The sequence below is a fragment of the Tachyglossus aculeatus genome, chromosome 22 (assembly GCF_015852505.1).
Source record: "Tachyglossus aculeatus isolate mTacAcu1 chromosome 22, mTacAcu1.pri, whole genome shotgun sequence".
NCBI lineage: Eukaryota > Metazoa > Chordata > Mammalia > Monotremata > Tachyglossidae > Tachyglossus > Tachyglossus aculeatus.
The window spans coordinates 31743849-31815937 of NC_052087.1; the positions used below are offsets into that span (position 1 = coordinate 31743849).

Below are 72089 nucleotides of genomic sequence, written 5' to 3' on the forward strand. Positions count from 1 at the left end.
TGGATAAGATTAAATTAAAGTTCCTTCATTAGGTCATCAGATTTAACTCCCACATTATTTTGGGGAAAGGCACTACTTTGTGCCTCAGCTCTCTCATCTGTAAAATGGGCATAAAATATCCATTTTTCCCTCCTTCTTAGACTGTGAACCCCATTTGGGATGGGGACAGAGTAAGATCTGATTATTCTGTATCTACCCCAGAGCTTTAGCAACAGTGCTTAGCACACAGTAAGCACTTATTAGATACCTTAATCAGCATTATTATTAAGCAGAAAAGATTCTGAAAAGTCATCATTCAAGTAATTATCAACCTCTGTTCAGGTTTTAGGTGATAAGTCCTGCCTACATCTATTTGGGTCCTGCCTATATAGAAGCACTTAGTACAGTGCTCTGCAGAAAGTAAGCGGTCAGTAAATATGATTGAATGGATGAATGAATATATCGCATCCCATTTGGCATCTACTGCTGGAACCCCAAGAAAATATATAGCCAATTCACTCTCCTCTTTACAATCCTTCCAGTGCACAGCTGAATCATATTTGTGAGATGGACTGAGGAGAAATGAGTTTAAGGAGGGAGGCAGCGGTGTTTCCCAACATGGCACCTTATTTTTCCTCCTTTCCCCTCCTGTTTTAGGCTGACCTTACACTTGCTGAGTTGAAAGAGTCACAGTGACTTTTCATTCGCGTGATTTAATTTGTCTAGGCTGACATCAGCCAGAGTTTGATTTTGCCCTCATTCTGAAGGGACTGTGAATTAAGGTCCATGGGGCTTGCATGAGAAAAGGGGATGTGATCTATATGTGTTTAGAACCACTTTACTTGCATGCAATCCTGGAGAATTGAATCTGCACATGCTTCAGTATTTGAGGTGATTGATATGCTAATCTATTACCATAACAGCTCTGACATTTTAAAATAATAATTACGGTATTTGTTAAGCACTTACTAAGTGCCAGGCAATGTACTAAGCCCTGGGGTGGACAGAAGCAAATCGGGTTGGACACAGTCCCCATCCCTTGTGGAGCTCACAATCTCAATCCCCATTTTACAGATGAGGTAACTGAGGCACGGAGAAGCGAAGTGACTTGCCCAAGGTCACACAGCAGACAGGTGGTGAAGCTGGGAGTGGAACCCATGACGTTCTGACTCCCAAGCCTGTGCTCTATCCACTGTACCATGCTGCTTCTTTAATATGTTAAATGATTTCCCTAAACTCACCTGAATGATATTGCATAGAAACTCTTTTTTCTTGTTTTGAGGCGGTCACTGCGCAAATGAGATTAGAGGAACTTTTTACAGTTTCAGCTCAAGTTTCTTGTGTTCTGGTGCTTTTATAGTTCTATAACCAGATCTATAAATAACAATCACCTCCCCCACCCCATCCCAAACATACACACGCATCCCATTGGAAGGGAAATAAAAAAGATAATGAAGAGAGGTTGTGTTTATCCTCTGAGCATCATTGCAATACTTCTGAGAGTTACAGGAAAGGAGACTAGGGGAGGGAGGAAAGCCTGGGTAATCAAACCCCAAAGGATTACACTCAGTTGAACATAAATAGCCCAAATTCCCATATCTTTGTCTATCTAGTGAATTGCATATTACTGACCAAATATGAAAGCCTTGTTTAGGATGTCTTTAGCAAATCAGTTCAGGAGAAGCTATGGATCTTTTCTGCTCACACATCATGACTCCAAGAGAACATTTTGAAAATGTTCTATAGTGATAGTATTTAATAGAGATTTAATTTTCAGACTTTTTTGTCACTGTGAGATATTCCAAACTAAATGATCAAAAAGCAGAAGTACTTCCATAAATTCATCTGAAATCAAGTAAGTAATATTTCATTGAGAGAATGAATATCAGTCCAACAAGAGCTGCTTATTCAGGGAAAATGAAAGCCTAGGGAAGAGAAAGGAGAAAGATCAATTACTGAATTAATAATGTCTCAGAATTTTAGCAAATTATAAAATTCACTAGCAGTTTACAATAAATTCTTATTTGGATATTTGGAATTAAGATTTCTGGAAGTTTTGTGCAAATTTAGACTGAACAGACAGGTGAGCAAGACACTGAATATAGTGAGAAGAAAGTAGTTTGTCATTCATAAATAGGATTTGCTCAAACTTAGCTCAGGGCCTCCTCTAGTTCTTTCTTTGAAACCCTTTTTTCTTTTTTCAAATACAGGTACATCATCTTGAGAAAATGGCTGATGGAAACTTCACTTTTGTGTCAGAGTTCTTTCTTTTGGGATTAACTGATGATCCCGTTCTTCGTGTCATCTTCTTTTTGATATTTCTCATGGTTTATTCTGTCACTATAATGGGCAATCTCTGCATTATCATGTTGATCAGAGTCAGTTCCCAACTTCACACTCCAATGTATCTCTTTCTGAGCCACTTGGCTTTCATTGACATTTGGTACTCGTCTAGTGTCACACCAAAGATGCTCAAGGGCTTCCTAGTGGGGAGAGATACAATATCCTATGCTGGCTGTGCAGCTCAAATGTGCTTTACTTTTGCTTTTGGAACCTCAGAGGCTATCTTACTGGCCATGATGGCATATGACCGATATGTGGCCATCTGCAATCCCCTGCTCTACGTGATCTCCATGTCTAATAGGGTCTGTGTCCAGCTCTTAATTGTTTCCTATGTAGGGGGTTGCTTAAATGCTCTGGTGTTTACCACTTTTGTTTTCAATTTAGTCTTCTGTGAAACCGATGAAATTGATCATTTTTTCTGTGATTTCCCACCATTAATGGAAATTTCCTGTTCTGATATTCATCTGATTCAAATTCTTTCTTCCATCTCTGTTGCCATCATAATATTAAGCACAGTCCTCACCATAATCATCTCTTATGTATACATCCTCTGTGCCATCATGAGGATCCAGACAAGCGAAGGGAGACAGAAAGCTTTCTCTACCTGCACCTCCCACCTGACCGCCCTTATTCTATTCTATGGCACCATCACTTTCACATACGTGTGGTCCAGCTCCAGCCGCTCCTCGGAGCAGAATAAAGGCATGTCTCTGTTCTACACAGTGGTGATCCCCACGCTGAACCCCATAATCTATACTCTGAGGAACAAGGATGTGAAGGGGGCCCTGATGAAGATAATGGGCAAGAATGTTAGTTCTTGGTAAAACTGGATAAGGACATTCTCTTCACAGAAATGGGTAAGTACGGACTGTGTGACATGCCAACTGTCTCTTGTCAACTATGCATTCCCTTTATGGGAGCTGGGATAGATCATAACAAATTCCAATTGTAATTTATAAATAGTTGTATGTTAGATGTCATTTTAATCTGTCTGTCAAATGTCCTGAGGAGAAAATAGAAGCATATAAATAATGATAACAATGATAGTAACCATACAAGCAAAGCCTAATTCAAGAGGCAGCAATGAAAAAAGTGTAAGGACTGCTGGTAGGCGTTAGGTGAATGCTCCCTTCAGCTTAGTGCCCTGTCTTCATGTGTATCCTTCATTGAGAGTCCATTAAAAAATCAATCAATAGTATTTACTGAGCACGTATTATGTGCCACAAACTGTACTAAGTGTTTAGGAGAGTACAACACAACAGAATCAGTGGAAACGTTCCCTGCCCATAACTAGCTTTCATGTGAAGTTACCCTCTTTGATCATCACTGTTACTTTTAGAAATGAACCATTCAGTGCTTAGAACAGTGCTCAGCACTTAGAACAGTGATTTGCACATAGTAAGCGCTTAATAAATGCCATTATTATCATTAAATGTCCCTAAATTTCCCTCCCTGTTATGCATCACTCATCTACAATTTTTCACAAATTCCTCAATAATCGGCTGATACTGTGGGCTAAGACAACTTCCTATTATAAGGATTTCCTTATGCTCCCCATCATGTTGGTGAAGAAATGTTTATTTTGTTTGTTTTGAATTTCCCACATTCAAGTTTGAAGGTTAACCCCTCATCTTGATGGTGTAAGAGCTGGTGAACACTTTCATATTTCTTTGCCCACAGCCCACGAAAATATATAGACTTAAAAAATTTTCCTTCTATGCCTTCATCTTTCCAGACAGAGTCCTATTCCTTTCAGTCTATTCTCAAGGAGATGCTACATGAAGCACTTGGGAACACTAATCCTTCTCTTAACTTCCTCTGGAGTGTAAGCTCCTCGTGGGCAGGGACCATGTCTTCCAAATCTTTTATACTATACTCTCCCAAACTCTTAGTAAAATACTCTGCCCACAACAAGCACTCAAAAAATATGACTGATTTTTTTTTTCCAGATTTATTGTGTCCTTTTTTAGGTATGAACGTGTGTACAACTCTGTTGAATTGTACGCTCCCAAGCACTTAGTACAGTGCTGTGCACACAGTAAGTGCACAATTGATGTCACTGATTGATTGACTGATGGTGACCAGATTCCAGTGTGTACATATCATAGTTTTATATAGTGATTAAACTAATCATTTTATTTTATCTTGTTTCTCCTTCCTGATGTCCAGGATTTGATTTGCCCTCTTGGCTACTTTTTCATATCGGATTGGTGATTTCATATTCACCCATTCAATCATATTTATTGAGTGCTTACTGTGTGCAGAGCACTGTACTAAGCACTTGGAAAGTACAATTTGGCAACAAATAGAGACAATCCCTACCGCACAATGGGTTCACAGTCTAGAAGAGGGAGACAGACAACAAAACAAATCAGGTAGACAGGCATCAATACCATCAGAATAAATATAATTAAAGCTATATACACAACATTAATAAAATAAATAGAGTAATAAATATGTACAATTTACACATAAATTTCCTCATTCAAAGAGGACAATATTCCTCATTCAAAGAGGTAAGTTTATCTATGGGCATAATTAGGATGAAGAGTCAATATGGGACAACTAGTCCGAACTACCCCTTATAAATGCAAAGACCACCCTTAGTTGTGCTGTTGCATTTGTTGCTGGCACAAGCTGGCATTGTTTTCTCTTTTAAATATCTGTCACAACCGTCTCCAAACCTTTGCTCTGAAAGAGCCATTGTTCATCTTTACTTCCAGCTTGTAGCTGTGATGCCACATGGTTTCCCACCATTTTTAGTATCTCCCTAAAACACTTCATTTGTCTCCCTTGCTTTGGTTGCATCAGTCACTTTTCTGTGTCTCAGTTACCTGATCTGTAAAATGAGGTACTTCACAAAACTATAATAGTTTGGATACTTATTGCCACCCATTCTTCTCCTATATCCCACCCAGAAAAGATAGGTTGAGGTAAGCAAAGTTTCGAATAATTGTGGTATATGTTTAGCTCTTAGTTTGCCAAGCAATGGACTAAACCTGAGGCAGATACAAGATTCAATTCTTGTAGATAGACTATATTTAGGACTTTTGTGATATTGCCACTTGATGTTGACTATGTCCTATAAATCATACTGTTGTGTCTGCTCTAGGCATTGGCTATGCCATCTTTTGGGGATGGTCACAACCAAAGAGAAGGTTGGACATCACTACAACTCTATAGTTCCTTGGTTTGGTCTAAAAACTTGCAACTTGTTGTTTCATATACTAACTGACAGCCTTTAAGGAATATAATGGCTCTCTGAATAGTTTCCTGCATCATTGGACATTGTGTTGCCTAGGAAACAGAATTCTGTGACATCATTTAGTTTCACGTTGTCCGTGGTTATGCCAAAGATCGTGTTGTTTTGGTTCTGTACAAGGTTTTGTTGTTGCAAGTTGTACATTATCTCGCTGGCAACATTGATCCAAACAATTGAACTGCCTGCAAAGCAGTTGATAACCATACATGTATCCTCTATGTTAGATCTAACTATAGCAGGGGTTGGTGATCACTTTTTTCATATGAGTTAAATGAAATAAAATTTGTTTGGGGAGTTCATGAGCATAAACCATCCATACTTGATGGTTGTCAATATGGTCAGCAATTTCTACAACTCGATTGTCAACTATTTTTGCAAAGGTGAATCCTGGACATGCTGCAAAACTTTGTCTTCATTGTGAAATTTGTCAAATAGCTCTTAGACTAGGTTCAGCATATAGTCATCATTGGGGAAAGGTTTATTTTTTCAAACAATCCCTAAAAAGCCTGAAGTTTAAACCTCCTACTTTATTGGATCATGTCCATACTTTGGTTTTACTTATCATTTTTCACTGATCTCTGCAGCTCCTTATAAGTACCAATAGGCTCAGTGTGAAGGTGGATTTATATTCCTGTGTACATAGGGCTAGATTGCCTTACATGGTCATGTTAAAACATTTTTAGAAATAACAATCATGCTATTCTGAATTACATGTGAGTTGTATTTAATAAAGTTTGCTTTACATTCCACAGGAAGAATTAAACATAGCTTATGTGCTGAAGGTACCTGCATGTAGCATCTGTTAAACAACACCCATAACTTACTGAAGGAAAAAAGTTTCCCAACAATTCCTTGTCATCCTCGTAATTATTATAAATGAAACAGGGATGTACGCATGATGTAACCCTGTTTTACCTCATCCCTGTTGGGGAACAGGATAAACAAGGTGACACCAGTTCTACCATGATCAGCCAGACACTGTACATTAGCCTCTAAATATTGATCAGCTCCTCAGGGCAGCCACAATTATGGAGCAAACATCAAGATCTTTATCAAAGCTGCGGGTCCCCAGATCTCCCTTATGTGCAACCGAAAGGGAGATGCACATTTGAAAAGCATCTCAGATGTTTAATGCAAATCTGAAAAGCCACCTCTTCCAGGAAGCTTTCCCCAATTACTTTTCTTCTCCCTAGATCACATGCTCCCAACAGTTGCCTCAGCACTTACAGTAATGATGACGATGACATTTATTAAGCACTTACTATATGCAAAGCACTGTTCTAAGTGCTGGGGAGGTTACAAGGTGATCAGGTTGTCCCACGGGGGGCTCACAGTCAATCTCCATTAGTACAGATGAGGTAACTGAGGCACAGATAAGTTAAGTGACTTGCCCAAAGTCAAGCAGCTGACAACTGGTAATAATAATAATGATGATGGTATTTGTTAAGCACTTACTATGTGCCAAGAATTCATTCATTCATTCAATCATATTTATTGAGCACTTACTGTGTGCAGAGCACTGTACTAAGCGCTTGGGAAGTACAAGTTGGCAACATATAGAGACAGCCCCTACCCAACAGCTTATTCTGATGGTTTAGAATCAATTCTACATTGTGTCAATTCTAGACTGCCAAGGGGTGGCAGATGAGGAGTTGAGTCTTGGACATATTTAGTTTTAGGTGGCGGGCAGACATCCAGATGGAGATGTCCTGAAGGCAGGAGGAGATATGAGCCTGGAGGGAGGGAGAGAGAGCAGGGGCAGAGATGTAGATTTGGGTGTCATCAGTGTAGAGATGATAGGTGAAGCCGTGGGAGTTCACCAAGGGAGTGAGTGTAGATAGAGAACAGAAGGGGACCAAGAACTGACCCTTGAGGTTTCAAGTCTGTCCATCACCTCGCCCCCTCCTACTTCACCTCCCTTCTCTCCTTCTACAGCCCAGCCCACACCCTCTGCTCCTCTGCCACTAATCTCCTCACTGTGCCTTGTTCTCACCTGTCCCGCCATTGACCCCCAGCCCACATCCTCCCCCTGGCTTGGAATGCCCTCCCTCTGCACATCCGCCAAGCTAGCTCTCTTCCTCCCTTCAAAGCCCTACTGAGAGCTCACCTTCTCCAGGAGGCCTTCCCAGACTGAGCCCCCTCCTTCCTCTCCCTCTCCTCCCCCTCCCCATCCCCCCACCTTACCTCCTTCCCCTCCCCACAGTGCCTGTATATATGTATATATGTTTGTACATATTTATTACTCCATTTATTCATTTTACTTGTACATATTTATTCTATTTATTTTATTTGGTTTAGGTGTTTTGTTTTTTTGTCTGTCTCCCCCTTCTAGACTGTGAGCCTGCTGTTGGGTAGGGACCATCTCTATATGTTGCCAACTTGTACTTCCCAAGAGCTTAGTACAGTGCTCTGCACACAGTAAGTGTTCCATAAATACGATTGAATGAATGAATGAATGAACCCCTACAGTAAGGGGATGGGAGGGGGAGGAGGAGCCCGCAAAAGAGACTGAGAATGACTGTTCTAAGTGCTGGGGTAGAGACAAGGTAATCAGGTTGTCCTAAGTGGGGCTTACAGTCTGATTCCCCATTTTAAAGATGAGGGAACTGAGGCACAGAGAAGTCAAGTGACTTTGCCCAGATCATACAGCAGACAAGTGATGGAGCTGGGATTAGGTCCCACCATCTCCCACTCCCAAGCCTTGGCTCTTGCCACTAAACCTCGCTGCTTTTCTGTACTCTCTTATTTACTCTCTGCTACTAAAGTATTTATCATTATGCCTACTTTTCCATTTTACCCACTTATCTATGTTTCCATTCTCCTTTCCTCATAATGGTAAATACATTTGAATCATTTCCTCCTTGTAGTAAGAAGTCCTTGATGACAGAGATGGTGTCTTTTACCCCTGTTGTACTCTGGCAAGTGATTGGTACAAGGGCTCTATTTAAGCATTTGATTGATTATTATTATTACTAATATAATTTATTAAGCACTTGTGTGTGAAAAATTACTAAGTGTTGAGAAGCAGCATGGCCTAGTGGATAGAGCACTGGCCTGGGAATCAGAAGGACATGGTTTCTAATTCCAGCTCTGCCACTTGTCTGCTTTCTGATCTTGGGCAAGTCCCTTAACTTCACTGTGCCTCAGTTATTCATTCATTCATTCAATCATATTTACTGAGCTCTTACTGTGTGCAGAGCACTGTACTAAGTGCTTGGGAAGTACAAGTTGGCAACATATAGAGACGGTCCCTACCCAGCAGTGGGCTCACAGTCTAGAAGGTGGGCTCACAGTCTAGAAGCTATCTAGAAGCTACCTATCTAGCTATCTAGCTGGCTATCTAGAAGTTATCTCATCAGTTAAACGGGGATTAAGACTGTGATCCCCATGTGGGATATAGACTGCATCTGTCCTGATTATCTTGAATCTAACCCAGCACTTTAGTACAATATCTAACACATAATAAGTGCTTAATACCATAAAAAATACATGGGCAAGAATTACCCTTCAAGAGGGTCACAATCTAGAAATAAAGGGGGGAAAAGGGCTGGCACCTATCACATAAGGAGAAAATAGGACAATAAAAATGCACACATTCAATATAAGAGAAAAGGACTGGGAAAAGTACAAGATGAAACAAACGGTGTAAGGTGCTTAGCTAGACAAACAGAGTTTCTGTCTTCTCACAGCTAAGAGTTTTATTCAGAGTGATGGCCCCAGCTGAGACCTTCTCAGCATTCCCTGCTCTGTGGAGACAGCCTAGTGCTGCTGTTGTTGCTTCTTTCCCTCCCACCGAAATGGAACAAGGCAGTTTGGGAAAGAGGCCCTGGAATGGTGGGTGGGGTGTGGAGCAGCGTGGGTTCCCAGGGCAGTGGCTCAGCTATCAGGTGGTTTGGGAGGCCAAGGTGCTTGCCACTACTTGCTTACCTTTTTGTAAATTCTTATCAATCAGTGGCATGTATTGAACATTTACTCTATAATAATAATAATAATGGCATTTATTAAGTGCTTACTATATGCTAAACACTGTTCTAAGCGCTGGGGAGGTTACAAGGTGATCAGGTTGTCCCACAGGGGGCTCACAATCTTAATCCCCATTTTACAGATGAGGGAACTGAGTCACAGAGAAGTTAAGTGACTTGCCCACAGTCACACATCTGAAAAGTGGCAGAGCTGGGATTTGAACCCATGACCTCTGACTCCCAAGCCCGGGCTCTTTCCATTGAGCCATGCTGCTTCTCCTAAGTACTTTACTAATTGCTATAAGCTATAAACTTCTGTTTTCTTCTCTGTAGGCTCTAAGCTCTTTGAGGGAAGGGATCATGTCTATAAACTCTAAGGTACTGTATTAAAACTTGAGCTTGATGTGGGACAGGGACCGTGTCCAACCCGATTTGCTTGGCTCACCCCAGCATTTAGTACAGTGCATGGCACATAGTAAGTGCCTAACAAATACCACAATTATGATATTATTATTTTCCCAAGCACTGAGTACAATGCTCTGCACACAGTAAGTTCTCAATAAATATTGATTGATTGATTTCTTGTTTCTGATTGCTTAATTTTGACTAAGAAAGCCCTGCCCCTCCCAGTTCTGACTCACATCTCACTGAGGTAGGGTGGGGGTGAAACCAACATAAGTGGGGGAATTTCTGGGGTACTGTTCCTGATAAAAAGAACCCCCTAAAGTATCTGGCATAGTGGACAAGCTCAGTAGCAATCATAAAATCAGTCATTCAGTTAATTGCATTTATTGAGTGCTTACTATGTGCAGAGCTCTGTACTAAGCGCCTGGGAGAGTACAATATAACAATGAACAGACACATTCCCTGCCCACAACGAGCTTACAGTTTAGAGGACGTGAGCTTGCAGTCTAAATATCTGATTAACTTGGACAGTGCTGTCACAGGCAGCTGCTGAGGTGGCTACCCTGGACACCTGTTCCATCACACAGCATAACATTGTTTGCCAGTTTCTTCCATTCTCTCTACAACGTATTGCATCCCTGTCCACTGCCCCAGAAAGAACACAGCAGCCAGGGACAAAAGTGTGTTGTAGGCCCTGATGATGAGGATTATGGTACTTGTTAAGCGCTTACTATCTGCCAAGCACTGTTCTAAGCACTGAGGTAGATATGAGTTAGTCAGTCCCTGTCCCACAAAGGATTTCCAGTCTTAATCCCCATTTTACAGATGACGTGACTGAGGCCCAGGAGAAGTGAAGTGACTGGCCCAAGGTCACATAACAGACATGTGACACAGCTGGGATTAGAACCCATGACCTTCTGATTCCCAGGCCCGTGCTCTAGCCACTAAGGCACACTGCTTCTCAAACCAGTATTCTACTCAATTTCTTCTAGTTTCACAGTCGCTCTAGACTGTAAGCTCGTTGTGGGCAGGGAATAAGTCTGTTGTACTGTTCTATTGTACTCTGCCATCACTTAGTACAGTGCTCTGCACACAGTAAGTATTCAATAAATATGATTGACTGACTTACTGACAGTCCCTAAATAATCACAATACCCACTTTATTATACTCTGCCAAGTGTTTTGTGCAGTTCTCTGCACACAATAAGTGCATGATAAATACCATTATCAGATCGTTTACATTCCCTATCCCACAAAGACCGAGTGCGGAGAATATGAATTTAGTTACCCATTTTACAAATGAGGAAATTAAGTCATGGAGAAAGTAAGTAACTTGGCCAAAATCACAGAGCATGTTAAAGTGGACCTGAGATTAGAATCCAAGTTCTTTGATTCCCAAGCCCATGCTTTAACCACTAGCCCACATTTTATGATTGGACTGAAATAATTCCATCATTTGAGACAGGAGACTCTGCCATCTTTAATACTCTGGAGGCCTCGATGCTGTTCCCTGAGCTTCTCTTGTACGTGATGTGGTGCAAAGACTCCTTGCGACTCCTAACTTTTCTCCTCTTCTGAGTTCAGTGTTCCACATGAAAATTTATGAAACAATGCTCCTAACAGAATTTGACCACCAGAATTCTACTTAATCCAATTTGGGTCTTTGCATATGTGAGGAGATATGAAAGAAAATCCCGGGGGAATTAGATGACTGAAGAATTAGAAAAATTGAAACCTTTTTTAACAAGATGATTTATTGTTTTAAAAATGATGATTACCTGAAAGAAAGTTGAGGGTAAATTCATAAAGATCTACAAGTTTACAAAAGCTTAGTAAACGCAAGACAGGAAACATCTTCAACTCCATGGATAACATAATCATATAAAAAGGGTTTAATTGCACCAAGACTATTCTAGGTGTGCAATATTTCTTGAAAAAGTAGGTTATTTAGGTACAGGAACATTTCAGTTCATTTTCTTGAAAAGTGCTTTTAACAGCCTTCCACCATTAACTGTTCAAGTACTTTCTGGAATAAAAAAAAAACTTTTGTTGTCTTACCAAATGGTTTTTCATCTGACTTGGAGCTCCAAGGGATTCAGTCCCTTGATGTCCCCAGCCCCAAATACTAACAGCTCTGGTACATCTCTATTTATACTCCAGAGATCCCTTTGTGACCTTAAGGTACTCTTTTCCTTATTCAAAGGTGAGTGTTATGCTTGCAAGGAAAGAATTGCTTTAATTATGGTGGTTTCTATTTTAAACCATAAAATGAACACAGGACATATCCAAAATTTCAATAAGGTGATACTCAAAAAAGGGCCAATCAGTAGTACTTACTGATCGCTTTGTGTGTAAAGAGCACTAATTCTCGGCATTTGGGAGACACAATCTCTGCCCTGACCAGGACCTGAAAATTCACCAGGATGGTCGGCCGGGGTGGGGAGAGATAAGCGCTTAGTACAGTGCTTTGCACACAGTAAGTGCTCAGTAAATACGATTGAACGAATGAATATGAATTTCAGAGTAAAGGGCTTGTTCATGCCATGTGAGAACATACAGCTGCTAAAATGCTACAGGTGGTGCATATTGTTTAGCACAAAGGTTATTTTACCTGTTACAGTGGTGCATTAGAAAAATCTGTTTTCTTTGCCCTTATTAACATGGCTGGGATGAATTTATAGCCTGCATAAAGTTTTCTTTAAGTCTCATGTTTTACTGATATCTTTAAAATGTTGCTTTAGTTACAATTTGGGGGATATTTTACAGCTTTGTATTTCTATGGTCTAGAAGAAAGAACATTGTACTTGGACTCCTCACTCTACCATTTGAATGCTGTGTGACTTTAGACGAGTCACTTAGCTTTTCTGTGCATCTGCAAACTGAGGATAAAATTCCCGTTCTCCTTCCCTCTTAGATTGTGAACCCAATGTGTGACAGGGACCGTGTCCAATCCGATTATCATTTACCAATGCCAGTGCTTAGCACACTGCTAAGCACAGAGCAAACACTTGAAAGATACCATCATCATTACTATCACTACATTCAGTTTGCTTTCATTAGTTACAGTTTTCATTGGTATAGATTTTTTACATTTAGGATTTATGTTTCTGTATTTTTCCTTTGTTTCTTACCCTTATTTTTAGTTTATTAGGCTAATCTCATTTTTTTCTTCCCTGAATTTATTCTGCTGAGACTTTTTATTGAAGGCCTCTAATTTCAGGACGAGCTTGTGAATGAATGTTTATTCTGGTGAACATCATCAGATTTTATTACTTAGGAAATGAGACTCTAGTATCCCTGACCTTTGACTCTGATCTTTGGGTCTTTATCACCTTGCAGATGATAGCCCTAATTACATCAGTCAATCAATCATTGGCATTTAGTGAGTGCTCAGACTGTGCAGAGCACTGTCCTTTTGGGAGAACACAATAGAACTGTGCTGTGCTTAACTTCTTAGAATTAAGAAACTTAATTTAGAGGGGACTGTACCATATATTCTCCTTGTCCATCTGAGGTGCTTGACCATCTCCAGAATGAATCATTCAGTTTAACATACCAGACTCGGCTAGAACCCAAAAGCAAATCCAGAATACACAGCTTTGAAAGAGCCGTAAGAAACTGCCCCCAAAATGTCAGAGATTAACTAGCCCAAATATTGAGAAACTGTTTGTAGTTCTTATTTCTCCCAATCCAGAACCAAAATCTGTAGCATTATAATTTGTTCCAATAATCTTTAATCTAATTCATTTCCCACAAACTGTTTCATTGTTTGTACAAGCTTGTTTCATGCTGCATAGTGCTTATGTTAGAACAGTGCTTTGCTTTGCACATAGTAAGCACTTAACAAATAGCATCATTATTATTATCATTATTATGTTCCTTTAAAACATGTTTGTACTGAGAACAGAACAGAACTGTGAACAGAACTGTACTGAAAAGCAGTGTGGCGTAGTGGAAACAGCACGTGCTTGGGAGTCAGAGGACACGAGTTCTAATTCATTTATTCATTCAATCGTATTTATTGAGTGCTTACTGTGTGCAGAGCACTGTACTACGCACTTGCAAAAGTACAATTCATCCCGGCTCTGCAACTCGTCTGTTCTGTGACCTTGGGCAAGCCACTTAACGTCTCTGTGCCTCAGTTACTTCACCTTTAAAGTGGGAATTAAGACTGTGAGCCCCACATGGGACAACCTGATTACCTTGTATCTACTCCAGTGCTTAGAATAGTGCTTAGCACATATTAAGCACTTAACAAATACCATAATTATTATTATCATTATTATTATTAATAATAACAGTTGCATTGTAGCAAAGGTTTTCCCATAGATTAACTTGTTATAAATTGAAGTCCATTCCAGAACTGCTGGAAAAGCAACATGACATTACCGTTTGTGTTATATTTTGCTCACTTTTCATGAAATTTGAATGAATCTTTGAGGGAGAGTGAAGAATTAGAAGCATATTCTGCTGTATCAATGTTTTTCAACTTTTTCAACTTATTTGGTTTTTAAACTAGTTTGTAGAAAGCGAACACTTTCTGAATGCACATCTGTGCCCCTGGGGACTCCATGCTTTAATAGAGTCTTATTTTCAGTCATATTTATCAATCATCATCTTTCTTGAAAATTGCTGCAAAATGTTTTAATCTGAAATTTTTGTTGATGGTGGGGAAGCCTTAACTCCATCTCTTCGAGTCCTCAAAAACCTGACACCACAAGTAGGCAAAGATTTGTCCAGGTACCATTGATTGTGGCATCCTTAATCTCAGCCCAGTGAGGATCAGTGTGGCTTAGTGGAAAGAGCCCAGGCTTGTGTGAGTCACTCAACTTCTCTTGGCCTCGGTTCCCTCATCTGTAAAATGGGGATGAAGTCTGTGAGCCCTACGTGGGAAACCCTGATTACCTTGTATTTAGAACAGTGTTTGGCACAGAGTAAGCACTTAACAAATGCCATCATTATTATTATTATCAGCCATCTTCATGGGTTAGGCATCAACTAGTATACGCTGGACCCCAGGGGTGGTAAATGAGTTGTAAACTGGTATGGGTCTGTGTAGAGATTTGCTGAAAATGTTTGTCAGACTTGGCTTACTGTACCTATCTCATGGGACCAAAAACTCACGGCCTCGTGAATAACCTGATGGGGTTCTCCTAATAGAAAGAAGAAGCATTGCCTAATGGATAGAGCAAAAGCCTGCAAGTCAGGTGGACCTGGGTTCTAATTCCACCTCTGCCACTTACCTGCCCTGTGACCTTGAGCAAGTCACTTAACTTCTCTTTGCCTCATTACCTCATCTGTAAAATGGGTATTTTGGGACATGGACTGTGTCCAATCTGATTAGTTTGTATATACCCCAGCACATAGTATAGTGGCTGGCACATAGTAAGTACTTAACTAATAGTATTAAAAAAATGAAACATATTATCCAAGTCTAACTTCTTTACAGGGAACTCAGGTAGAAACTACTGCTCTCTGTAGCTGGAAAGGAAAAAACTCTTTGTTCCCTCTTCTCCTCTTGGAATTCTCTCATTTCTTGCACAGCCACTTTGGGTTAATTTCCAGCACAGAACGTCAGAGCACTACGAAGAAAAAGAGGCACAGCGAGGAGTCAAGGAAAGAAGAAACCTTATGCAGAGGTAAGATGCCCAGCATCCAGGGAAGTGTTGAAGAGTTGTACACACTGAGACCATGAATGAATAAAAGTTTGTGAGTGATTGGATGTTAGTGAAGGTTTGTGACTGACATTCTGTGTTGAAATTTTGTTTATAAATGAAAGAATAAAGTCTATGGCTGCCTGAAAAGCACAGTGGTGTGGTGGATAGAGGATAGGCCTGGGACTCAAAGGGCATGGGTTTTAATTCTGTCCCTTGTTTGCTGTGAGATCTTAGGCAAGTCTGTAAAATGGGGATTGAAACTGTGAGCCCCATGTGGGACAACCTGATTTACTTGTGTGCAACCTGATTTACTTGTAACCACCCCAGCACTTAATACAGTGCCTGGCACATAGTACGTTTTTAACAAATGCCATGATTATTATGTCGGAATATTCTGTGTATTCCTTATTAGTTCTTTCAATCAAAGAAACAAAACCGTGCCTCCCAACCCCTATTTTCCCATCACTGTAGACAGCACCACCATTATTCCTGTATACCAAGCCTGTAACCTTAACATGATCCTTGACGCATCTCACTTATTCAACTCACGTGTTCAATCTGTCACTAAATTCTGTTGGTTCAACCTTTACAACATCGCTAAAGTTTACCCTTTCCTCTCCACCTAAACTGCTACCATCCAAGCAATTATCCTGTCTCGATTACTGCATCAGTCTCCTTGTTGACCTCGCTGCCCACTGTCTCTCCCCACTCTAGTCCATACTTCACTCTGCTGTGCAGATCATTTTTCTACAAAAAGTCATGTTTCAGCCCATATTCCCACTCCTTAAGAGCATCCAGTGGTTGCCTATGCACCTGACCATCAAAGTAACAGAATCACCTTACCATCTACTTTAAAGTACTCAGTCACTTTGCCCCTTCTACTGCATCTCACTGCTCTGCAACCCAGCCACATACCTCAATCTTCTCTTGCCAACCTACTCTCTGTACCTTGATCTTGTCTATGTAACCTCCAACCTCTTGGCCATGTCCCGCCTCCTGCCTGGAACACAGTCCCTCTTCATACCCAACAGCAAAGCAGCTTAGCCTAGGGAAACAAGAACAGGCCTGGGAATCAGATGACTTGGATTCTAGTCCTGGATCTGCTAGTTGCTCTTTCAGTTTGCTAGCTGTGTGACCTTGGGCAAGTCACTTCACTACACTGTGCTTCAGTTTTCCCAACTGTAAAATGGGGATTCAATACCACTTCTCCCTCCCACTGAAGATTGTGAGCCCCATGCAGAACAGAGACTGTGTCCAAGCTACTTATCCCAGCACTTGAACAGTGTTTGACGCATAGTAAGTGCCTAATGAGAAACATTAAAAAAAATTACTCTCCAAACCTTCAAAGTCTTATTGAAGACACATCTTCCCCAAGAGGCCTTCCCTAAGTCTTCATTTCCCCTTCTCCCACTCCCTTCTGTGTCACCCTGATTTTCTCCCTTTATGCACTCCCCTCCAGACCCAAAGTACTTGTGTATATACCTGTAATTCTTTTATTTACATTAATGTCTATCACGCCCTCTAGACTGTAAGCCCACTGTGGGCAGCGAATGCGACTATCAACTCTGTTTTATTGTACTCTCCCAAGCGCTTAGTACCATGCTCTGCACACAGTAAATGTTCAATGAATATGATTGATTGATTGATTCAATGTCTTTCTATGAAATGTGTTCTTTCCTGCCTAGATAATAATAATAAAGATAGCATTTATTAAGCGCATACTGTGTGCAAAGGTTGGATATAATTGCATGAAACATGACTGCTAGTCTTAATACAGTATACATGCAATTATGGTCTCAAAGTCAATACCCATATTAATGCAAATCATGCTAGCCAGTATGAATGGGAAGGAAACTAGAACCTGTGAGTAATAGACTTAATTCAGTCTCAATCAATAATTTACAATGGACTGTACTATAAATGGGAGAATGTATCCTTTTCCATTTTGCCTATTTTTCTAAAATCCATCTGTTTTATAACAGATTCATCATCGTGAGATAATGGCCGAAGGAAATGACACTTTGGTATCAGAGTTCATTATTTTGGGACTAACAGACAATTTCATCCTCCGTATCTTCCTCTTCATGTTCTTTCTAGTGGTTTATGTTGTCACTGTACTGGGCAATTTCAGCATTATCACATTAATCGGGGTAAGTTCCCAACTTCATACATCAATGTACCATTTTCTGAGCCATTTGGCTTTCATTGACTTTTGGTATTCATCAACTGTCACACCAAAGATGCTCCAGGGCTTCTTGGTGGAGAGAAACACAATATCCTTTGCTGGCTGTGCTGCCCAGCTCTGTTCTGTCTTCGTCTTTGGGACCTCAGAGGGCATCTTGCTGGCTATGATGGCATATGACCGTTACGTGGCTATCTGTAATCCCCTGCTCTATGCCATCTCCATGTCCAGTAAGGTCTGCGTCCAGCTCATAGCTGCTTCCTATTTGGGGGGCTGTTTGAATGGCATGCTATTTACCACTTTTGTATTTAGTTTAGCCTTCTGTGGACCCAATGAAATCAATCATTTCTTCTGTGATGTTCCCGTCTTAATGGAACTTTCCTGCTCTGACATTCACCTGGTACAAATTCTTTCTTCCATCTCTGCTGCCATCATTATACTGAGCACCGTCCTAACTGTAGTCATTTCCTATGTATACATCTTAATTGCCATCATGAGGATCCAGGCAAGCGATGGGAGACAGAAAGCTTTCTCTACCTGTACCTCCCACCTGACGGCTGTTATTCTATATTATGGAACCTTAGCATTCACTTACATGCAGCCCAGTTCCAGCCACTCTCTGGAGCAGAATAAAGTTGTGTCTCTGTTCTACACAGTAGTGATCCCCATGCTGAACCCTCTAATCTACACTCTGAGGAACAAGGATGTGAAGGGGGTAGTGATTAAGATAATGGGTAAAAATGTTTGTTTTTTGTAATACGGGATAATAACCTTTTGATAATGAAACTGGGTTAAAAGTATACATTGTGTGACATTTTGGAATTTTGTGTCTGTTTTCAATCATAAATTGCTTTTATGAGTTGTGGATAGAGAACGTGTTTAACAACTATTCATTCATTCAATCGTATTTATTGAGCGCTTACTGTGTGCAAAGCACTGTACTAAGCACTTGGGAAGTACAATCAATCAATAGTATTTATTGAGCACTTAATGTGTGTAGGGCATTGTACTAAGGGCTTGAGAGAGTATACACAACAGTAAAATAGACAAATTCCCTGCCCATAACAAGCTTACAGTCTAAAGAGGGAGACAGACATTAATATAAATCAACAAATTATGGGTATGTACATAGAGAAGCAGCATGGCTCAGTGGAAAGAGCATGGGCTTTGGAGTCAGTGGTCATGGGTTCAAATCCCGGCTCTGCCAATTGTCAGCTGTGTGAGTTTGGGCAAGTCACTTAACTTCCCTGTGCCTCAGTTCCCTCACCTGTAAAATGGGGATTAAGACCTGATCACCTTGTAACCTCCCCAGTACTTAGAACAGTGCTTTGCAAATAGTAAGCGCTTAATAAATGCCCTTATTATTATTATTATTATTATTATTATTATTATCATTATTATGTGCTGTGGGGCAGGGGGCTGAATAAATGAAACAAGTCAGGGTGATGCAGACAGAAGTGGGAAAAAAGCAAGGGCTCAGTCAGGGAAGATCTCTTCAACGAGATGTGCCTTCAATAAGGCTTTGAAGTGAGCGGAGAGTATTTGTCCTTTGGATATGAAAAGGGAGGGTGTTCCAAGCCAGAGACAGGGCATGGGCAAAGAGTTGGTGGTGAGATAGATGAGATTGAGGTCCACTGAGTAGGTGGGCATTAGAGGAGCAAAGTTTGCAGGCTGGTCTATGTAGGAGAACAGTGAGATGAGGTAGGAGGGGTCAAGGTGACTGAGTGTTTCAAAGCCGATGGTAAGGAGTTTCTGTTTGAGGCAGAGGTGGATGGGCAACCCCTGGATGTTCTACCCCACTGGTACAACGCCTGACACCTGGTGAGAACTTAACAAATACTATAAAAAAAGTGTTGATATACTGACCTGTTTTAGGGCAATGCTTCATTCAGTTCAGTGTTCTGTTCCCCACAGGGACACCAGGATTCTTGGAGGATTCATGTGAAAGTGGCCCTCCTTAACTATAGAGCCTAGGTGTATACCATCCAGTATTCATAACTTTCATCACAAAACCCATTTTGCTACACTTTCCCATGCATCATTCAACCCCCTCTCGAACCCGCTGATATTTTTGGCCTATGTAAATTCCTATCATAATTAATATTTTCTGTTCACTATCCCAGATGAGAAGAGGTTTTCTTTTTGTTCACTTTGAATGTCCCACTTTCAGATTTAATGTCTCGTTATCATGGAATTTAGTGAACAACACAGTTGTTTTTTTCCTGCCCAAATCTTGCATGTTTCAGTAAACTTGAATCATATTCGTGACCAATCTTTTTCTAGGCAGAAGAGTCCTATTATTTTCCATTTATTCTCAAGCAGATCAGTCAGTCAATCAGTGATATTTACTGAACACTTACTTTGCACAAGTATTGTACTATGTGCTTGGGAGAGGATAATATGAAGGTTGGTAATGATAATAATAATAATGGTATTTTTAAGCACTTACTATGTGCCAAGTACTGTTCTAAGCACTGGGTAGATACTAGGTAATCAGGTCATCCCCCGTGGTGCTCAAAGTCTTCCTCCCCATTTTGCAGATGAGGTATTTGAGGTACAGAAAAGTTAAGTGACTTGCCCAAAGTCACACAGCTGACAAGTGGCTGAGGAGGGATTAGAACGCATGACCTCTAACTCCCAAGTCTGTGCTTTTTCCATTAAGCCATGCTGCTTCTCCCTGGTAGACGTGGTCCTTGCCTAGGATGAACCTCAGATACTTCCCCATCCTCCCTGCAGCAGTCACCTCAATTGCTTTTCTCTGTCCTATCTCCAGGTGCTTTTTATTGTTTCTAAGGTTTGGCAAGCAGAACTGCCCATAGCTTTCCAGATGCAGGCAAATCATGCTTTTACACAGGAGCAAAATTCATTCATCTCTTTCATTTTGAATCTCCTTTTGAAACCTGGTCCTTGTTTGGATTTTTTTTTTTTTTTGGCTGCTGCAATATACAATATTAACGATTTAATACATGCAGCTTTCATATCTCTAGGAGCTATGAGAAGTGGCATGGCTCAGTGGAAAGAGCATGGGCTTTGGAGTCAGAGGTCATGGGTTCAAATCCCGGCTCCACCACTTGTCAGCCCTGTGACTTTGGGCAAGTCACTTAACTTCTCTGGGCCTCAGTTACCTCATCTGTAAAATGGGGATTAAGACTGTGAGCCCCACGTGGGACAAACTGATCCCTTTGTAACCTCCTCAGCGCTTAGAACAGTGCTTTGCACATAGTAAGCACCTACTATAATAATGGCATTTATTAAGCATTTACTATGTGCAAAGCACTGTTCTAAGCGCTGAGGAGGTTACAAGGTGACCAGGTTGTCCCACGTGAGGCTCACAGTCTTAATTCCCATTTTACAGATGAGGTAACTGAGGCCCAGAGAAGTTAAGTGACTTGCCCAAAGTCACACAGCTGACAATTGGAGGAGCCGGGATTTGAACCCTTGTGCTCAGACTTCGAAGCCCGTGCTCTTTCCACTGAGCCACGCTGCTTCTCTATTAGGGGGTAGTACAAAAGTGTAATTGATCAGGTCCTTTGTTTCTTGGGAAATGTGGTTTTTCCTTTCCACCTCAATGAATGCCTTGCCCACTTTTAACGGGACTGTTGGCTCAATGTTTTGAAAACACAGCTAGCACCAAAGACTGAATTTACTGCACAATCTAACAGGTGTGAAGAAGGCTGATACTCACCAGCAGGCTTAGCTATCACACAAACAGCCCTTTTTCAGGCCGTCACAAATGTTGTTGGCTGCAGTAGAATCATCAAAAAGAGCTATTTTTCAGAATTGCAATACACCAGCCTTGTCTAACAGCTTTCAACTTGCCTGTTTTCACTGGTGACACCACATTGTCTTGGATGCCTTTCCTACATTTGCAAATTATTTTGTTTGCTCCAATTGCTTTCCATTGTCCAATAGTGCTCAGCATACAATAACTGGGTATCTTACTTCCATCCGTTCTTCACACATGTACCTCCTGACAAAGTCATGCTAAGATGAGCATCACTTCAAATCTTGGAAACTAACTTCATGTCAGGACATTGTTGTTTGTTGTCCCACTTTTTTTAATTCATTCAATCGTATTTATTGAGCGCTTACTGTGTGCAGAGAACTGTACTAAGTGCTTTTAGTGGTGTTTGTTAAGAGCTTACTATGTGCCAGGCTCTGTACTAAGCACAAGGTTGTTCAGGTTGGACCCAATCCATGTCTCACATGGAGCTCACAGTCTTAAATTCCCATTTTACAGATGAGGTGTCTGAGGCAGAGAGAAGTGAAGTGACTTGCACAAGGTCACAAGTGGCAGAGTCAGAATTAGAACACAGATCCTTCTGACTCCCAGGCACATCCTCTATTCACTAGGCCACAATGCTTCAATCAGTGTTGGGCTATTTCCCCTATCAAGCTACTGTTTTCCCTTTCCCTAATCCATGTTAATGTCTGTCATCCCCTGTATACTGTAAGCTTCTTGTGGATCGAATCTACCAACTCTGTTGTATTGGATTATACTTCCCAAGCTTAAAGAACAGTGGTCTGCATTCGGTAAGTGCTCAATAAATACCACTGATGGATTGATTGAATGAGTGTTCATGGGTCCTTGGACTCCAGGACTAAAGAGTCCAGAGGGAAGTGGCGTGGCTTAATGGAGAGAGCACAGACCTGAAAGCCAGGAGGAGCTGGGAACTAATCCCGGCTTCGACACTTGTCCACTTTGTGATTTTGGACGTCACATCGCTTCTCTGGGCCTCAGTGACCTCATCTGTAAAATAGGGGTAAAGAGTGTGAGCCCCATGTGGGACAGAAACTGTGTCCAAGCTGTCCACCGGCCCAGTGAGTAACGAGTGCTTGGCACATAGTACCATAAATATAGTTACTATCCCATAGACCCAGCACTCAATGACGACTGAGTCCGCAAGGCTGTTTCAAGGAGGAACTGGTGTGGTAGCTCACCATGGAATTGAAATCACAGGACAAAAACTCAGCCACATCCATTTGGTGGATCATATTATTACTAACAATAATGTTAATTATAAACTGTGATATTTATTAAGTGCTTCTTTTGTGTCAAACACTGTACTAAAAGCAGGGGAAGATACAAGACCTTAAATTACTTCAAGGAGAGAGAGTGTTCCTTTTCGTTGTCCAGTTCAGATTTGAAGCCTGAGAAAAGCAATTTTGAGGCCAATGCTAGCAAAGATTCTGAACATCGAGCAGTCAATAGCTGTGGGTGTGTTCTGCTTTTAATGAGGTGCCATGGGTGGGAAGGATTCTGTCTTAGACATTTCTTGCTCCACAGGAATCCCTTAACCCATACTGAAGTATTATCTTGGGAAATTATGGAAAATGTGTACGGAGTCCCCAGCAGAGATCTATTCATATGAAGGCCCATGAGATCCGGATTTAAAGCAACACACTTTGGCGGGCAGCCCAGTTTGCCATTTCTGCCCTTTATCAATCAATCAATCAATCAACCATATTTATTGAGCACTTACTGTGTGCAGAGCACTGTACGAAGAGCTTGGGAAGTACAAGTTAGCAACATAGAGACGGTCCCTACCCAAAAGTGGGCTCACAGTCTAGAAGGGGGAGACAGAGAACAAAACCAAACATATGAACAAAATAAAATAAATAGAATAGATATGTACAAGTAAAATAGAGTAATAAATATGTACAAACATATATACATAGTACAATCATATATACATATATATATGCATTTCCAGGCTGAACCCATCAAACATAGGAATAGACTTTAACTGGTGGTATCAATCCTTCCCCCAGGCAAAGGGAACAGAAAGGGAAGGGAAAGTGTATCTCTCCAGGATAAAAATAGAGACTTTGGGTCGGAGAGAGAACCTTTGGAAAGAGAATTGATCATAGCTCTAATGGTCTGTACAAAGCCACTTGCACTCTCACCCCTGCCACTCACATTCATTCATTCATTCAGTTGTATTTATTGAGCGCTTACTATGTGCAGAGCAGTGTACTAAGCACTTGGGAAGTACAAATTGGTAACATATAGAGATGCTCCCTACCCAGAAATCTAGAAGTCTAGAAGAGGTCCCACAGGCACACAGATTGCCAAGAACTTGCAGGCTGTCAGTGTTGCTGCGCACGCTTACAAAATGGAACATATGTGGAAATGTTGTTAAAAATTGATACTAGGATGTAAAGTTGAGGATGCATTAACAAGGGTCTTGAAAAGCAACATGTCATGGGTCTGGTAGTTAAGAAGGCCTGGGTTCTAATCCCGGTTTGGCCACTTGCCTGCCGTGTGACCTTGGGAAAGTCATGTAACTTCTTTATGCCTCAGTTTCCTCATCTGTAAAATGGGGATTCGATACCTACTTAGACTGTGAGCCCCGTGTGGGACAGGGACTGTGTCTAATTTGATAACCTTGTGTCTACCTCAGTGTTTGACACATTGCAAGTAATTAACAAATACTGCTAAAACAAGTCTTCAAATTTTCAAAAGTTTAGTAAACGAAAGGCTAGGAATAAATGTTATCCAACACCATGGGGAACACACTTAGATAAAAAGGGATTTGTCTGGAAGGAAATATATTGATGACTTTACATTGGGTAGGAGAGAATTCCTGACATGGGAACAGGTTAGTGGATAGACTCGAATAATGGGATAAATATTAATTTAGTCTCCTATGCCTAGATGGGTAATTCTTATCTCAATTTATGCAAGAATAAATACTTCGCTTATTTACTAAGTCCTCTAAGCTCCTCTCTAGACTCTAAACTCCTTGTGGGCAGGGAACATAGCTACCAACTCTCTTATATTGTACTCTTCCAAGTGCTTAGTACACTGTTCTGCACACAATAAGTATTAAATACCATTGATGGATGCCATGAACAAAGTGTTGGGGTAACAGTCACTGCCCCCTTCAGAGGTAACAAACTAAGAGGGAGAGAAGGCAGATATTTTATTCCCATTTTAGAGATAAGGCCCACAGAGATTAAGTGCTTTCTTTCTCAAGGTTACAAAGCAGGTCAGTGGCAGGTCTGGGACTAGAACTAGACTTCTAGTCCCTAGATCTTTCCATTGAAGCAATTATTTCTTCTTTTGGGAAAATGAAATAAAAAAAACAACTTGAAAAAAGTAATGGAATTTATGGAGATAACATTCAGAATGAATTTTGATGATATTTTTCACCTCTTTTCCTTCTTCAGCAGAGATGGCTCCAAACCATCTTAATCTAAGACCTGAATTCAACTTCTTGCAAAATCCACAATGATCAGCAATATAGATTAGCCACCACCTTTCATATCATCAGTGTTGAGTTTCATTCAATTTTCATTTACCACATACAGAAAAGGACATATTTCCAACTGTGAGATGTAACCCTGGCTTGTAGCTCCAAGGGAGACAGTTCCCAAATGCCCTAAACCCATGGCAGCCATGATAAAGCGTTATTTATACCCCAATAATCCCTTTGTGATCCAGAGATGTTTCTTTCTTGCTCCAAAGGTGAGTATCATACTTAAAAGGGAGTATAAAGAATTATTTTCAGCAATGCTGATTTTAGATTTTAAAGCCTTAATAATGCAGCAGATTTTATTATTATTGTGGCACTTGTTAGTTTTTACTATGTGCCATGCACTGTACTAAGCACTGGGTGTAAATACAAGATGATCAGGTTAGAGAAGCAGCGTGGCTTAGGGAAAGAGCATGGGCTTGGGAGTCAGAGGTCGTGGGTTCTAATCCTGTCTCCTCCACTTGTCTGCTATGTGAAGTTGGTCAAGTCACTTAACTTCTCTGTGCCTCAGTTCCCTCATCTGTAAAATGGGGATTAAATCTGTGAGCCCCATGTGGGACAACCTGATTTCCCCTGTATCTACTCCAGCACTTAGAATGGTGTTTGGCACATAGTAAGCACTTAACAAATGCCCTATTATTATTATTATTATTATTGGACACAGCTCCTCACAGTCTTCCCAGATTGAAATGAAGTGATACAAAGGGACAAGAATCTGAAAATTCTTAAGACTATCTCAGGTTATAAGGGTTTTTTTGGATTTCAGAGTAAAGACCTAATTTCCAAAATTGAATTCTCACATACGGAGGCAAAAATGCTAGAGATAGTGGATCTCGTACGCTCAAAGGTACTTAACTTCACCAAGTGAATAATGCTTTAGAAAACTCCACTGTTTTAGTATTTTCTGCACATCTGAGATGAATTACAGAGTTTATGAACTTCTTCCGTAACAATTCTCTATCAATTAATCAATCATATTTTTGAGCACTTACTGTATGCAGAGCATTATATTATCATTATAGTTTTCTTTGACTTTAATTGTTCATATCACTAAATACAAGATACTTTCTGGAGCTCCAATGGTCTTTAGTACCACAAATACAACAAATAGTTCCAATTTTTGACACTTAGTATCCTAGTTTATACTGTTGTTTTCTGGGTTTTCTGTCCAGCCACTTAAAGTGAAACCTGGCAATCAGACTTTCATTCATTCATTCAATCGTATTTGTTGAGCGCTTACTGTGTGCAGAGCACTGTACTAAGTGCTTGGGAAGTCCAAGTTGGCACTTGTATGACTTCTCACTGGAAGGGAGAGGACAATAACTGTAGGCTACTCAGGTGTCCAAAGGCTCCTGATCCAGTTGGGAATTGTCCAGGTGTTTAGATTTTAGATGGATCCCAGACTGAGCCCCCTTTTTCCTCTCCTCCTTCCCCGCCCCACAGCACTTATATCTATATTTGTACAGATTTATTACTCTATTTTACTTGTACATATTTACTATTCTATTTATTTTGTTAATGATGTGCATAGAGCTTTAATTATTTGTTCTGACGACTCGACACCTGTCCACATGTTTTGTTGTCTGTCTCCCCCTTCTAGAGTGTGAGCCCATTGTTGGGTAGGAACCGTCTCTATGTGTTGCCAACTTGTACTTCCCAAGCGCTTAGTACAGTGCTCTGCACACAGTAAGCGCTCAATAAATACGATTGAATGAATGAATGAATGAATGTTGTACTTCTTTTATATTTAGATTCCTATCTTTCCTTGTAGTTTACTTCCCTATCTCCCTTTATGTCTCTGTGACTTTTATTGAAGTAAATGTTCGGTAGATTATAGTAATGCAGTAAGTCCTGTTACTCTGACAACTACTATAAACTCTTCTAGGATTTCAGGCTACCATTGCAATTGCTGGCTCCAGTAAATGCCCATTTCTCTCAGATTGTGATGGTATTATAATATTTAGTGAGTGAGACCGGTTGCTGAGACTCTTACAGTATCCCTGTGCTTATACTCTGGTCTAGTAAGTAATAATGATAATAAGCATATAATATAATTGTGGTATTTGTTAAGCACTTATGATATGGCAAGCATTGTACTAAGGTCTGGGAACTATGCAAGATAAGGAGATCAGATGCAGTTTTTGTCCTACTATCTGCCACGTTAGACTTCATTATGGAGAAGGGGCCTCTATGGCTCTATGGCATTTATCTTTTCAGTCAAACTCTCTGTTGTCAAACTGTGTAATGAATCATTTTGTTTAACAAACTTGACTCAGGTAGACCCTGAAATCAACCAGAGGGCTCAGCCCTGAAACAGTAGTGGAAGGTAGAGAGAAAACTATTGTCACCTACATAGTATTGGAAGCCTCTTTGCCATCTCATTTCTCCCACTCAAGAAGCACACTGGGCAGAATTATCACTAGGGCCAATATACATTTGACCTAAATAACATTCTGTAACTACGCCAATATTTTCAATCTTTTGAAAATAAATTTTTTTGTGGCTGAATTTCAACTAAGTCTAAAGTACATATTTCAGGAAACCAAAAGCCTCACTGTTTCATGGACAGTCTAATAATAATAATGATAATAATAATTAACTTCTCATGAAAGCACTCTGTATTTACCCAAATTCTGCCAGTCAGTTTTACTAGAGAGGAAATGCAAAGCTATTTCTAAATAATATATTTAGTTTGTTGTCTGCTAATATATTTTTTCAGTTATTAGTAATTTTAAGCTCCATTGTTCTTAGATATTTAATCTTAAATATGGGTGAAGAATATATTTATATCAGTCTATCAACAATGTTTACTGAGCACTTACAGTGTGTAGAACACTGTACTAAGCATGTGAAAGAGTACGTTGGATGTAAATGATGCAATCGCCACCCTCAAGTAGGTCACAGTATAGAGGGGGAGATGAATGCAAAATTTTTAAAGTGAGAAAGAGGAAAAGAATGAAAAGATGGATAATGGAATATATGTCCTTAAATGATGTAAACTGAATACAAACTGCTATGAGTAGCTGAATTCTCGAGAGCTGAGACCTCTTCCTTGACTCAACTCTTATTTTCCCTACTTCCTTTCCCTTCTGCATTGTCCTCGCACTTGGATTTTTGAGCTTTATTCACCCCACCCTCAGCCCCACAGCACTATTGTACATATCCATAATGTATTTTAATGTCTGTCCCTCTAGGCTGTACACTCCTAGTAGGCAGCAAACATATCTACCATCTCTGTTTCGTTGTCCTCTCCCAAATGTTTAGTACAGTGCTCTGCACACAGTAAGCACTCAACAAATATGATTGGTTGATTGATGGATTGATTATTAGTTAGGAAGAAAAAACCTGGGGAGAAGAAAATTAATGGAGGAATTCCTCCTGGAGGAGAAGGGTCATCAGGAGGATTTTGAGGCTGAGGAGAGCTGTGGCTTGATAGGTTTGAAAGGGAATGTAGCTTCAGGCAGATGGGTTGGGTAGGGACCATCTCTATATTTTGCCAACTTGTACTTCCCAAGCGCTTAGTACAGTGCTCTGCAGACAGTAAGCACTCAATAAATATGATTGAATGAATGAGTGAATGAATGAGGGCGTGAGCGAAAGATGGGGGCTGGAGAAAGTGTACATTCATTCATTCATTCATTCAATCGTATTTATTGAGCATTTATTGGGTGCAGAGCACTGTACTAAGCGCTTGGGAAGTACAAGTTGGCAACATATAGAGACAGTCCTTACCCAACAGCAGGCTCACAGTCTAGAAGGGGAAGACAGACAACAAAACAAAACATATTAACAAAATAAAACAGAATAGTAAATATGTACAAGTAAAATAAATAGAGTAATAAATCTGTACAAACGTATATACAGGTGCTGTGGGGAGGGGAAGGATGTACGGCTGGGGGGATGGGGAGGGGGAGAGTACTCCTTGCAGCTAAGAGCCCTACAATATGCTAGTTTATTGTTGTATTATCCTCTCCCAAGTGCTTAGTACAGTGCTCTGCACACCATAAGCACTCAATAATAATAATAATAACAATAATGGCATTTATTAAGTGCTTACTATGTGCAAAGCACTGTTCTAAGAGCTGGGGAGGTTACAAGGTGATCAGGTTGTCCCACGGGGGGGTTCACAATCTTAATCCCTATTTAATAATAATAATAATAATGGCATTTATTAAGCACTTACTATGTGCAAGGCACTGTTCTAAGCGCTGGGGAGGTTACAAGGTGATCAGGTTGTCCTAAGGGGGCTCACAGTCTTAATCCCTATTTTACAGATGAGGTAACTGAGGCCCAGAGAAGTGAAGTGACTTGCCCAAAGTCACACAGCTGACAAGTGGCAGGGCGGGGATTTGAACCCATGACCTCTGACTCCGAAGTCCGTGCTCTTTCCATTGAGCCACGCTTCTTCTCATGCTCCTACCTATTCTTGCTCCTCTCCCACTCCAGGTCAACCCACACACTTGGCTCTTCTAACACCAACCTACTTACAGTGCCTCAGTCTGGTCTTCCTTGCCATCAGCCCTTTGCTCCCATGCTCCTTCCTGCCTGGAACTTCCTCCCCACCTCATATTCAACAGGCCACCAAAGCCCCATTAACTGTGGTATATGCTCGGCTCAGTGGAAAGAGCACAGGCTTTGGAGTCAGAGGTCATGGGTTCGAATCCCGACTCTGCCAGATGTCTGCTGTATGACCTTGGGCAAGTCATTTAACTTCTCTGAGCCTCACTTACCTCATATGTAAAATGGGGATTAAGACTGTGAGGCCCACGTGGGACAACCTGATCACCTTGTATCCCCCCCAGCACTTAGAACAGTGCTTTGCACATAGTAAGTGCTTAACAAATGTCATTATTATCATTATGATTATTATTACTGTGTGTCAGGCTCTGTACTCAGCACAGGTGTGGATATAAGCAAATCAGGTTGGTCACAGAGCCTGTGCCACATGGGGCTCACAGTTTAATCCCCATTTTACAGATGAGGGAACTGAGGCACAGAAAAGTGAAGTGACTTCCCCAAGGCCACACAGAAGACAAGAGACGGAGCTGGGATTAGAACATATGACCTTCTAACTCCCAGGCCTGTGCTCTATCCACTACGCCATTAAAATCACTTCTCTTTTAGGAGGGCTTCCATGACTTAATGATAATAATAATAATAATAGTAATAGTACTTGTTAAGTGTTTACTATGCGCCAAACATTATTCTAAGCACTAGGGTAGATACAGGTTAGTCAGGTTGGACACAGTCCCTGTCCCATTTGGGGCTCACACTCTTAATTCCCATTTTATAAATGAGGTACCTGAGGCCCAGAGAAGTTAAGTAACTTGCCTAAGGTCACACAGCAGACATGTGGCAGGTCCGGGAATAGAATTCAGGAACTTCTGACTCCTTGATCGGTGCTCTATTCACTAAAAAACACTGCTCCATGTTCCTGCACATTCTCCTTCCCCTCTGCCTCGTCTTTACATCTTGGTCCTTTCCTTCAGAGCATTTTGTTAGGCACACTCCATCCACTCAGCACTTTACAGATCCTTATTCTTTGTTGCTGTAATGTTTTTAGTGCCTGTCTTACCCAATACACTGAAAACTCCTTGAGAGCAGGAATCACGTCTACCAACTTTATTGTTATTATTATCATTTACTCTATGGTGTTCTCACAAGTGTTTAGTACAATGTTCTGCACACAGTAAATGCTCAATAATTATCACTCTCTGATTGAGAATTAGGGATGGTTACGAAACTTGGCAGGTAGGAGTATGGCTGACTTAGTGGGTGAAGGGGGAAGGTAAGTATGAAGGCAAGAGCTGGCAGGACTGGAATGCTTCTAAAAGCTATCTATTTCATGCAGAGTCTTCGCCTTGGACAAAATGGCTGATGGAAATGACACTTCTATGAGAGAATTCGTTATTTTGGGATTAACGGACGATCCTGTCCTCCGGATCTTCCTCGTCATATTGTTTCTCGTGGTTTATGTTGTCACAGTCATGGGTAATCTCAGCATTATCATGTTAATCAGGGCCAGTTCCCAACTACACACGCCAATGTACCATTTTCTGAGCCATTTGGCTTTCATCGATTTTTGGTTTTCATCAACTGTCACGCCAAAGATGCTTAAGGGCTTCTTAGTGGAGAGAGACACAATATCCTTTCCTGGCTGTGTTGCCCAGTTCTGTTCTGCCTTTGCCTTTGGGACCTCAGAGGCCATTTTACTGGCTATGATGGCATATGATCGTTTTGTGGCCATCTGCAATCCCCTGCTCTATACCATCTCTATGTCCAATAAAGTCTGTGTCCAGCTCATAGCTACCTCCTATGTCGGGGGTTGTTTAAATAGCGTGTTATTTACCATTTGTGTGTTTAGTTTAGCCTTCTGCAGAGCCAGTGAAATCAATCATTTTTTCTGTGATTTCCCTCCATTAGTAGAACTTGCCTGCTCTGACGTTTCCCTGGCTCAAATTATTACTTCCATCTCTGCTGCCATGGTAATATTAATCACTGTCCCCACCATAATCATCTCTTATGTATACATCCTCTGTACCATCATGAGGATCCAAGCAAGCGACGGGAGACAGAAAGCTTTCTCTACCTGCACCTCCCACCTGACCACCCTTATTCTATTCTACGGCACCGTCTCGTTCACTTACGTGCAGCCCAACTCCAGCCGCTCCTTGGAGCAGAATAAAGTTGTGTCTCTGTTCTACACAGTGGTGATCCCCATGCTGAACCCCCTAATCTATACTCTGAGGAACAAGGACGTGAAGGGGGCCCTGATGACGATAATGCTCAAGAATGTTAGTTCTTGGTAAAACTGGATAAGGACATTCTCTTCACAGAAATGGGTTAGTATGGACTGTGTGACATGCCAACTGTCTCTTGTCAACTGTGAATTCCTTTTATGGGAGCTGGGATAGATCATAACAAATTCCAAGTGTAATTTATAAATAGTTGTATGTTAGATGTTAGAACAAGGATGTGAGAGAGACAGTGATAAGGATAATGCACAAGTATGAATAATTATTTTTAAATAAAATTTGGGATAATCCATTGATAATCCAAGGACGGTAAGAAAAAAGTATGTGCTCATTTGTTGTTTTGTTGACACATTCTAATTGGGAGTTTGAAAGAAATAAAAATTTGGGCACAACTCGTGGATACGTATCATTTTAGTTAAGAAAACAGGTGTTAGCATTCACATCTATATCCCGAGGATGTGCTCTGTACTAAAATTTTTGCCAGAAAATTCATTTTTCATGGATTAACACTGCCTTTAGATCATGTTGGGAAGCCACAGTCTAATGGAAAGAATACAGGCCTTGGAGTCATAAGACTTGGGTTCTAATCCCAGCTCCAACCACTTGTCTGCTCTGTCTTTGGATGTCACTTAATTTTTCTGTGCCTCAGTTACCTCATCAGTAAAATTGGAGTGAAGACTATGACCTCTTGTAGAACAGGCAATGAGTTATTTTTAAATTACCCCAGCACTTAATGCAACGCCTTCCAGCAATCATAAAAATAAAATAAAAATATATAAAAAATAAAAAAGTGAAATGGACTTTAATTTGGATTTGGAACAGGTCAAATCATTTCATCCCCCTTGAGACTGTGAAGAACAAGAAGGTTTTATGCCGTTGAGTCGTCTCCGACCCATAGTGATGCCATGGGCACATCTCTCCCAGAATGCCCCAACTCCAACCACAATTGTTCTGGTAGTGGATCCATAAAGTTTTCTTGGTAATAATATGGAAGCGGTTTACCGTTGCCTCCTTCCATGCAATCAACTTGAGTCTCTGCCCTCCACTCTCTCCCATGACGCTGCTGTCCAGCACAGTCGAGTTAGCTTTCTCGAAGAAGAAAATAAAAAGTCTTGTATACTGGAATTTCTGTTCAAATTTTGATAAACTTTGGAATTAGTTTAATAGCTTTTTTAAAAAACATTTACTCTTTCATGAATGACATATTCAAGCCTCCTTATTAATTTTTGATCCACTGTTTTGGGCGGTCTGTGGTTGGGAAATCACATTAATTAATTAATGCTAACAAAGATTCTGAACATCGAGCAGTCAATAGCTGTGGGTATGTTCTGATTTTAATGAGGTGCCATGGGTGGGAAGGATTCTGTCTTAGACATTTCTTGCTCCACAGGAATCCCTTACCCCATCCTGAAGAATTATCTTGGGAAATTATGGAAAACATATATGGAGTCCCCAGCAGAGATCTATTCATATGAAGGCTCGTGAAATCCGGATTTAAAGCAACACACTTTGGCGGGCAGCCCAGTTTGTCATTTCTGCCCTTTCCAGGCTGAACCCATCAAACTTAGGCATAGACTTTAACTGGTGGTGTCAATAATAATAATAATTAATGCAGGTGTATGTTAAGCCCTTACTATGGGCAAAGCACTGTTCTAAACACTGGGGTGGGGGGGGGGGAATACAAGGTGATCAGGTTGTTCCACATGGGACTCACAGTCTTAATCCCCATTTTACGGATGAGGTAACTGAGGCACAGAAAAGTTAAGTGGCTTGCCCAAGATCACACAGCTGACAAGTGGCTGAGCAGGATTTGAACCCATGACCTCTGACTCCCAAGCCCACGCTCTTTACACAATCCTTCCCCCAGACAAGGGGAACAGGAAGGGAAGGGAAAGTGTATCTCTCCAGGATAAAAATAGAGACTTTGGGAAAGGAATTGAAAGGAATTGAAATTGGGAAAGGAAAGGAATGGTCTGTACAAAGCCTCTTGCACTCTCACCCCTGCCAGTCACATTCATTCACTCCTTCAATCATATTTATTGAGCACTTACTGTGTGCAGAGCACTGTACTAAGCACTTAGGAAGTACAAATTGGTAACATATAGAGACAATCCCTACCCAGCAATGGGCTCACAGTCTAGAAGGGGTCCCACAGGCACCCAGATTGCCAAGAACTTGCAGGCTGTCAGGGTTGCTGCGCACGCTTACGAAATGGAACATATGTGGAAATGTTAAAAATTGATACTAGGAGGTAAAGTTGAGGATGCATTAACAAAGGTCTTGAAAAGCAACATGTCATGGGCCTGTGAGTTAAGAAGGCCTGGGTTCTAATCCCAATTTGGCCACTTGCCTGCCATGTGACCTTGGAAATTCACGTAACTTCTTTATGCCTCAGTTTTCTCATCTGTAAAATGGAGATTCAATACCTACTTAGACTGTGAGCCCCGTGTGGGACAGGGACTGTGTCTAATTTGATTGTGTCTACCTCAGTGTTTGGCACACTGGAAGTAATTAACAAATATTGCTAAAACAAGTCTTCAAATTTTCAAAAGTTTGGTAAACATAAGGCTAGGAATAAATGTTATCCAACACCATGGGGAACACACTTAGATATAAAGGGATTTGTCTGGAAGGAGATATATTGATGACTTTACATTGGGTAGGAGAGAATTCCTGACATGGGAACAGGTTAGTGTATAGACTCGAGTAATGGATAAATATTAATTTAGTCTCCTATGCCTAGATGGGTAATTCTTACCTCAATTTATGCAAGAATAAATACTTGGCTTATTTACTAAGTCCCTCTAAGCTCCTCTCTAGACTCTAAACTCCTTGTGGGCAGGGAACATAGCTACCAACTCTTTTATATTGTACTCTTCCAAGTGCTTAGTACACTGTTCTGCACACAATAAGTATTAAATACCACTGATGGATGCTATGAACAAAGTGTTGGGGTAACAGTCACTGCCCCCTTCAGAGGTAACAAACTAAGAGGGAGAGAAGGCAGATATTTTATTCCCATTTTAGAGTTAAGGCCCACAGAGATTAAGTGCTTTCTTTCTCAAGGTTACAAAGCAGGTCAGTGGCAGGTCTGGGACTAGAACTAGACTTCTAGTCCCAAGATCTTTCCATTGGAGAAAATATTGGTTCTTCTGAAAAAATGAAATAAAAAACAACTTTAAAAAAGCGATGGAGTTTCTTGAGATAACATTCACAATTCATTTTGCTGATATTTTTCTCCTCTTATTTTTCCTTCTTCAGCAGAAATTGCTCCAAACCATCTTAAACTAAGACCTGAATTAACTATCTTGCAAGATCCAGGAATAATCAGCAATACTGATTAGCTACCACCTCTCATATCATCAGTGTTAAGTTTCATTCAATTTTAATTTACCACATACGGAAAAGCACATATTTCCTACTGAGAGCTGTAACCCTGGCGTGTAGCTCCAAGGGAGACAGTTCCCAAATGCCCTAAACCCATGGCAGCCATGATAAAGCGCTATTTATACCCCAATAATCCCTTTGTGATCCTGAGATGTTTCTTTCCTACTCCAAAGGTGAGTGTCATACTTAAAAGGGAGTATAAAGAATTATTTTCAAAAGTGCTGATTTTAGATTTTAAAGCCATAACAATGCAGCAGATTTTATTATTATTGCGGCACTTGTTAGTGTTTACTATGTGCAATGCACTGGGTGTAAATACAAGATGATCAGGTTAGAGAAGCAGCGTGACTTAGTGGAAAGAGCATGGGCTTGGCAGTCAGAGGTCGTGGGTTCTAATCCTGTCTCCTCCACTTGTCTGCTGTGTGAAGTTGGTCAAGTCACTTAACTTCCTTGTGCCTCAGTTCCCTCATCTGTAAAATGGGGATTAAATCTGTGAACCCCATTTGGGACTACCTGATTACCCTTGTATCTGCTCCAGCACTTAGAATGGTGTTTGACACATAGTAAGTGCTTAACAAATACCACTATTATTATTATTATTATTATTACTACTACTACTACTACTATTATTATTGGACACAGCCCCTCACAGTCTTCCTAGCTTTTAATGAAGTGATACAAAGGGACAAGAATCTGAAAATTCTAAAGACTTTTTCAAATTATAAGGGGTTATTTGGATTTCAGAGTAGAGACCTAATTTCAAAATTGAATTCTCACATATGGTGGCAAAAATTCTGGAGATAGTGGATCTTAAACAGTTCAAAGGCAGTTAATTTCACCAAGTGAGTAATGCTTTAGAAAACTCCACTGCTTTAGTATTTTCTGCACATCTGAGATGAATTACAGAGTTTATGAACTTCTTCCATAGCAATATCTATCAATTAATCAATCATATTTATTGAGTGCTTACTGTATGCGGAGCACTATACTATCATTATAGTTTTCTTTGACTTTAATTGTTCATATCATTAAATACAAGATACTTTCTGGAGCTCCAATTATCTTTAGTACCAGAAATACAAAAAATAGTTCAATTTTTGACACTTCGTATCCTAGTTTATACTGTTGTACTTTTTCTTTTATATCTAGTTTCCTATCTTTCCTTTTAGTTTACTTCCCTATCTCCCCTTAGGTCTCTGTGACTTTTATTGAACTAAATGTTCAGTAGATTGTAGTAACGCAGTAAGTCCTGTTACTCTGACAACTACTATAAAAGCTTCTAGGATTTCAGGCTACCATTGCAATTGCTAGCTTCAGTAAATGCCCATTTCTCTCAGATTTTGATAGTATTATAATATTTAGTGAGTAAGACCGGTTGCTGAGACTGACATTACAGTATCCCTGTCCTTATACTCTGGTCTAGTAAGTAATAATGATAATAACCATATAATATAATTGTGGTATTTGTTAAGTACTTATGATATGGCAAGCATTGTACTAAGGTCTGGGAACTATGCAAGATAAGGAGATCAGATGCAGTTTTTGTCCTACTATCTGCCACGTTAGACTTCATTAAGGAGAAGGGGCCTCTATGGCCCTATGGCATTTACCCTTTCTGTCAAACTCTCTGTTGTCAAACTGCGTAATGAATCATTTTGTTTAACAAACTGGATTCAGGTAGACCCTGAAATCAACCAGAGGGCTCAGCCCTTAAACAGTAGTGGAAGGTAGAGAGAAAACTATTGTCACCTACCTAGTATTGGGAGCCTCTTTGCCATCTCATTTCTCCCACTCATGAAGCACATTGGGCAGAATTATCATTAGGGCCAATATATTTGACTTAAATAACATTCTGCAACTACACCAATATTTTCAATCTTTTGAAAAGAAATTTTTTTGTGGCTGAATTTCAACTAAGTCTCAAGTACATATTTCAGGAATCCACAAGCCTCACTGTTTCATGGACAGTCTAATAATAATAATGATAATAATTATGGTATCTATTAAGTGCTTACTATGTGCCAAGCACTGTTCTAATCGTTGGGGTAGATACAAGGTAATCAGGTTGTCCCACATGGGGCTCACAGTCCTAATCCCCATTTTTGCAGATGAGGTAACTGAGACATGGAGAAGTTACGTGGCTTGCCCAAGGTCACACAGCAGACAAGTGGCAGAGCTGGGATTTGAATCCATGTCCTCTGATTCCCAAGCCAGTGCTCTTTCTACTTGAACCAAGTTGTGGCAATATGTTGTCCACACCTCACTCCTTCACAGGCCATGCAGGGAAGAATTACTGCTCCCTGTAGCTGAGAAAGAAGCATAGCTTTCTGGTCCAACTTCCAACTCCAGTTTCTGTCTGCTGACTCCCTCTGGCTTCTGAACAATCCTATTGGGATAGTGTCTAGCAAAAGGAGTCAGAGAATAGAGGAGAGAGAGACAATCTTAATAACACCAGTCTTTTTGCTTTTAGTTTTGATCAGGTAGGCGACTGGGCAGAGAGAAGTGAATGAGGAAGATACTTTTCTGAGAAGAAAGACTCCCAGCCATCAGGAGACCTTTGCTGAGTTGAGGTGATTGAGTAGGTAACTGAGTGTTTGTGATGCCACCCTAAGGATGCCACCATTAGTGATGCCATTCTACAGAGGGTGGCCATTTCCTGTCCTCACGTGGGAAGGAATTGGCTATACCCTCTCTGGGGCTGCATTACCAAAGCATAAAGTGCTCTGGGTTTGGTGCAGGGCAAACAGTGCTACACAGAGATGTCACGTGAAACACTGCAAATGAGCATGTCTCAAGAATATATGTAATAGCAGTAAAAAATGATGTGTGATCTACGAGTAATTTTAATTACACAATCATCAAATGTCAAAATTGCAATTCTTCAAAGTTGTGAAGTGAAAATCTTTGCACTTTGCAAGGTTGTCTTGCCACGCCCACACCATTTGCTGCATCCTGGTGTCAGTGAACTCTGTGAGCTGCCTCTCTTTGTTATCATCTGAAGTCAACCTGGTTTGAAAGAGCATGTGTGGAATCTCTAGTGAATGACATTCTGTAGTTAATATGGCAGTGGAATCAAAGCTTTGAAGGTCTCTGCTTTTCTTGAATGGCATCTTACGTTCTCTATCTTTCTATCCACTAGCCTGGCAACTGATTTTGGATATGATTTCAGGAGATAGTATTACTGGTCTTTATAGACTATACAAAGAATTAACTTCTCATGAAAGCACTCTGTATTTACCCAAATTCTGGCAGTCAGTTTTACTAGAGAGGAAATGCAAAGGTGTTATTTCTAAATAATGTATTTAGTTTGTTGTCTGCTAATATATTTTTTCAGTTATTAGTAATTTTAAGCTCCATTGTTCTTAGATATTTAATCTTAAAAATGGGTGAAGAATGTATTTATATCAGTCTATCAATAATGTTTACTGAACACTTACAGTGTGTAGAGCACTGTACTAAGCGTGTGAAAGAACGTTGGGTGTAAAAGATGCAATCCCCACCCTCTAGTAGGTCAGAGTATAGAGGGGGAGATGAATGCAAAATTGTTTAAAGTGAAAAAGAGAAAAAGAATGAAAAGATGGATAATGGAATATATGTCTTTAAATGATGTAAATTGATGAATACAAAATGCTATGAGTAGCTGAGTTCTCGAGAGCTGAGACCTCTTCCTTGACTAAACCCTTATTTCCCCTACTTCCTTTCCCTTCTGCATTGTCCTTGCACTTGGATTTTTGGGCTTTATTCACCCCACCCTCAGCCCCACAGCACTACTGTACATATCCATAATGTATTTTAATGTCTGTCCCTCTAGGCTGTACACTCCTTGTGGGCAGCGAGCATGTCTACCATCTCTGTTCCATTGTCCTCTCCCAAAAGTTTATTGCACTGCTCTGCACACACTAAGCACTCAACAGACCCAATTGGTTGATTGATGGATTGATTATTACTTAGGGAGAAAAACCTGGGGAGAAGAAAATTAATGGAGAAATTCCTCCTGGAGGAGGAGAGTCATCAGGAGGATTCTGAGGCTGAGTAGAGCTCTGGCCTGATAGATTTGAAAAGGAATGTAGCTTCAGGCAGAGGGGAGGGCATGAGCAAAAGGTGGGGGCTTGAGAAAGTGTCCACTACAGTTCTCCCCCTAATAATAATAATAATAATAATAATAATAATAATAATGTCATTTATTAAGTGCTTACTATGTGCAAAGCACTGTTCTAAGAGCTGGGGAGGTTACAAGGTGATTAGGTTGTCCCACAGGGGGCTCACAATCTTAATCCCCATTTGCCAGATGAGGTAACAGGCCCAGAAAAGTGAAGTGACTTGCCCAAAGTCACACAGCTGACAATTGGCAGAGCCAGGATTTGAACCCATTACTTCTGACTCCAAAGTTCTGCTCTTTCCACTGAGGCACACTGCTTCTCACGCTCCTACCTATTCTTGCTCCTTTCCCACTACAACTCAACCCACACACTTGGCTCTTCTATTACCAACCTACTTACTGTGCCTCAGTCTGGTCTTCCTTGTCATCAGCCCTTTGCTCTCATGCTCCTTCCTGCCTGGAACTCCCTCCCCACCTCATATTCAACAGGCCACCAAAGCCCTATTAACTGTGGTATACGCTCGGCTCAGTGGAAAGAACATGGGCTTTGGAGTCAGAGGTCATGTGTTCGAATCCCGCCTCCGCCACATGTCTGCTGTATGACCTTGGGCAAGTCATTTAATTTCTCTGAGCCTCAGTTACCTGATCTGTAAAATGGGGATTAAGACTGTGAGCCCCACGTGGGACAACCTGATCACCTTGTATCTCCCCAGCGCTTAGAACAGTGCTTTGCACATAGTAAGCACTTAACAAATGTCATTATTATTATTATTATTACTATGTGCCAGGCTCTGTACTCAGCACAGGTGTGGATACAACCAAATAAGGTTGGACACAGAGCCTGTGCCACATGGGGAGCACATTTTAATCCCCATTTTACAGATGAGGGAACTGAGGCACAGAAAGGTGAAGTGACTTCCCCAAGGCCACACAGCAGACAAGTGATGGAGCTGGGATAGAACATATGACCTTCTAACTCCCAGGCCTGTGCTCTATCCTCTATGCCATTAAAATCACTTCTCTTCCAGGAGGGCTTCCACAACATAAAGATAATAATAATAATAGTACTTGTTAAGCGCTTACTATATGCCAAACATTATTCTAAGCACTAGGGTAGATACAGGTTAGTCAGGTTGGACACAGTCCCTGCCCCATTTGGGGCTCACACTCTTAATTCCCATTTTATAAATGAGGTACCTGAGGCCCAGAGAAGTTAAGTAACTTGCCTAAGGTCACACAGCAGACATGTGGCAGGTCCGGGAATAGAATTCAGGATCTTCTGACTCCGAGATCCGTGCTCTATTCACTAAAAAACACTGCTCCACCTCCCTGCACATTCTCCTTCCCCTCTGCCACGTCTTTACATCTTGGTCCTTTCCTTCAGAGCATTTCGTTAGGCACACTCCATCCACTCAGCACTTATGTACAAATCCTTATTCTTTGTTGCCTCCCCTGGCTGTAATGCTTTTAGTGCCTGTCTTACCCAATAGACTGTAAACTCCTTGAGAGAAGGAATCACGTCTACCAACTTTATTGTCATTATTATCATTTACTTTATGGTGTTCTCACAAGTGTTTCATACAATGCTCTGCACACAGTAAATGCTCAATAATTATCACTCTCTGATTGAGAGTTAGGGATGGTTACGATACTTGGCAAGTAGGAATAAGGTTGACTTGGTGAAGGGGGAAGGTAAGTATGAAGGCGAGAGCTGGCAGGACTGGAATGCTTCTAAAATCTATCTTTTTCATCCAGAGTCTTCGACTTGGACAAAATGGCTGATGGAAATGACACTTCTATGAGAGAGTTCATTATTTTGGGATTAACGGACGATCCTGTCCTCCGGATCTTCCTCGTCACATTGTTTCTCGTGGTTTATGTTGTCACAGTCATGGGTAATCTCAGCATTATCATGTTAATCAGGGCCAGTTCCCAACTTCAAACACCAATGTACCATTTTCTGAGCCATTTGGCTTTCATCGATTTTTGGTTTTCATCAACTGTCACGCCAAAGATGCTTAAGGGCTTCTTAGTGGAGAGAGACACAATATCCTTTGCTGGCTGTGTTGCCCAGTTCTGTTCTGCCTTTACTTTTGGGACCTCAGAGACCATCTTACTGGCTATGATGGCATATGACCGTTTTGTGGCCATCTGCAATCCCCTGCTCTATACCATCTCTATGTCCAATAAAGTTTGTGTCCAGCTCATAGCTACCTCCTATGTCGGGGGTTGTTTAAATAGCGTGTTATTTACCATTTGTGTGTTTAGTTTAGCCTTCTGCAGAGCCAGTGAAATCAATCATTTTTTCTGTGATTTCCCTCCATTAGTAGAACTTGCCTGCTCTGACGTTTCCCTGGCTCAAATTATTACTTCCATCTCTGCTGCCATGGTAATATTAATCACTGTCCCCACCATAATCATCTCTTATGTATACATCCTCTGTACCATCATGAGGATCCAGGCAAGCGACGGGAGACAGAAAGCTTTCTCTACCTGCACATCCCACCTGACCACCCTTATTCTATTCTACGGCACCGTCACGTTCACTTACGTGCAGCCCAACTCCAGCCGCTCCTTGGAGCAGAATAAAGTTGTGTCTCTGTTCTACACAGTGGTGATCCCCATGCTGAACCCCCTAATCTATACTCTGAGGAACAAGGATGTGAAGGGGGCCCTGATGAAAATAATGGGCAAGAATGTTAGTTCTTGGTAAAACTGGATAAGGACATTCTCTTCACAGAAATGAGTTAGTATGGACTGTGTGACATGCCAACTGTCTCTTGTCAACTGTGAATTCCCTTTGTGGGAGCTGGGATAGATCATAACAAATTCCAATTGTAATTTATAAATAGTTGTATGTTAGAACAAGGATGTGAGAGAGGCAGTGATAAGGATAATGCACAAGTATGAATAATTATTTTTAAATAAAATTTGGGATAATCCATTGATAATCCAAGGACGGTAAGAAAAAAGTACGTGATCATTTGTTGTTTTGTTGACACATTCTAATTGGGAGTTTGAAAGAAATAAAAATTTGGGCACTACTCGTGGATACGTAGAATTTTATTAAGAAAACATTCACATCTATATCCCGGGAATGTGCTCTGTACCAAAATTTTTGCCAGAAAATTCATTTTTCATGGATTAACACTGCCTTTAGATCATGTTGGGAAGCAGTGCGGTCTAATGGAAAGAATACAGGCCTTGGAGTCATAAGACTTGGGTTCTAATCCCAGCTCCAACCACTTGTCTTCTGCGTCCTTGGATCAGTCACTTAATTTTTCTGTGCCTCAGTTACCTCATCAGTAAAATTGGAGTGAAGACTACGACCTCTTGTAGGACAGGCAATGTGTTATTTTTAAATTACCCAGCACTTAATGCAACGCCTTCCAGCAAACATCATAAAAAAAATAAAAATATATAAAAAATAAAACAGTGAAATGGACTTTAATTTGGATTTGGAACAGGTCAAAATCATTTCAGCCCCTTGAGATTGTGAAGAACAAGAAGGTTTATGCCACTGAGTCGTCTCTGACCCACAGCGATGCCATGGGCACATCTCTCCCAGAATGCCCCAACTCCAACCACAATTGTTCTGGTAGTGGATCCATAGAGTTTTCTTGGTAATAATATGGAAGCAGTTTACCGTTGCCTCCTTCCATGCAATCAACTTGAGTCTCCACCCTCCACTCTCTCCCATGCCGCTGCTGTCCAGCACAGTCGAGTTAGCTTTCTCGAAGAAGGAAATAAAAAGTTTTGTATACTGGAATCTCTGTTCAAATTTTGATAAACTTTGGAATTAGTTTAATAGCTTTTTAAAAAACATTTACTCTTTCATGAAGAACATATTCAAGCCTCCTTATTCGTTTTTGATCCACTGTTTTGGGCGGTCTGTGGTTGGGAAATCACATTAATTAATTAATGCTAACAAAAATTCTGAACATCGAGCAGTCGATAGCTGTGGGTGTGTTCTGATTTTAATGAGGTGTCATGGGTGGGAAGGATTCTGTCTTAGACATTTCTTGCTCCACGGGAATCCCTTACCCCATCCTGAAGAATTATCTTGGGAAATTATGGAAAAGGTATATGGAGTCCCCAGCAGAGATCTATTCATATGAAAGCTCATGAGATCCGGATTTAAAGCAACACACTTTGGCGGGCAGCCCAGTTTGTCATTTCTGCCCCTTCCAGGCTGAACCCATCAAACTTAGGCATAGACTTTAACTGGTGGTGTCAATAATAATAATAATTAATTCTGGTGTATGTTAAGCACTTACTATGGGCGAAGAACTGTTCTAAGCACTGGGGGGCACGGGGGGAGTACAAGGTGATCAGGTTGTTCCACATGGGACTCACACTCTTAATCCCCAATTTGCAGATAAGGTAACTGAGGCACAGAAAAGTTATGTGGCTTGCCCAAAATCACACAGCTGACAAGTGGCTGAGTCAGGATTCGAACCCATGACCTCTGACTCCCAAGCCCACACTCTTCACACAATCCTTCCCCCAGGCAAGGGGAACAGAAAGGGAAGGGAAAGTGTATCTCTCCAGGATAAAAATAGAGACTTTGGGAAAGGAATTGAAAGGAATTGAAATTGGGAAAGGAAAGGATTAGTCTGTCCAAAGCCTCTTGCACTCTCACACCTGCCAGTCAAATTCATTCACTCCTTCATATTTATTGAGCGCTTACTGTGTGCAGAGCACTGTACTAAGCACTTAGGAAGTACAAATTGGTAACATATAGAGGCGATCCCTACCCAGCAATGGGCTCACAGTCTAGAAGGGGTCCCACAGGCACCCAGATTGCCAAGAACTTGCAGGCTGTCAGTGTTGCTGCGCACACTTACAAAATGGAACATATGTGGAAATGTTAAAAATTGATACTAGGAGGTAAAGTTGAGGATGCATTAACAAAGGTCTTGAAAAGCAACATGTCATGGGCCTGGAAGTTAAGAAGGCCTGGATTCTAATCCCAATTTGGCCACTTGCCTGCCATGTGACCTTGGAAATTCATGTAACTTCTTTATGCCTCAGTTTTCTCATCTGTAAAATGGAGATTCAATACCTACTTAGACTGTGAGCCCCGTGTGGGACAGGGACTGTGTCTAATTTGATAACCTTGTGTCTACCTCAGTGTTTGGCACACTGGAAGTAATTAACATATATTGCTAAAACAAGTCTTCAAATTTTCAAAAGTTTAGTAAACAAAAGGCTAGGAATAAATGTTATCCAACACCACGGGGAACACATTTAGATATAAAGGGATTTGTCTGAAAGGAGATATATTGATGATTTTTCATTGGGTAGGAGAGAATTCCTGACATGGGAACAGATTAGTGGATAGACTCGAATAATGGGATAAATATTAATTTAGTCTCCTATGCTTAGATGGGTAATTCTTATCTCAATTTATGCAAGACTAAATACTTGGCTTATTTACTAAGTCCCTCTAAGCTCCTCTCTAGACTCTAAACTCCTTGTGGGCAGGGAACATAGCTACCAACTCTCTTATATTGTCCTCTTCCAAGTGCTTAGTACACTGTTCTGCACACAATAAGTATTAAATACCACTGATGGATGCTATGAACAAAGTGTTGGGGTAACAGTCACTGCCCCCTTCAGAGGTAACAAACTAAGAGGGAGAGAAGGCAGATATTTTATTCCCATTTTAGAGTTAAGGCCCACAGAGATGAAGTGCTTTCTTTCTCAAGGTTACGAGGCAGGTCAGTGGCAGGTCTGGGACTAGAACTAGACTTCTAGTCCCAAGATCTTTCCATTGGAGAAAATATTGGTTCTTCTGAAAAAATGAAATAAAAAACAACTTTAAAAAAGCAATGGAGTTTCTGGAGATAACATTCACAGTTCATTTTGCTGATATTTTTCTCCTCTTATTTTCCTTCTTCGGCAGAAATTGCTCCAAACCGTCTTAAACTAAGACCTGAATTAACTATCTTGCAAGATCCAGGAATAACTTAATAAGTTAAGTAACTTGCCTAAGGTCACACAGCAGACATGTGGCAGGTCCGGGAATAGAATTCAGGATCTTCTGACTCCTAGATCCGTGCTCTATTCACTAAAAAACACTGCTCCACCTCCCTGCACATTCTCCTTCCCCTCTGCCTCGTCTTTACATCTTGGTCTTTTCCTTCAGAGCATTTCGTTAGGCACACTCCATCCACTCAGCACTTATGTACAGATCCTTATTCTTTGTTGCCTCCCCTGGCTGTAATGTTTTTAGTGCCTGTCTTACCCAATAGACTGTAAACTCCTTGAGAGAAGGAATCACGTCTACCAACTTTATTGTTATTATTATCATTTACTTTATGGTGTTCTCACAGTATTTAATACAATGCTCTGCACACAGTAAATGCTCAATAATTATCACTCTGATTGAGAGTTAGGGATGCTTACGATACTTGGCAGGTAGGAGTAAGGTTGACTTAGTGGGTGAAGGGGGAAGGTAAGTATGAAGGCGAGATCTGGCAGGACTGGAATGCTTCTAAAATCTATCTTTTTCATCCAGAGTCTTCGCCTTGGACAAAATGGCTGATGGAAACGACACTTCTATGAGAGAGTTCATTATTTTGGGATTAACGGACGATCCTGTCCTCCGGATCTTCCTCGTCACATTGTTTCTCGTGATTTATGTTGTCACAGTCATGGGTAATCTCAGCATTATCATGTTAATCAGGGCCAGTTCCCAACTTCACACGCCAATGTACCATTTTCTGAGCCATTTGGCTTTCATCGATTTTTGGTTTTCATCAACTGTCACTCCAAAGATGCTTAAGGGCTTCTTAGTGGAGAGAGACACAATATCCTTTGCTGGCTGTGTTGCCCAGTTCTATTCTGCCTTTGCTTTTGGGACCTCAGAGGGCATCTTACTGGCTATGATGGCATATGACCGTTTTGTGGCTATCTGCAATCCCCTGCTCTATACCATCTCTATGTCCAATAAAGTCTGTGTCCAGCTCATAGCTACCTCCTATGTCGGGGGTTGTTTAAATAGCGTGTTATTTACCATTTCTGTGTTTAGTTTAGGCTTCTGCAGATCCAATGAAATCAATCATTTTTTCTGTGATTTCCCTCCGTTAGTAGAACTTGCTTGCTCTGACGTTTCCCTGGTTCTAATCATTACTTCCATCTCTGCTGCCATCGTAATATTAAGCACTGTCCCCACCATAATCATCTCTTATGCATACATCCTCTGTGCCATCATGAGGATCCAGGCAGGCCATGGGAGACAGAAAGCTTTCTCTACCTGCACCTCCCACCTGACCACCCTTATTCTATTCTATGGCACCGTCACATTCACTTACGTGCAGCCCAGCTCCAGCCGCTCCTTGGAGCAGAATAAAGTTGTGTCTCTGTTCTACACAGTGGTGATCCCCATGCTGAACCCCCTAATCTATACTCTGAGGAACAAGGATGTGAAGGGGGCCCTGATGAATATAATGGGCAAGAATGTTAGTTCTTGGTAAAACTGGATGAGGAGATTCTCTTCACAGAAATGGGTTAGCATCAACTCTGTGACATGCCAACTGTCTCTTGTCAACTACGAATTCCCTTTATGGGACCTGGGATAGATCATAACAACTTCCAGTTATAATTAATGAATAGTTATATGTTAGATGTTAGAACAAGGATGTGAGAGAGGCAGTGTTAAGGATAATGCACAAGTATGAATAACTATTTTTAAATAAAATTTGGGATAATCCATTGATAATCCAAGGACGGTAAGAAAAAAGTACGTGCTCATTTGTTGTTTTGTTGACACATTCTAATTGGGAGTTTGAAAGAAATAAAAATTTGGGCACTACTCGTGGATACGTATCATTTTAGTTAAGAAAACATTCACATCTATATCCCGGGAATGTGCTCTGTACCAAAATTTTTGCCAGAAAATTCATTTTTCATGGATTAACACTGCCTTTAGATCATGTTGGGAAGCAGTGCGGTCTAATGGAAAGAATACAGGCCTTGGAGTCATAAGACTTGGGTTCTAATCCCAGCTCCAACCACTTGTCTTCTGCGTCCTTGGATCAGTCACTTAATTTTTCTGTGCCTCAGTTACCTCATCAGTAAAATTGGAGTGAAGACTACGACCTCTTGTAGGACAGGCAATGTGTTATTTTTAAATTACCCCAGCACTTAATGCAACACCTTCCAGCAAACATCGTAAAAATAAAATGAAAATATATAAAAAATAAAACAGTGAAATGGACTTGAATTTGGATTTGGAACAGGTCAAAATCATTTCATCCCCCTTGAGATTGTTAAGAACAAGAAGGTTTATACCACTGAGTCGTCTCTGACCCACAGCGATGCCATGGGCACATCTCTCCCAGAATGCCCCAACTCCAACCACAATTGTTCTGGTAGTGGATCCATAGAGTTTTCTTGGTAATAATATGGAAACAGTTTACCGTTGCCTCCTTCCATGCAATCAACTTGAGTCTCCACCCTCCACTCTCTCCCATGCCGCTGCTGTCCAGCACAGTCGAGTTAGCTTTCTCGAAGAAGAAAATAAAAAGTTTTGTATACTGGAATTTCTGTTCATATTTTGATAAACTTTGGAATTAGTTTAATAGCTTTTTAAAAAACACTTACTCTTTCATGAAGAACATATTCAAGCCTCCTCATGAGTTTTTGATCCACTGTTTTGGGTGGTCTGTGGTTGGGAAATCACATTAATTAATTAATGCTAACAAAGATTCTGAACATCGAGCAGTCAATAGCTGTGGGTATGTTCTGATTTTAATGAGGTGCCATGGGTGGGAAGGATTCTGTCTTAGACATTTCTTGCTCCACAGGAATCCCTTACCCCATCCTGAAGAATTATCTTGGGAAATTATGGAAAAGGTATATGGATTCCCCAGCAGAGATCTATTCATATGAAGGCTCATGACATCCGGATTTAAAGCAACACAGTTTGGCAGGCAGCCCAGTTTGTCATTTCTGCCCTTTCCAGGCTGAACCCATCAAACGTATGCATAGACTTTAACTGGTGGTGTCAATAATAATAATAATAATGCTGGTGTATGTTAAGCACTTACTATGGGCAAAGCACTGTTCTAAGCATGGGGCGGGGAATACAAGGTGATCAGGTTGTTCCACATGGGACTCACAGTCTTAATCCCCATTTTAGAGATAATGTAACTGAGGCACAGAAAAGTTGAGTGGCTTGCCCAAGATCACACAGCTGACAAGTGGCTGAGTCAGGATTCGAACCCATGACCTCTGACTCCCAAGCCCACACTCTTTACACAATCCTTCCCCCAGGCAAAGGGAACAGAAAGGGAAGGGAAAGTGTATATCTCCAGGATAAAAATAAAGACTTTGGGAAAGGAATTGAAAGGAATTGAAATTGGGAAAGGAAAGGAATGGTCTGTACAAAGCCTCTTGCACACTCACCCCTGCCAGTCACATTCATTCACTCCTTCAGTCATATTTACTGAGCGCTTACTGTGTGCAGAGCACTGTACTAAGCACTTGGGAAGTACAAATTGGTAACATATAGAGACGATCCCTACCCAGCAGTGGGCTCACAGTCTAGAAGGGGTCCCACAGGCACCCAGATTGCCAAGAACTTGCAGGCTGTCAGTGTTGCTGCGCACGCTTACAAAATGGAACATATGTGGAAATGTTAAAAATTGATACTAGGAGGAAAAGTTGAGGATGCATTAACAAAGGTCTTGAAAAGCAACATGTCATGGGCCTATAAGTTAAGAAGGCCTGGGTTCTAATGCCAATTTGGCCACTTGCCTGCTGTGTGACCTTGGAAATTCATGTAACTTCTTTATGCCTCAGTTTTCTCATCTGTAAAATGGAGATTCAATACCTACTTAGACTGTGAGCCCCATGTGGGACAGGGACTGTGTCTAATTTGATAACCTTGTGCCCACCTCAGTGTTTGGCACACTGGAAGTAAATAACAAATACTGCTAAAACAAGTCTTCAAATTTTCAAAAGTTTAGTAAATGAAAGGCTAGGAATAAATGTTATCCAACACCATGGGGAACACACTTAGATATAAAGGGATTTGTCTGGAAGGAGATATATTGATGACTTTACATTGGGTAGGAGAGAATTCCTGACATGGGAACAGGTTAGTGGATAGACTCGAATAATGGGATAAATATTAATTTAGTCTCCTATGCCTAGGTGGGTAAGTCTTATTTCAATTGATGCAAGAGTAAATACTTGGCTTATTTACTAAGTCCCTCTAAGCTCTTCTCTAGACTCTAAACTCCTTGTGGGCAGGAAACATAGCTACCAACTCTCTTATATTGTACTCTTCCAAGTGCTTAGTGCACTGTTCTGCACACAATAAGTATTAAATACCACTGATGGATACTATGAACAAAGTGTTGGGGTAACAGTCACTGCCCCCTTCACAGGTAACAAACTAAGAGGGAGAGAAGGCAGATATTTTATTCCCATTTTAGAGTTAAGGCCCACAGAGATGAGTGCTTTCTTTCTCAAGGTTACAAAGCAGGTCAGTGGCAGGTCTGGGACTAGAACTAGACTTCTAGTCCCTAGATCTTTCCACTGGAGAAAATATTGGTTCTTTTGAAAAAATGAAATAAAAAACAACTTTAAAAAAGCAATGGAGTTTCTGGAGATAACATTCACAATTCATTTTGCTGATATTTTTGTCCTCTTATTTTCCTTCTTCAGCAGAAATTGCTCCAAGCCATCTTAAACTAAGTCCTGAATTCACCATCTTGCAAGATCCAGGAATAATCAGCAATATAGATTAGCTACCACCTCTCATATCATCAGTGTTGTTTCATTCAATTTTAATTTACCACATACAGAAAAGGATATATTTCCTACTGAGAGATGTAACCCTGGCTTGTAGCTCCAAGGGAGACAGTTCCCAAATGCCCTAAACCCATGGCAGCCATGGTAAAGCACTATTTATACCCCAATAATCTCTTTGTGATCCTGAGATCTTTCTTTTCTCCTCCAAAGGTGAGTGTCATACTTAAAAGAGAGTATAAAGAATTATTTTCAAAAGTGCTGATTTTAGATTTTAAAGCCATAACAATGCAGCAGATTTTATTATTATTGCGGCACTTGTTAGTGTTTACTATGTGCGATGCACTGGGTGTAAATACAAGATGATCAGGTTAGAGAAGCAGCGTGGCTTAGTGGAAAGAGCATGGGCTTGGCAGTCAGAGGTTGTGGGTTCTAATCCTGTCTCCTCCACTTGTCTGCTGTGTGAAGTTGGTCAAGTCACTTAACTTTCTTGTGCCTCAGTTCCCTCATCTGTAAAATGGGGATTAAATCTGTGAACCCCATTTGGGACTACCTGATTACCCTTGTATCTGCTCCAGCACTTAGAATGGTGTTTGACACATAGTAAGTGCTTAACAAATACCACTATTATTATTATTATTATCATTATTATTATTATTATTATTATCACTACTACTACTACTACTATCATTATTGGACACAGCCCCTCACAGTCTTCCCAGCTTTTAATGAAGTGATACAAAGGGACAAGAATCTGAAAATTCTAAAGACTTTTTCAAATTATAAGGGGTTATTTGGATTTCAGAGTAGAGACCTAATTTCAAAATTGAATTCTCACATATGGTGGCAAAAATTCTGGAGATAGTGGATCTTAAACAGCTCAAAGGCAGTTAATTTCACCAAGTGAGTAATGCTTTAGAAAATTCCACTGCTTTAGTATTTTCTGCACATCTGAGATGAATTACAGAGTTTATGAACTTCTTCCATAGCAATATCTATCAATTAATCAATCATATTTATTGAGCGCTTACTGTATGCGGAGCACTATACTATCATTATAGTTTTCTTTGACTTTAATTGTTCATATCATTAAATACAAGATACTTTCTGGAGTTCCAATTATCATTAGTACCAGAAATAAAAAAAAAGTTCAATTTTCAACACTTAGTATCCTAGTTTATACTGTTGTCCTTTTTCTTTTATATCTAGTTTCCTATCTTTCCTTTTAGTTTACTTCCCTATCTCCCCTTAGGTCTCTGTGACTTTTATTGAAGTAAATGCTCAGTAGATTGTAGTAACGCAGTAAGTCCAGTTACTCTGACAACTACTATAAAAGCTTCTAGGATTTCAGGCTACCATTGCAATTGCTGGCTCCAGTAAATGCCCATTTCTCTCAGATTGTGATAGTATTATAATATTTAGTGAGTAAGACCGGTTGCTGAGACTGACATTACAGTATCCCTGTCCTTATACTCTGGTCTAGTAAGTAATAATGATAATAACCATATAATATAATTGTGGTATTTGTTAAGTACTTATGATATGGCAAGCATTGTACTAAGGTCTGGGAACTATGCAAGATAAGGAGATCAGATGCAGTTTTTGTCCTACTATCTGCCACGTTAGACTTCATTATGGAGAAGGGGCCTCTATGGCCCTATGGCATTTACCCTTTCTGTCAAACTCTCTGTTGTCAAACTGCGTAATGAATCATTTTGTTTAACAAACTGGATTCAGGTAGACCCTGAAATCAACCAGAGGGCTCAGCCCTTAAACAGTAGTGGAAGGTAGAGAGAAAACTATTGTCACCTACCTAGTATTGGGAGCCTCTTTGCCATCTCATTTCTCCCACTCATGAAGCACATTGGGCAGAATTATCATTAGGGCCAATATATTTGACTTAAATAACATTCTGCAACTACACCAATATTTTCAATCTTTTGAAAAGAAATTTTTTTGTGGCTGAATTTCAACTAAGTCTCAAGTACATATTTCAGGAATCCACAAGCCTCACTGTTTCATGGACAGTCTAATAATAATAATGATAATAATTATGGTATCTATTAAGTGCTTACTATGTGCCAAGCACTGTTCTAATCGTTGGGGTAGATACAAGGTAATCAGGTTGTCCCACATGGGGCTCACAGTCCTAATCCCCATTTTTGCAGATGAGGTAACTGAGACATGGAGAAGTTACGTGGCTTGCCCAAGGTCACACAGCAGACAAGTGGCAGAGCTGGGATTTGAATCCATGTCCTCTGATTCCCAAGCCAGTGCTCTTTCTACTTGAACCAAGTTGTGGCAATATGTTGTCCACACCTCACTCCTTCACAGGCCATGCAGGGAAGAATTACTGCTCCCTGTAGCTGAGAAAGAAGCATAGCTTTCTGGTCCAACTTCCAACTCCAGTTTCTGTCTGCTGACTCCCTCTGGCTTCTGAACAATCCTATTGGGATAGTGTCTAGCAAAAGGAGTCAGAGAATAGAGGAGAGAGAGACAATCTTAATAACACCAGTCTTTTTGCTTTTAGTTTTGATCAGGTAGGAGACTGGGCAGAGAGAAGTGAATGAGGAAGATACTTTTCTGAGAAGAAAGACTCCCAGCCATCAGGAGACCTTTGCTGAGTTGAGGTGATTGAGTAGGTAACTGAGTGTTTGTGATGCCACCCTAAGGATGCCACCATTAGTGATGCCATTCTACAGAGGGTGGCCATTTCCTGTCCTCACGTGGGAAGGAATTGGCTATACCCTCTCTGGGGCTGCATTACCAAAGCATAAAGTGCTCTGGGTTTGGTGCAGGGCAAACAGTGCTACACAGAGATGTCACGTGAAACACTGCAAATGAGCATGTCTCAAGAATATATGTAATAGCAGTAAAAAATGATGTGTGATCTACGAGTAATTTTAATTACACAATCATCAAATGTCAAAATTGCAATTCTTCAAAGTTGTGAAGTGAAAATCTTTGCACTTTGCAAGGTTGTCTTGCCACGCCCACACCATTTGCTGCATCCTGGTGTCAGTGAACTCTGTGAGCTGCCTCTCTTTGTTATCATCTGAAGTCAACCTGGTTTGAAAGAGCATGTGTGGAATCTCTAGTGAATGACATTCTGTAGTTAATATGGCAGTGGAATCAAAGCTTTGAAGGTCTCTGCTTTTCTTGAATGGCATCTTACGTTCTCTATCTTTCTATCCACTAGCCTGGCAACTGATTTTGGATATGATTTCAGGAGATAGTATTACTGGTCTTTATAGACTATACAAAGAATTAACTTCTCATGAAAGCACTCTGTATTTACCCAAATTCTGGCAGTCAGTTTTACTAGAGAGGAAATGCAAAGGTGTTATTTCTAAATAATGTATTTAGTTTGTTGTCTGCTAATATATTTTTTCAGTTATTAGTAATTTTAAGCTCCATTGTTCTTAGATATTTAATCTTAAAAATGGGTGAAGAATGTATTTATATCAGTCTATCAATAATGTTTACTGAACACTTACAGTGTGTAGAACACTGTACTAAGCGTGTGAAAGAACGTTGGGTGTAAAAGATGCAATCCCCACCCTCTAGTAGGTCAGAGTATAGAGGGGGAGATGAATGCAAAATTGTTTAAAGTGAAAAAGAGAAAAAGAATGAAAAGATGGATAATGGAATATATGTCTTTAAATGATGTAAATTGATGAATACAAAATGCTATGAGTAGCTGAGTTCTCGAGAGCTGAGACCTCTTCCTTGACTAAACCCTTATTTCCCCTACTTCCTTTCCCTTCTGCATTGTCCTTGCACTTGGATTTTTGGGCTTTATTCACCCCACCCTCAGCCCCACAGCACTACTGTACATATCCATAATGTATTTTAATGTCTGTCCCTCTAGGCTGTACACTCCTTGTGGGCAGCGAGCATGTCTACCATCTCTGTTCCATTGTCCTCTCCCAAAAGTTTATTGCACTGCTCTGCACACACTAAGCACTCAACAGACCCAATTGGTTGATTGATGGATTGATTATTACTTAGGGAGAAAAACCTGGGGAGAAGAAAATTAATGGAGAAATTCCACCTGGAGGAGGAGAGTCATCAGGAGGATTCTGAGGCTGAGTAGAGCTCTGGCCTGATAGATTTGAAAAGGAATGTAGCTTCAGGCAGAGGGGAGGGCATGAGCAAAAGGTGGGGGCTTGAGAAAGTGTCCACTACAGTTCTCCCCCTAATAATAATAATAATAATAATAATAATAATAATAATAATAATAATAATGTCATTTATTAAGTGCTTACTATGTGCAAAGCACTGTTCTAAGAGCTGGGGATGTTACAAGGTGATTAGGTTGTCCCACAGGGGGCTCACAATCTTAATCCCCATTTGCCAGATGAGGTAACAGGCCCAGAAAAGTGAAGTGACTTGCCCAAAGTCACACAGCTGACAATTGGCAGAGCCAGGATTTGAACCCATTACTTCTGACTCCAAAGTTCTGCTCTTTCCACTGAGGCACACTGCTTCTCACGCTCCTACCTATTCTTGCTCCTTTCCCACTACAACTCAACCCACACACTTGGCTCTTCTATTACCAACCTACTTACTGTGCCTCAGTCTGGTCTTCCTTGTCATCAGCCCTTTGCTCTCATGCTCCTTCCTGCCTGGAACTCTCTCCCCACCTCATATTCAACAGGCCACCAAAGCCCTATTAACTGTGGTATACGCTCGGCTCAGTGGAAAGAACACGGGCTTTGGAGTCAGAGGTCATGTGTTCGAATCCCGCCTCCGCCACATGTCTGCTGTATGACCTTGGGCAAGTCATTTAATTTCTCTGAGCCTCAGTTACCTGATCTGTAAAATGGGGATTAAGACTGTGAGCCCCACGTGGGACAACCTGATCACCTTGTATCTCCCCAGCGCTTAGAACAGTGCTTTGCACATAGTAAGCACTTAACAAATGTCATTATTATTATTATTATTACTATGTGCCAGGCTCTGTACTCAGCACAGGTGTGGATACAACCAAATAAGGTTGGACACAGAGCCTGTGCCACATGGGGAGCACATTTTAATCCCCATTTTACAGATGAGGGAACTGAGGCACAGAAAGGTGAAGTGACTTCCCCAAGGCCACACAGCAGACAAGTGATGGAGCTGGGATAGAACATATGACCTTCTAACTCCCAGGCCTGTGCTCTATCCTCTATGCCATTAAAATCACTTCTCTTCCAGGAGGGCTTCCATAACATAAAGATAATAATAATAATAGTACTTGTTAAGCGCTTACTATATGCCAAACATTATTCTAAGCACTAGGGTAGATACAGGTTAGTCAGGTCGGACACAGTCCCTGTCCCATTTGGGGCTCACACTCTAAATTCCCAGACACAGTCCCTGTCCCATTTGGGGCTAACACTCTAAATTCCCATTTTATAAATGAGGTACCTGAGGCCCAGAGAAGTTAAGTAACTTGCCTAAGGTCACACAGCAGACATGTGGCAGGTCCGGGAATAGAATTCAGGATCTTCTGACTCCGAGATCCGTGCTCTATTCACTAAAAAACACTGCTCCATCACCCTGCACATTCTCGTTCTCCTCTGCCTCGTCTTTACATTTTGGTCTTTTCCTTCAGAGCATTTCGTTAGGCACACTCCATCCACTCAGCACTTATGTACAAATCCTTATTCTTTGTTGCCTCCCCTGGCTGTAATGTTTTTAGTGCCTGTCTTACCCAATTGACTGTAAACTCCTTGAGAGAAGGAATCACGTCTACCAACTTTATTGTCATTATTATCATTTACTTTATGGTGTTCTCACAAGTGTTTCATACAATGCTCTGCACACAGTAAATGCTCAATAATTATCACTCTCTGATTGAGAGTTAGGGATGGTTACGATACTTGGCAGGTAGGAATAAGGTTGACTTGGTGAAGGGGGAAGGTAAGTATGAAGGCGAGAGCTGGCAGGACTGGAATGCTTCTAAAATCTATCTTTTTCATCCAGAGTCTTCGACTTGGACAAAATGGCTGATGGAAATGACACTTCTATGAGAGAGTTCATTATTTTGGGATTAACGGACGATCCTGTCCTCCGGATCTTCCTCGTCACATTGTTTCTTGTGGTTTATGTTGTCACAGTCATGGGTAATCTCAGCATTATCATGTTAATCAGGGCCAGTTCCCAACTTCAAACACCAATGTACCGTTTTCTGAGCCATTTGGCTTTCATCGATTTTTGGTTTTCATCAACTGTCACGCCAAAGATGCTTAAGGGCTTCTTAGTGGAGAGAGACACAATATCCTTTGCTGGCTGTGTTGCCCAGTTCTGTTCTGCCTTTACTTTTGGGACCTCAGAGACCATCTTACTGGCTATGATGGCATATGACCGTTTTGTGGCCATCTGCAATCCCCTGCTCTATACCATCTCTATGTCCAATAAAGTTTGTGTCCAGCTCATAGCTACCTCCTATGTCGGGGGTTGTTTAAATAGCGTGTTATTTACCATTTGTGTGTTTAGTTTAGCCTTCTGCAGAGCCAGTGAAATCAATCATTTTTTCTGTGATTTCCCTCCATTAGTAGAACTTGCCTGCTCTGACGTTTCCCTGGCTCAAATTATTACTTCCATCTCTGCAGCCATGGTAATATTAATCACTGTCCCCACCATAATCATCTCTTATGTCTACATCCTCTGTACCATCATGAGGATCCAGGCAAGCGACGGGAGACAGAAAGCTTTCTCTACCTGCACCTCCCACCTGACCACCCTTATTCTATTCTACGGCACCGTCACGTTCACTTACGTGCAGCCCAACTCCAGCCGCTCCTTGGAGCAGAATAAAGTTGTGTCTCTGTTCTACACAGTGGTGATCCCCATGCTGAACCCCCTAATCTATACTCTGAGGAACAAGGATGTGAAGGGGGCCCTGATGAAGATAATGGGCAAGAATGTTAGTTCTTGGTAAAACTGGATAAGGACATTCTCTTCACAGAAATGAGTTAGTATGGACTGTGTGACATGCCAACTGTCCCTTGTCAACTGTGAATTCCCTTTGTGGGAGCTGGGATAGATCATAACAAATTCCAATTGTAATTTATAAATAGTTGTATGTTAGAACAAGGATGTGAGAGAGGCAGTGATAAGGATAATACACAAGTATGAATAATTATTTTTAAATAAAATTTGGGATAATCCATTGATAATCCAAGGACGGTAAGAAAAAAGTACGTGATCATTTGTTGTTTTGTTGACACATTCTAATTGGGAGTTTGAAAGAAATAAAAATTTGGGCACTACTCGTGGATACGTAGAATTTTATTAAGAAAACATTCACATCTATATCCCGGGAATGTGCTCTGTACCAAAATTTTTGCCAGAAAATTCATTTTTCATGGATTAACACTGCCTTTAGATCATGTTGGGAAGCAGTGCGGTCTAATGGAAAGAATACAGGCCTTGGAGTCATAAGACTTGGGTTCTAATCCCAGCTCCAACCACTTGTCTTCTGCGTCCTTGGATCAGTCACTTAATTTTTCTGTGCCTCAGTTACCTCATCAGTAAAATTGGAGTGAAGACTACGACGTCTTGTAGGACAGACAATGTGTTATTTTTAAATTACCCAGCACTTAATGCAACGCCTTCCAGCAAACATCATAAAAAAAAAATAAAAATATATAAAAAATAAAACAGTGAAATGGACTTTAATTTGGATTTGGAACAGGTCAAAATCATTTCAGCCCCTTGAGATTGTGAAGAACAAGAAGGTTTATGCCACTGAGTCGTCTCTGACCCACAGCGATGCCATGGGCACATCTCTCCCAGAATGCCCCAACTCCAACCACAATTGTTCTGGTAGTGGATCCATAGAGTTTTCTTGGTAATAATATGGAAGCAGTTTACCGTTGCCTCCTTCCATGCAATCAACTTGAGTCTCCACCCTCCACTCTCTCCCATGCCGCTGCTGTCCAGCACAGTCGAGTTAGCTTTCTCGAAGAAGGAAATAAAAAGTTTTGTATACTGGAATCTCTGTTCAAATTTTGATAAACTTTGGAATTAGTTTAATAGCTTTTTAAAAAACATTTACTCTTTCATGAAGAACATATTTCAAGCCTCCTTATTCGTTTTTGATCCACTGTTTTGGGCGGTCTGTGGTTGGGAAATCACATTAATTAATTAATGCTAACAAAAATTCTGAACATCGAGCAGTCGATAGCTGTGGGTGTGTTCTGATTTTAATGAGGTGTCATGGGTGGGAAGGATTCTGTCTTAGACATTTCTTGCTCCACGGGAATCCCTTACCCCATCCTGAAGAATTATCTTGGGAAATTATGGAAAAGGTATATGGAGTCCCCAGCAGAGATCTATTCATATGAAAGCTCATGAGATCCGGATTTAAAGCAACACACTTTGGCGGGCAGCCCAGTTTGTCATTTCTGCCCCTTCCAGGCTGAACCCATCAAACTTAGGCATAGACTTTAACTGGTGGTGTCAATAATAATAATAATTAATTCTGGTGTATGTTAAGCACTTACTATGGGCGAAGAACTGTTCTAAGCACTGGGGGGCACGGGGGGAGTACAAGGTGATCAGGTTGTTCCACATGGGACTCACACTCTTAATCCCCAATTTGCAGATAAGGTAACTGAGGCACAGAAAAGTTATGTGGCTTGCCCAAAATCACACAGCTGACAAGTGGCTGAGTCAGGATTCGAACCCATGACCTCTGACTCCCAAGCCCACACTCTTCACACAATCCTTCCCCCAGGCAAGGGGAACAGAAAGGGAAGGGAAAGTGTATCTCTCCAGGATAAAAATAGAGACTTTGGGAAAGGAATTGAAAGGAATTGAAATTGGGAAAGGAAAGGATTAGTCTGTCCAAAGCCTCTTGCACTCTCACACCTGCCAGTCAAATTCATTCACTCCTTCATATTTATTGAGCGCTTACTGTGTGCAGAGCACTGTACTAAGCACTTAGGAAGTACAAATTGGTAACATATAGAGGCGATCCCTACCCAGCAATGGGCTCACAGTCTAGAAGGGGTCCCACAGGCACCCAGATTGCCAAGAACTTGCAGGCTGTCAGTGTTGCTGCGCACACTTACAAAATGGAACATATGTGGAAATGTTAAAAATTGATACTAGGAGGTAAAGTTGAGGATGCATTAACAAAGGTCTTGAAAAGCAACATGTCATGGGCCTGGAAGTTAAGAAGGCCTGGATTCTAATCCCAATTTGGCCACTTGCCTGCCATGTGACCTTGGAAATTCATGTAACTTCTTTATGCCTCAGTTTTCTCATCTGTAAAATGGAGATTCAATACCTACTTAGACTGTGAGCCCCGTGTGGGACAGGGACTGTGTCTAATTTGATAACCTTGTGTCTACCTCAGTGTTTGGCACACTGGAAGTAATTAACATATATTGCTAAAACAAGTCTTCAAATTTTCAAAAGTTTAGTAAACAAAAGGCTAGGAATAAATGTTATCCAACACCACGGGGAACACATTTAGATATAAAGGGATTTGTCTGAAAGGAGATATATTGATGATTTTTCATTGGGTAGGAGAGAATTCCTGACATGGGAACAGATTAGTGGATAGACTCGAATAATGGGATAAATATTAATTTAGTCTCCTATGCTTAGATGGGTAATTCTTATCTCAATTTATGCAAGACTAAATACTTGGCTTATTTACTAAGTCCCTCTAAGCTCCTCTCTAGACTCTAAACTCCTTGTGGGCAGGGAACATAGCTACCAACTCTCTTATATTGTCCTCTTCCAAGTGCTTAGTACACTGTTCTGCACACAATAAGTATTAAATACCACTGATGGATGCTATGAACAAAGTGTTGGGGTAACAGTCACTGCCCCCTTCAGAGGTAACAAACTAAGAGGGAGAGAAGGCAGATATTTTATTCCCATTTTAGAGTTAAGGCCCACAGAGATGAAGTGCTTTCTTTCTCAAGGTTACGAGGCAGGTCAGTGGCAGGTCTGGGACTAGAACTAGACTTCTAGTCCCAAGATCTTTCCATTGGAGAAAATATTGGTTCTTCTGAAAAAATGAAATAAAAAACAACTTTAAAAAAGCAATGGAGTTTCTGGAGATAACATTCACAGTTCATTTTGCTGATATTTTTCTCCTCTTATTTTCCTTCTTTGGCAGAAATTGCTCCAAACCGTCTTAAACTAAGACCTGAATTAACTATCTTGCAAGATCCAGGAATAATCAGCAATACTGATTAGCTACCACCTCTCATATCATCAGTGTTAAGTTTCATTCAATTTTAATTTACCACATACGGAAAAGGACATATTTCCTACTGAGAGATGTAACCCTGGCGTGTAGCTCCAAGGGAGACAGTTCCCAAATGCCCTAAACCCATGGCAGCCATGATAAAGCGCTATTTATACCCCAATAATCCCTTTGTGATCCTGAGATGTTTCTTTCCTACTCCAAAGGTGAGTGTCATACTTAAAAGGGAGTATAAAGAATTATTTTCAAAAGTGCTGATTTTAGATTTTAAAGCCATAACAATGCAGCAGATTTTATTATTATTGTGGCACTTGTTAGTGTTTACTATGTGCAATGCACTGGGTGTAAATACAAGATGATCAGGTTAGAGAAGCAGCGTGGCTTAGTGGAAAGAGCATGGGCTTGGCAGTCAGAGGTCGTGGGTTCTAATCCTGTCTCCTCCACTTGTCTGCTGTGTGAAGTTGGTCAAGTCACTTAACTTCCTTGTGCCTCAGTTCCCTCATCTGTAAAATGGGGATCAAATCTGTGAACCCCATTTGGGACTACCTGATTACCCTTGTATCTGCTCCAGCACTTAGAATGGTGTTTGACACATAGTAAGTGCTTAACAAATACCACTATTATTATTATTATTATTATTATTACTACTACTACTACTACTATTATTATTGGACACAGCCCCTCACAGTCTTCCCAGCTTTTAATGAAGTGATACAAAGGGACAAGAATCTGAAAATTCTAAAGACTTTTTCAAATTATAAGGGGTTATTTGGATTTCAGAGTAGAGACCTAATTTCAAAATTGAATTCTCACATACGGTGGCAAAAATTCTGGAGATAGTGGATCTTAAACAGCTCAAAGGCAGTTAATTTCACCAAGTGAGTAATGCTTTAGAAAACTCCACTGCTTTAGTATTTTCTGCACATCTGAGATGAATTACAGAGTTTATGAACTTCTTCCATAGCAATATCTATCAATTAATCAACCATATTTATTGAGCGCTTACTGTATGCGGAGCACTATACTATCATCGTAGTTTTCTTTGACTTTAATTGTTCATATCATTAAATACAAGATACTTTCTGGAGTTCCAATTATCTTTAGTACCAGAAATACAAAAAAATAGTTCAATTTTCAACACTTAGTATCCTAGTTTATACTGTTGTACTTTTTCTTTTATATCTAGTTTCCTATCTTTCCTTTTAGTTTACTTCCCTATCTCCCCTTATGTCTCTGTGATTTTTATTGAAGTAAATGTTCAGTAGATTGTAGTAACGCAGTAAGTCCTGTTACTCTGACAACTACTATAAAAGCTTCTAGGATTTCAGGCTACCATTGCAATTGCTGGCTCCAGTAAATGCCCATTTCTCTCAGACTGTGATAGTATTATAATATTTAGTGAGTGAGACCAGTTGCTGAGACTGACATTACAGTATCCCTGTCCTTATACTCTGGTCTAGTAAGTAATAATGATAATAACCATATAATATAATTGTGGTATTTGTTAAGTACTTATGATATGGCAAGCATTGTACTAAGGTCTGGGAACTATGCAAGATAAGGAGATCAGATGCAGTTTTTGTCCTACTATCTGCCACGTTAGACTTCATTATGGAGAAGGGGCCTCTATGGCCCTATGGCATTTACCCTTTCTGTCAAAATCTCTGTTGTCAAACTGTGTAATGAATCATTTTGTTTAACAAACTTGACTCAGGTAGACCCTGAAATCAACCAGAGGGCTCAGCCCTTAAACAGTAGTGGAAGGCAGAGAGAAAACTATTGTCACCTACCTAGTATTGGGAGCCTCTTTGCCATCGCATTTCTCCCACTCATGAAGCACATTGGGCAGAATTATAATTAGGGCCAATATATTTGACCTAAATAACATTCTGCAACTACACCAATATTTTCAATCTTTTGAAAAGAAATTTTTTTGTGGCTGAATTTCAACTAAGTCTAAAGTACATATTTCAGGAAACCACAAGCCTCACTGTTTCATGGACAGTCTAATAATAATAATTATGGTATCTATTAAGTGTTTACTATGTGCCAAGCACTGTTCTAATCGTTGGGGTAGATACAAGGTAATCAAGTTGTCCCATGTGGAGTTCACAGTTCTAATCCCCATTTTTACAGATGAGGTAACTGAGATACAGAACAGTTATGTGGCTTGCCCAAGGTCACACAGCAGATAAGTGGCAGACCTGGGATTTGAACCCATGTCCTCTGACTCCCAAGCCAGTGCTCTTTCCACTGAGCCAAGCTGTGGTAACATGTTGCCCACACCTCAATCCTTCACAGGACATTCAGGGCAGAATTACTGCTCTCTGTTGCTGAGAAAGAAGCATAGTTTTCTGGTCCAATTTCCAACTCCAGTTTCTGTCTGCTGTTAACTTCTGCCTACTGAACCTCCCTATTGAGATATGTCTAGCAAAGGGAGTCAGAAAATAGAGGAGTGATAGGCAATCTTGATAACACCAGTCTTGTTGCTTTTAGCTTTGATCAGGTAGAAGATTGGGCAAAGAGAAGTGAATGAGGAAGATACCTTTCTGAGAAGAAAGACTCCCAGCCATCAGGTGACCTTCGCTGATTTGCAGTGATTGAGTAGGTACCTGAGTGTGTGTGATGCCACCCTAAGGATGCCACCATTAGTGATGCCATTCTACAGAGGGTGGCCATTTCCTCTCCTCATGTGGGAAGGAACTGGCTATACCCTCTTTGGGGCTGCATTACCAAAGCATAAAGTGCTCTGGGTTTGCTGCAGGGCAAAAAATGCTACACAGAGATGTCACATGAAACATTGCACTTGAGCATGTCTCAAGAATATATGTAATAGCAGTAAAAAATGATGTGTGATCTACGAGTAATTTGAATCGCACAATCATCAAATGTCAAAATTGCAATTCTTCAAAGTTGTGAAGTGAAAATCTTTGCACTTTGCAAGGTTGTCTTGCCACGTCCACACCATTTGCTACATCCTGGTGTCAGTGCACTCTGTGAGCTGCCTCTCTTTGTTATCATCTGAAGTCAACCTGGTTTGCAAGAGCATGCGTGGAATCTCTAGTGAATGACATTCTGTAGTTAATATGGCAGTGGAATCAAAGCTTTGAAGGTCTCTGCTTTTCTAGAATGGCATCTTACGTTCTCTATCTTTCTATCCGCTAGCCTGGCAACTGATTTTGGATATGATTTCAGGAGATAGTATTACTGGTCTTTATATACTATACGAAGAATTAACTTCTCATGAAAGCACTCTGTATTTACCCAAATTCTGCCAGTCAGTTTTACTAGAGAGGAAATGCAAAGGCGTTATTTCTAAATAATGTATTTAGTTTGTTGTCTGCTAATATATTTTTTCAGTTATTAGTAATTTTAAGCTCCATTGTTCTTAGATATTTAATCTTAAAAATGGGTGAAGAATGTATTTATATCAGTCTGTCAATAATGTTTACTGAACACTTACAGTGTGTAGACCACTGTACTAAGTGTGTGAAAGAACGTCGGGTGTAAAAGATGCAATCCCCACCCTCAAGTCGGTCACAGTATAGAGGGGGATATGAATGCAAAATTATTTAAAGCGAGAAAGAGAAAAAGAATGAAAAGATGGATAATGGAATATATGTCCTTAATGATGTAAATTGATGAATACAAAATGCTATGAGTAGCTGAGTTCTCGAGAGCTGAGACCTCTTCCTTGACTAAACCCTTATTTCCCCTACTTCCTTTCCCTTCTGCATTGTCCTTGCACTTGGATTTTTGGGCTTTATTCACCCCACCCTCAGCCCCGCAGCACTACTGTACATATCCATAATGTATTTTAATGTCTGTCCCTCTAGGCTGTACACTCCTTGTGGGCAGCGAGCATGTCTACCATCTCTGTTCCATTGTCCTCTCCCAAATGTTTATTGCAGTGCTCTGCACACAGTAAGCACTCAACAGACCCGATTGGTTGACTGATGGAATGATTATTACTTAGGGAGAAAAACCAGGGGAGAAGAAAATTAATGGAGGAATTCCTCCTGGAGGAGGAGAGTCATCAGGAGGATTCTGAGGCTGAGTAGAGCTCTGGCCTGATAGATTTGAAAGGGAATATAGCTTCAGGAAGAGGGGAGGGCGTGAGCAAAAGGTGGGGGGCTGGAGAAAGTGTCCACTACAGTTCTCCCCCTATTAACAATAATAATAATAATGTCATTTATTAAGTGCTTACTATGTGCAAAGCACTGTTCTAAGAGCTGGGGAGGTTACAAGGTGATTAGGTTGTCCCACAGGGGGCTCACAATCTTAATCCCCATTTGCCAGATGAGGTAACAGGCCCAGAAAAGTGAAGTGACTTGCCCAAAGTCACACAGCTGACAATTGGCAGAGCCAGGATTTGAACCCATGACTTCTGACTCCAAAGCCCGTGCTCTTTCCATTGAGGCACGCTGCTTCTCACGCTCCTACCTATTCTTGCTCCTTTCCCACTACAACTCAACCCACACACTTGGCTCTTCTAATACCAACCTACTTACTGTGCCTCAGTCTAGTCTTCCTTGTCATCAGCCCTTTGCTCTCATGCTCCTTCCTGCCTGGAACTCCCTCCCCACCTTATATTCAACAGGCCACCAAAACCCTATTAACTGTGGTATACGCTCGGCTCAGTGGAAAGAACACGGGCTTTGGAGTCAGAGGTCATGGGTTCGAATCCCGCCTTCGCCACATGTCTGCTGTATGACCTTGGGCAAGTCATTTAATTTCTCTGAGCCTCAGTTACCTGATCTGTAAAATGGGGATTAAGACTGTGAGCCGCACGTGGGACAACCTGATCACCTTGTATCCCCCCAGCGCTTAGAACAGTGCTTTGCACATAGTAAGCACTTAACAACTGTCATTATTATTATTATTACTATGTGCCAGGCTCTGTACTCAGCACAGGTGTGGATACAAGCAAATCAGGTTGGACACAGAGCCTGTGCCATATGGGGATCACATTTTAATCCCCATTTTACAGATGAGGGAACTGAGGCACAGAAAAGTGAAGTGACTTCTCCAAGGCCACACAGCAGACAAGTGACGGAGCTGGGATACAACATATGACCTTCTAACTCCCAGGCCTGTGCTCTATCCACTACGCCATTAAAATCACTTCTCTTCCAGGAGGGCTTCCATGACATAATGATAATAATAATAATAGTACTTGTTAAGCGCTTACTATGTGCCAAACATTATTCTAAGCACTAGGGTAGATACAGGTTAGTCAGGTTGGACACAGTCCCTGTCCCATTTGGGGCTCACACTCTCAATTCCCATTTTATAAATGAGGTACCTGAGGCCCAGAGAAGTTAAGTAACTTGCCTAAGGTCACACAGCAGACATGTGGCAGGTCCGGGAATAGAATTCAGGATCTTCTGAGTCCTAGATCCGTGCTCTATTCACTAAAAAACACTGCTCCACCTCCCTGCACATTCTCCTTCCCCTCTGCCTCGTCTTTACATCTTGGTCTTTTCCTTCAGAGCATTTCGTTAGGCACACTCCATCCACTCAGCACTTATGTACAGATCCTTATTCTTTGTTGCCTCCCCTGGCTGTAATGTTTTTAGTGCCTGTCTTACCCAATAGACTGTAAACTCCTTGAGAGAAGGAATCACGTCTACCAACTTTATTGTTATTATTATCATTTACTTTATGGTGTTCTCACAGTATTTAATACAATGCTCTGCACACAGTAAATGCTCAATAATTATCACTCTGATTGAGAGTTAGGGATGCTTACGATACTTGGCAGGTAGGAGTAAGGTTGACTTAGTGGGTGAAGGGGGAAGGTAAGTATGAAGGCGAGATCTGGCAGGACTGGAATGCTTCTAAAATCTATCTTTTTCATCCAGAGTCTTCGCCTTGGACAAAATGGCTGATGGAAACGACACTTCTATGAGAGAGTTCATTATTTTGGGATTAACGGACGATCCTGTCCTCCGGATCTTCCTCGTCACATTGTTTCTCGTGATTTATGTTGTCACAGTCATGGGTAATCTCAGCATTATCATGTTAATCAGGGCCAGTTCCCAACTTCACACGCCAATGTACCATTTTCTGAGCCATTTGGCTTTCATCGATTTTTGGTTTTCATCAACTGTCACTCCAAAGATGCTTAAGGGCTTCTTAGTGGAGAGAGACACAATATCCTTTGCTGGCTGTGTTGCCCAGTTCTATTCTGCCTTTGCTTTTGGGACCTCAGAGGGCATCTTACTGGCTATGATGGCATATGACCGTTTTGTGGCTATCTGCAATCCCCTGCTCTATACCATCTCTATGTCCAATAAAGTCTGTGTCCAGCTCATAGCTACCTCCTATGTCGGGGGTTGTTTAAATAGCGTGTTATTTACCATTTCTGTGTTTAGTTTAGGCTTCTGCAGATCCAATGAAATCAATCATTTTTTCTGTGATTTCCCTCCGTTAGTAGAACTTGCTTGCTCTGACGTTTCCCTGGTTCTAATCATTACTTCCATCTCTGCTGCCATCGTAATATTAAGCACTGTCCCCACCATAATCATCTCTTATGCATACATCCTCTGTGCCATCATGAGGATCCAGGCAGGCCATGGGAGACAGAAAGCTTTCTCTACCTGCACCTCCCACCTGACCACCCTTATTCTATTCTATGGCACCGTCACATTCACTTACGTGCAGCCCAGCTCCAGCCGCTCCTTGGAGCAGAATAAAGTTGTGTCTCTGTTCTACACAGTGGTGATCCCCATGCTGAACCCCCTAATCTATACTCTGAGGAACAAGGATGTGAAGGGGGCCCTGATGAATATAATGGGCAAGAATGTTAGTTCTTGGTAAAACTGGATGAGGAGATTCTCTTCACAGAAATGGGTTAGCATCAACTCTGTGACATGCCAACTGTCTCTTGTCAACTACGAATTCCCTTTATGGGACCTGGGATAGATCATAACAACTTCCAGTTATAATTAATGAATAGTTATATGTTAGATGTTAGAACAAGGATGTGAGAGAGGCAGTGTTAAGGATAATGCACAAGTATGAATAACTATTTTTAAATAAAATTTGGGATAATCCATTGATAATCCAAGGACGGTAAGAAAAAAGTACGTGCTCATTTGTTGTTTTGTTGACACATTCTAATTGGGAGTTTGAAAGAAATAAAAATTTGGGCACTACTCGTGGATACGTATCATTTTAGTTAAGAAAACATTCACATCTATATCCCGGGAATGTGCTCTGTACCAAAATTTTTGCCAGAAAATTCATTTTTCATGGATTAACACTGCCTTTAGATCATGTTGGGAAGCAGTGCGGTCTAATGGAAAGAATACAGGCCTTGGAGTCATAAGACTTGGGTTCTAATCCCAGCTCCAACCACTTGTCTTCTGCGTCCTTGGATCAGTCACTTAATTTTTCTGTGCCTCAGTTACCTCATCAGTAAAATTGGAGTGAAGACTACGACCTCTTGTAGGACAGGCAATGTGTTATTTTTAAATTACCCCAGCACTTAATGCAACACCTTCCAGCAAACATCGTAAAAATAAAATGAAAATATATAAAAAATAAAACAGTGAAATGGACTTGAATTTGGATTTGGAACAGGTCAAAATCATTTCATCCCCCTTGAGATTGTTAAGAACAAGAAGGTTTATACCACTGAGTCGTCTCTGACCCACAGCGATGCCATGGGCACATCTCTCCCAGAATGCCCCAACTCCAACCACAATTGTTCTGGTAGTGGATCCATAGAGTTTTCTTGGTAATAATATGGAAACAGTTTACCGTTGCCTCCTTCCATGCAATCAACTTGAGTCTCCACCCTCCACTCTCTCCCATGCCGCTGCTGTCCAGCACAGTCGAGTTAGCTTTCTCGAAGAAGAAAATAAAAAGTTTTGTATACTGGAATTTCTGTTCATATTTTGATAAACTTTGGAATTAGTTTAATAGCTTTTTAAAAAACACTTACTCTTTCATGAAGAACATATTCAAGCCTCCTCATGAGTTTTTGATCCACTGTTTTGGGTGGTCTGTGGTTGGGAAATCACATTAATTAATTAATGCTAACAAAGATTCTGAACATCGAGCAGTCAATAGCTGTGGGTATGTTCTGATTTTAATGAGGTGCCATGGGTGGGAAGGATTCTGTCTTAGACATTTCTTGCTCCACAGGAATCCCTTACCCCATCCTGAAGAATTATCTTGGGAAATTATGGAAAAGGTATATGGATTCCCCAGCAGAGATCTATTCATATGAAGGCTCATGACATCCGGATTTAAAGCAACACAGTTTGGCAGGCAGCCCAGTTTGTCATTTCTGCCCTTTCCAGGCTGAACCCATCAAACGTATGCATAGACTTTAACTGGTGGTGTCAATAATAATAATAATAATGCTGGTGTATGTTAAGCACTTACTATGGGCAAAGCACTGTTCTAAGCATGGGGCGGGGAATACAAGGTGATCAGGTTGTTCCACATGGGACTCACAGTCTTAATCCCCATTTTAGAGATAATGTAACTGAGGCACAGAAAAGTTGAGTGGCTTGCCCAAGATCACACAGCTGACAAGTGGCTGAGTCAGGATTCGAACCCATGACCTCTGACTCCCAAGCCCACACTCTTTACACAATCCTTCCCCCAGGCAAAGGGAACAGAAAGGGAAGGGAAAGTGTATATCTCCAGGATAAAAATAAAGACTTTGGGAAAGGAATTGAAAGGAATTGAAATTGGGAAAGGAAAGGAATGGTCTGTACAAAGCCTCTTGCACACTCACCCCTGCCAGTCACATTCATTCACTCCTTCAGTCATATTTACTGAGCGCTTACTGTGTGCAGAGCACTGTACTAAGCACTTGGGAAGTACAAATTGGTAACATATAGAGACGATCCCTACCCAGCAGTGGGCTCACAGTCTAGAAGGGGTCCCACAGGCACCCAGATTGCCAAGAACTTGCAGGCTGTCAGTGTTGCTGCGCACGCTTACAAAATGGAACATATGTGGAAATGTTAAAAATTGATACTAGGAGGAAAAGTTGAGGATGCATTAACAAAGGTCTTGAAAAGCAACATGTCATGGGCCTATAAGTTAAGAAGGCCTGGGTTCTAATGCCAATTTGGCCACTTGCCTGCTGTGTGACCTTGGAAATTCATGTAACTTCTTTATGCCTCAGTTTTCTCATCTGTAAAATGGAGATTCAATACCTACTTAGACTGTGAGCCCCATGTGGGACAGGGACTGTGTCTAATTTGATAACCTTGTGCCCACCTCAGTGTTTGGCACACTGGAAGTAAATAACAAATACTGCTAAAACAAGTCTTCAAATTTTCAAAAGTTTAGTAAATGAAAGGCTAGGAATAAATGTTATCCAACACCATGGGGAACACACTTAGATATAAAGGGATTTGTCTGGAAGGAGATATATTGATGACTTTACATTGGGTAGGAGAGAATTCCTGACATGGGAACAGGTTAGTGGATAGACTCGAATAATGGGATAAATATTAATTTAGTCTCCTATGCCTAGGTGGGTAAGTCTTATTTCAATTGATGCAAGAGTAAATACTTGGCTTATTTACTAAGTCCCTCTAAGCTCTTCTCTAGACTCTAAACTCCTTGTGGGCAGGAAACATAGCTACCAACTCTCTTATATTGTACTCTTCCAAGTGCTTAGTGCACTGTTCTGCACACAATAAGTATTAAATACCACTGATGGATACTATGAACAAAGTGTTGGGGTAACAGTCACTGCCCCCTTCACAGGTAACAAACTAAGAGGGAGAGAAGGCAGATATTTTATTCCCATTTTAGAGTTAAGGCCCACAGAGATGAGTGCTTTCTTTCTCAAGGTTACAAAGCAGGTCAGTGGCAGGTCTGGGACTAGAACTAGACTTCTAGTCCCTAGATCTTTCCACTGGAGAAAATATTGGTTCTTTTGAAAAAATGAAATAAAAAACAACTTTAAAAAAGCAATGGAGTTTCTGGAGATAACATTCACAATTCATTTTGCTGATATTTTTGTCCTCTTATTTTCCTTCTTCAGCAGAAATTGCTCCAAGCCATCTTAAACTAAGTCCTGAATTCACCATCTTGCAAGATCCAGGAATAATCAGCAATATAGATTAGCTACCACCTCTCATATCATCAGTGTTGTTTCATTCAATTTTAATTTACCACATACAGAAAAGGATATATTTCCTACTGAGAGATGTAACCCTGGCTTGTAGCTCCAAGGGAGACAGTTCCCAAATGCCCTAAACCCATGGCAGCCATGGTAAAGCACTATTTATACCCCAATAATCTCTTTGTGATCCTGAGATCTTTCTTTTCTCCTCCAAAGGTGAGTGTCATACTTAAAAGAGAGTATAAAGAATTATTTTCAAAAGTGCTGATTTTAGATTTTAAAGCCATAACAATGCAGCAGATTTTATTATTATTGCGGCACTTGTTAGTGTTTACTATGTGCGATGCACTGGGTGTAAATACAAGATGATCAGGTTAGAGAAGCAGCGTGGCTTAGTGGAAAGAGCATGGGCTTGGCAGTCAGAGGTTGTGGGTTCTAATCCTGTCTCCTCCACTTGTCTGCTGTGTGAAGTTGGTCAAGTCACTTAACTTTCTTGTGCCTCAGTTCCCTCATCTGTAAAATGGGGATTAAATCTGTGAACCCCATTTGGGACTACCTGATTACCCTTGTATCTGCTCCAGCACTTAGAATGGTGTTTGACACATAGTAAGTGCTTAACAAATACCACTATTATTATTATTATTATCATTATTATTATTATTATTATTATCACTACTACTACTACTACTATCATTATTGGACACAGCCCCTCACAGTCTTCCCAGCTTTTAATGAAGTGATACAAAGGGACAAGAATCTGAAAATTCTAAAGACTTTTTCAAATTATAAGGGGTTATTTGGATTTCAGAGTAGAGACCTAATTTCAAAATTGAATTCTCACATATGGTGGCAAAAATTCTGGAGATAGTGGATCTTAAACAGCTCAAAGGCAGTTAATTTCACCAAGTGAGTAATGCTTTAGAAAATTCCACTGCTTTAGTATTTTCTGCACATCTGAGATGAATTACAGAGTTTATGAACTTCTTCCATAGCAATATCTATCAATTAATCAATCATATTTATTGAGCGCTTACTGTATGCGGAGCACTATACTATCATTATAGTTTTCTTTGACTTTAATTGTTCATATCATTAAATACAAGATACTTTCTGGAGTTCCAATTATCATTAGTACCAGAAATAAAAAAAAAGTTCAATTTTCAACACTTAGTATCCTAGTTTATACTGTTGTCCTTTTTCTTTTATATCTAGTTTCCTATCTTTCCTTTTAGTTTACTTCCCTATCTCCCCTTAGGTCTCTGTGACTTTTATTGAAGTAAATGCTCAGTAGATTGTAGTAACGCAGTAAGTCCAGTTACTCTGACAACTACTATAAAAGCTTCTAGGATTTCAGGCTACCATTGCAATTGCTGGCTCCAGTAAATGCCCATTTCTCTCAGATTGTGATAGTATTATAATATTTAGTGAGTAAGACCGGTTGCTGAGACTGACATTACAGTATCCCTGTCCTTATACTCTGGTCTAGTAAGTAATAATGATAATAACCATATAATATAATTGTGGTATTTGTTAAGTACTTATGATATGGCAAGCATTGTACTAAGGTCTGGGAACTATGCAAGATAAGGAGATCAGATGCAGTTTTTGTCCTACTATCTGCCACGTTAGACTTCATTATGGAGAAGGGGCCTCTATGGCCCTATGGCATTTACCCTTTCTGTCAAACTCTCTGTTGTCAAACTGCGTAATGAATCAT

At 40.7% G+C, this 72089-nt stretch overlaps 7 protein-coding genes across 7 annotated transcripts; all 7 read left to right on the forward strand.

The window, feature by feature from the left end:
• The first annotated feature begins 2204 nt into the window (after positions 1 to 2204).
• LOC119943929 (olfactory receptor 478-like) lies at positions 2205 to 3146 on the forward strand. The gene has a single exon (XM_038765138.1). The coding sequence runs from the start codon at positions 2208 to 2210 to the stop codon at positions 3144 to 3146; it is 939 nt and encodes a 312-aa protein (XP_038621066.1). The 5' UTR covers positions 2205 to 2207.
• A 14462-nt stretch (positions 3147 to 17608) lies between these two features.
• LOC119944044 (olfactory receptor 478-like) lies at positions 17609 to 18547 on the forward strand. The gene has a single exon (XM_038765271.1). It carries the CDS (start codon positions 17609 to 17611, stop codon positions 18545 to 18547), a length of 939 nt encoding a protein of 312 aa, XP_038621199.1.
• Positions 18548 to 30916: 12369 nt separating this feature from the next.
• On the forward strand, positions 30917 to 31858 carry LOC119943858 (olfactory receptor 478-like). Its single transcript, XM_038765043.1, has one exon. The coding sequence runs from the start codon at positions 30920 to 30922 to the stop codon at positions 31856 to 31858; it is 939 nt and encodes a 312-aa protein (XP_038620971.1). The 5' UTR covers positions 30917 to 30919.
• A 9203-nt stretch (positions 31859 to 41061) lies between these two features.
• On the forward strand, positions 41062 to 42003 carry LOC119943845 (olfactory receptor 478-like). Its single transcript, XM_038765022.1, has one exon. The coding sequence runs from the start codon at positions 41065 to 41067 to the stop codon at positions 42001 to 42003; it is 939 nt and encodes a 312-aa protein (XP_038620950.1). The 5' UTR covers positions 41062 to 41064.
• Positions 42004 to 45829: 3826 nt separating this feature from the next.
• Positions 45830 to 46771, forward strand: LOC119943875 (olfactory receptor 482-like). Its single transcript, XM_038765060.1, has one exon. It carries the CDS (start codon positions 45833 to 45835, stop codon positions 46769 to 46771), a length of 939 nt encoding a protein of 312 aa, XP_038620988.1. The 5' UTR covers positions 45830 to 45832.
• A 9269-nt stretch (positions 46772 to 56040) lies between these two features.
• On the forward strand, positions 56041 to 56982 carry LOC119943836 (olfactory receptor 478-like). Its single transcript, XM_038765012.1, has one exon. The coding sequence runs from the start codon at positions 56044 to 56046 to the stop codon at positions 56980 to 56982; it is 939 nt and encodes a 312-aa protein (XP_038620940.1). The 5' UTR covers positions 56041 to 56043.
• A 9168-nt stretch (positions 56983 to 66150) lies between these two features.
• On the forward strand, positions 66151 to 67092 carry LOC119943873 (olfactory receptor 482-like). Its single transcript, XM_038765058.1, has one exon. It carries the CDS (start codon positions 66154 to 66156, stop codon positions 67090 to 67092), a length of 939 nt encoding a protein of 312 aa, XP_038620986.1. The 5' UTR covers positions 66151 to 66153.
• Positions 67093 to 72089: the final 4997 nt, after the last annotated feature.

What these genes read in the sequence shown, in the direction of transcription:
- LOC119943929 (XM_038765138.1), top strand. Translation starts at nt 2,208, where the DNA reads ATGGCTGATGGAAACTTCACTTTTGTGTCAGAGTTCTTTCTTTTGGGA.
- LOC119944044 (XM_038765271.1), top strand. Translation starts at nt 17,609, where the DNA reads ATGGCCGAAGGAAATGACACTTTGGTATCAGAGTTCATTATTTTGGGA.
- LOC119943858 (XM_038765043.1), top strand. Translation starts at nt 30,920, where the DNA reads ATGGCTGATGGAAATGACACTTCTATGAGAGAATTCGTTATTTTGGGA.
- LOC119943845 (XM_038765022.1), top strand. Translation starts at nt 41,065, where the DNA reads ATGGCTGATGGAAATGACACTTCTATGAGAGAGTTCATTATTTTGGGA.
- LOC119943875 (XM_038765060.1), top strand. Translation starts at nt 45,833, where the DNA reads ATGGCTGATGGAAACGACACTTCTATGAGAGAGTTCATTATTTTGGGA.
- LOC119943836 (XM_038765012.1), top strand. Translation starts at nt 56,044, where the DNA reads ATGGCTGATGGAAATGACACTTCTATGAGAGAGTTCATTATTTTGGGA.
- LOC119943873 (XM_038765058.1), top strand. Translation starts at nt 66,154, where the DNA reads ATGGCTGATGGAAACGACACTTCTATGAGAGAGTTCATTATTTTGGGA.